The 72089-nt window shown below is 37.8% G+C and overlaps 1 protein-coding gene across 1 annotated transcript; it reads right to left on the bottom strand.

Annotated features, from left to right (window-relative positions):
* Nucleotides 1-24706: 24706 nt before the first annotated feature.
* Nucleotides 24707-71536, bottom strand: DNAAF6 (dynein axonemal assembly factor 6). The gene is made up of 7 exons (XM_052663452.1): nucleotides 71504-71536; nucleotides 65892-66053; nucleotides 61301-61373; nucleotides 58843-58948; nucleotides 55962-56058; nucleotides 29933-30018; nucleotides 24707-24836 (listed from the first exon to the last, which is right to left on the bottom strand). The coding sequence occupies exons 1-7, from the start codon at nucleotides 71534-71536 to the stop codon at nucleotides 24707-24709; spliced, it is 687 nt and encodes a 228-aa protein (XP_052519412.1).
* Nucleotides 71537-72089: the final 553 nt, after the last annotated feature.

Genomic DNA, 72089 nt, shown 5'->3' with positions numbered 1-72089 from the left:
CTCAGTTGTCACTATGACCTGAAATTCATTTCAGTTTCTCCACCTTAGATTTCATCATTGAATTGTGTACAATTAAGGATACCATCTTTAGTTTCATAAGCCAGTCTGAAGAGTAAAGGTATATTTTCCAATACAGGTGCTATTTACAGTTTGTGGTATGTGTTGGCAAAGATGTGGAGAAATTGGAGCCCTCGTGCACGGTTGGTGGGAATGTAAAATGGTGCAGCTGCTATAGAAAAGTTTGGCAGTTCCTCAAACAGTTCAACATAGAATTACCGTATGACCCAGAAATTCTTTTCCTAGGTATATGTGTCAAAGAACTGAAAACAGACTCAAGCAAATACTTATATGCAAATGCTCATAGCAGCATTATTCACAATGGCCAAAGGGTAGAAACAACCCAAATGTCCATAGATGGATAAATTGATAAATAAATTGTGGTATATATATACATACAATGGAATATTATTCAGCCATAAAAAGAAATGAAATCTCTTCAAGCAGAGTGGAGATCAGACACATGTTACAACATGTGTGTGTGTGTGCACTTAGTCATGTCCAACTCTTTGCAACCCCATGGACGGTAGCCCTCCAGGCTCCTCTGTTCATGGAATTTTCCAGGCAAGAATACTGGACTGGATTGTCTTTTCCTATTCCAAACATGCATGAACCTTAAAAACATTATTCTGAATGAAATAGGACAGACACAACAGGACAAATATGGTATGATTCCACTTATATGAAATATCTAGAATAGACAAATTCATAGAGACAGAAAGCAGACTAGAGGTTACCAGGGGCTAGAGTAAGGGAGAAATGGGGAGTTATTGTGCAGTGGGTGCCGAGTTTCTGTTTGGGGGGATGAAAATATTTTAGAGATAGATTGTAGTAATCATTATACAACAATTTGAGTGTAGTTAATGGCACTGATTGTATACTTAAACATGGTTAACATCTTATGCTATATGTATTTTACCTCAATTAACAACAACAACAACAAACCCTGATAATGAGTAGGCACTAGATAGTTGGTGGTGGTAGGTTGGAGGAGGGGATGGGAAGCATGATGCCCTGAATGTAGTTGCCTGATAAGCCTGAAGCTTTGAAGATAAGGATTATGTAGGGCCTGGACTTCCCTGGTGGCTCAGACGGTAAAGCGTCTGCCTACAATGCAGGAGACCTGGGTTCAAACCCTGGGTTGGGAAGATCCTCTGGAGAAGGAAATGGCAACCCACTGCAGTACTCTTGCCTGGAAAATCCCATGCTTGGTTAAGCTACAGTGTGTGGGGTCGCAAAGAGTTGAACATGACTGAGCAACTTCACCTTACCTTACCTCACCCTAGGGCCTGGAACACTCAACAAAAATACAGAAGGTAGTATATGAGATGCCACTCAAGTGAGTGGTGCAGGTAGTCCTTGGAGCACATTTCCATAAGCTACAGAGTACAATGATGGGTAAGTGATCAGCAAAGTCTTGTTAACTGGAAATTTGGGTGAATGAACAAGCATCTAAGAGCCTAGCCCAGCACCTAGTAGATGCTCTAAAAATTCTGTGGCATTATTTTTTAACCTTTTATTTTATATTAGAGTGTAGCCGATTAACAATGTTATGATAGTTACAAGTGGACAGGAAAGGGGCTCAGCCATACATGTATCCTTCCTCACCTAAACTCCCCTTCCATCCAGGCTGCCACAATAACATTAAGCAGAGTTCCCTGCACTATACAGTAAAAATTGTGTTGCATTACTGATTGATGGGAGAAAAAGGAATGCTCAATAAATATTTTTGAATAAATAATTTCATATTATTGCCTCTTTTTGAGATGCCTTTTTCTTCCATCTCTGGGGAAATGCCCCCCTCCCTCTAAACTTGATATGAACACAGCCTCCTTTGTGAAGCCTTTCCTGATTCCATGTCCTCTACCTTAAATCGATGTGACCTCTTCTGTGACCATGAGGAGCTATGGAAAGGCATTAGTGCTAGGGTTCAAGGGAGTATTGACACTGGGACAGCTAGGCTAGAAAGGTCAGGAAGGAGCACAGCTTTGCATATAGTTTGTACACAGAAGTTAGGGTTGCTCTAAGGGAAGGGAGTTGAGGGGCAACCAACAACAAAGTTAGTGAGGACAAGTTCCCACGCCAGTGCTGATCAGAAAAACGAACATAAACTACAATTGGAAGGAAACCAATAACAAAGTAAGCCAGGCCTAACCTTCTGATTTGTTCTAGTGACAAATTCAATCTGTGCAGCAACCCCTCTCTTTACATTAATGTTTTTGGCCTTGTCTCCTTTCTCCTTCTGGAACGTTCTTTCTTTTCCCATCTCTTCAAACAAAGTCCTGTTTGTTTTCCAAGACCCAGTTGAGGTTGAAGCCCCTGAAGCTTCTCCGTTTTCACGTCTCCCATCCCCAACAGGAAGATGAGCCCACTCGAAATGCAATGAAAAGGAGAGATAGGGGCACCAGACCTGGGGTGCAGGGCATTGTTGGAGGCACTGGGATAAGTTGAGATAGTGCTGGAAGGAAGGACTTAGGTTTTGCATTAAGAGTTTCCACCTGGGTTTATTCATTTACACTGTGGCTCCTGTATATAACAAGTAATCAACCCTGGTCTCAGAGGGTAAGAACTAAGCCAGTGAGATAGGAACACAGATGTGAAGGCAGGGAATTAGCAGTGACACCTTAAAAGAGAAGGTAAAACTACTAATTGGCAGAGCTGAGATTTGACCCCAAGTTCTTCTGGCTCTAAAACCCATGCAGTTGTTCTTTACATCAGTTGTTCTCAGACTTCAGTATGCATTTGAATTGCTTAGGGAGCTAGTTAAAATGCAGATTCCTAAGTCTCAAACTTGATTCACTATATTAAGGCCCAGGAATTGGCATTTAATTTTTTTTAACTTTTATTTTATATTGGAGTATGGTTGATGGGTTTCCCTGGTGGCTCAGATGGTATAGAATCCACCTGCAATGCAGGAAACCTGGGTTTGATCCCTGGGTTGGAAAGGTCCCCTGGAGGAGGGAATGGCAACCCACTCCAGTATTCTTGCCTGGAGAATCCCTTGGACAGAGGAGCCTGGCAGGCTACAGTCCACAGTGTCTCAGAGTCAGACACAGCTGAAGCGACTTAGCATACACACATGCATAATTGATTAACAATCTTGTGTTAGTTTCAGGTGTACACCAAAGTGATTGTTATGCACATACATTTATCTATTCTTTTTCAAATTCTTTCCCCATTTAGTTTATTACAGGATATTGAGCAGAGTTTCCTGAGCCATACAGTTTTTTTTTTTAAACTTTTTATTTTGTATTGGGGTATAGCTGATTAACAAACAATGTAATGATAGTTTTAGGTGGACTGTGAAGGGACTCAGTTATACATCTACATGTATCCATTCTCCAAACTCCCCTCCCATCCAGGCTGCCACATAATATTGAGCAGGGTTCCCTGTGCTATACAGTAGGTCCTTATTGGCAATCCATTTTAAATATAGCAGTGTGTACATGTCCTTCCCAAACTCCCAGTCTATCCCCAACTGATTCTGAACTCAGTTGTCCAAGGGCCACATTCTGAGAAACTTTCTCTTTCATGGTGCTGTGACCTCAGTCCTCAACCCATCTTCATCATTTATCTTTAGCAATGTGATAGACACCTCATTTTAGAAAAGGCTATTTTCCCCCATTGATTGGTCTTGGCACCGTTGTAGGAAATCAACTGACCACATATGTACTGGCCTAAAGCTCAACATTCAGAAAACGAAGATCATGGCATCTGGTCCCATCACTTCATGGGAAATAGATGGGGAAACAGGGGAAACAGTGTCAGACTTTATTTTTCTGGGCTCCAAAATCACTGCAGATGGTGATTGCAGCCATGAAATTAAAAGACGCTTACTCCTTGGAAGAAAAGTTATGACCAACCTAGACAGCATATTCAAAAGCAGAGAGATTACTTTGCCGACTAAGGTCTGTCTAGTCAAGGCTATGGTTTTTCCATTGGTCATGTATGGATGTGAGAGTTGGACTGTGAAGAAGGCTGAGCACTGAAGAATTGATGCTTTTGAACTGTGGTGTTGGAGAAGACTCTTGAGAGTCCCTTGGATTGCAAGGAGATCCAACCAGTCCATTCTGAAGGAGATCAACCCTGGGATTTCTTTGGAGGGAATGATGCTAAAGCTGAAACTCCAGTACTTTGGCCACCTCATGCGAAGAGTTGATTCATTGGAAAAGACTCTGATGCTGGGAGGGATTGGGGGCAGGAGGAGAAGGGGAAGACAGAGGATGAGATGGCTGGATGGCATCACTGACTCGGTGGACGTGAGTCTGAGTGAACTCCGGGAGTTGGTGATGGACAGGGAGGCCTGGCGTGCTGCAATTCATGGGGTCGCAAAGAGTCAGACACGACTGAGCGACTGAACTGAACTGAATGACTAATGATGTTGAACATCTCTTCATGTGTTTATTGGCCACTGGTATATTTTATTTCAATAAGAAACTATTCAACTCCTTTGCCCATTTAGAAATTGAGTTGTCTTTTTTTGTTGTTAATATATAACAACATATGTATATGTTCTTGTGTATAATATATACATATATGTATAATATTTATATATAAATTTATACATAACATTTATGCTAAACCTTTATAAAATATATGATTTATAAATATTTTCCCTCTATGTGTTGTGTTTTCACTTCCTTGATAGTGTTCTTTGATGCTCCAAAGTTTTAATCTTGTTTAAGTTGAATTTGTGTATTTTTTCTTTCATTGTTTATGTTTTTGTCTTATTTAATAATAATTCACTGTCAAATTCAAGGTTATACAGATTTTACCTTTATGTTTTCTTCTAAGAGACTTTTAATTTTAGCTCTTGCATTTAGGCATTTCATCTGCTTTGAGTTAATTTTTGTATATGATGTGAGGTATGGGTCCACCTTCTTTCTTTTGCATGTGGATGTTCAATTGTCCCAGCACCAGTTGTTGAAGAGACTATTCTTTCCCCATTGTACCATCTTGGCACCTATTCAAAAATCAGTTGAACATAGAGTGTATGGGTTTCTATCTGACTCTCAATTCTGTTTCATTGATCTACATGTCTGTCCCTATGCCAGTAACAGACTATTTTGATTACTATAGTTTGTAGTAAGTTTTGAAATTGAGAAGTGTGACTCCTACAATTTTGTTTTTATTTCAAGATCATTTTGATTATTCAGACTTTCTTGAAATTCCATACAAATTTTAGGATAATCTTGTTCAGTTTTGCAAGAAAAAAAAGACAGTTGCCTTTAAAAAAAATTAATTTATTTTTTATTAAAGGATAATTGCTTTACAGAATTTTGCTGTTTTCTGTCAAACCTCAACATGAATCAGTTGCCTTTTGATAGGGACTGCATTGAATCTGTAGATAGCTTTAGGTGATATTATCATCTTAACAATATTTAGAGTTCCAATTTGTGAACATAGGAAGTTTTTCCATTGATTTATGTCTTCTTAATTTCCTTCAACAATGTTTTGTAGTTTTTAGTGTATAAGTCTTATACTTCCTTGGTTATATTTATTTCCAAGTATTTAATTATTTTTGATCCTATTGTATAATTGTTTCCTTAATTGTTTTCAGATTGTTCATTTCTAGCCTGTGTGTGCTTAGTGGCTCAGTCGTTTCTGACTCTTTGCGACTCCATGGACTGTAGTCTGCCAGGCTCCTCTGTCCATGGGGATTCTCCAGGCTAGAATACTGGACTGGATTGCCATGCCCTCCTCCAGGGGATCTTTCCAACGCAGGGATCAAACCCAGGTCTCCTGCATTGCAAGCAAATTCTTTACCGCCTGAACCACCAGGGAATTGTTTCCTTAATTTTTTTTCAAATTGTTCATATCTACTGTATAGAAATACAAAGGATTTTGTATGTTTTTTTAAAATATTTATTTATTTATTTGGCTGTACCAGGTGTTAGTTGTAGCATGCAAGATCGTCGATCTTTGTTGCGACATATGTGTTCTTTTATATTTAGTTGCAGCATGCGAGATCTTTAGTTGCAGATCTTTAGTGGGATCTAGTTCCCTGACCAGGGATCAAACCTGGGCTCCCTGCATTAGAAGCATGGAGTCGTAGCCACTGAACCACCAAGGAAGTCCCATGACTTTGTATGTTGATCTTGTATCTTGAAACTTTGCTTAATTCATTTACTAGATCTAGAAGATTTTTTGTTATTTAGAATTTTCTGTAAGATTGATTCCATCAGTGAATAGAGGGTTTTCTCTAGTTTGGATAACTTTTATTTCTTTTTCTTGATGAACTGCTCTGGTTAGAACTTTCAGCAAACCCTAACCCTAATCTTAACCCTAACTCTAAGTACAGTGTTGAATAGAAGTGGCGAGAATGGACATATTTGTGTTGTTCCTGTTTCATGGGGAAAGCATTTCAGCCTCTCACCATAATGTAAGCTGTGAGTATTTCATGCATATTCTTTATCAGGTTGAGGGATTTCCTTTCTATTTCTTGATTGTTGAGTGTTTAAATCAACCTTAAATTCATGGGATAAATCCCACTTGGTCATGGTATATATGCCTTTTCGTATGTTGTTGGATTCATATTGCTAACATTTTGTTGAGCGTTTTGCTTCTATATTCATAAGGGATATTGGTTTTTAGTCTTATTTTTGTGTGTGATGTCTTTGTGTTCAGTATCAGAGTAATATTTCATAAATCTGTTAGGAAGTTTTCCTTCATTTCAATTTTTTTGAAAAGTTTAAGAAGGATAGGTGTTTATGTTTCTTTAGACATTTGGCAGAATTCACCATTGAGGCCATCCAGTCTTGAATTTTCCTTTGTGGGAAATTTTTTTATTACTAGTTCAATCTCTTTACTTGTTACAGGTCTACACAGATTTGCTACTTATTCTTAAATCAGTTTTGGTAGTATATGTTTCTAGGAATTTGTCTATTTCATCTAGATTATCTACTTGGCTGACATACAATTATCCATGGTATTCCCTTGTAATAATTACTTCTACTTCTATGTAGGTTGTTGGTAATACCCCTTCTTTCATTCCAATTTTAGCTCTGTCAGTCTTCTCTCATTCTTTTTTTATTAGTCTAGCTAAAGGTTTGTCAATTTTGTTTATATTTTCAAAGAGAAAATTTTGGTTTCGTTGACTTCTTCTATTGTATTTTTATTCTCTATGTTATTTATTTCTCTTTTAATTTTTATTATTTCCTTCCTTCTATTTGCTTTTGGTTTAATTTGCGCACATGTGCATGCACATGTGTGTGTGTGTTTCTCAGGACGGAAGGTAAGATTTTTAGTTTGAGATCTTTTTTAATGTAGATATTTACAACTAAATTTTCTTCTCAGTACTGAGTTAATTCCATCTCCTAAGTTTTTAAATGTTGTGTATTCACTTTCATTCATCTGAAATAATTCTCTTACTTGTTTTGCAATCCTTTTTTGGTCCATTTGTTGTTTAATTTCAACATAATTGTGAATTTTCCCAAATTTCCTTTGGTTATTGATTTCTAATTTCATTCCACTGTGTTCAGAAAGCACATTTTCTATGATTTAGATACTCTTGAATTTATTGACACTTGTTTTATGACCTAATACATCTTCTGTCCTGAACCATGTACCATGTACACTAGAGAAGAATGCCTATATTTTGTTATTGGATGGAATGTTGTTCCCATGTTTGTCATGTCTGCTTGGTTAATAGTGTTGTACAAATCTTCCTTATCATTGCTGATCTTCTGTTTAGTTATTCTAAACATAATTGATAATGGTGTATTAAAATCTTCAACTACTGTTGTTGAATTGTCTATCTTCCCCTTCAATTCTGTCTGTATATGCTTCAAATACTTATGGATTTCTGTTGTTAGATACATATATATTTGTAACTGTTGTATCTTCTTTTTGGATTAATCATTTTGTTCTTATAAAATGTCCTACTTTGTCTCTCTAAATAACATTTGTTTTCATGTCTACTTTGTTTGTTACTAGTCTAGCCACCCTAGCAATCTCTGGTTACTGTTTGAGTGATATATCTTTCCCATGCTTTTACTTAAAACATATTTATCTTTGAATCTAAAATGAGTCTCTAGAAGACAGCATGCAATTGGAATTTGATTTTTATCCATTCTGCTAATCTCTACCTTTTGATTGGAGAGTTTAATTCATCTACATTTAATAATTGTTAAGATAGGATTGTGTCTGTCACTTAGCTATTTTTTCTGTGTCTTGTGCTCTTTTTATTTCATTATTTCTCAATTACTGCATTATTTCTCAATTACTGCATTCAGTTCAGTTCAGTTCAGTCACTCAGTCGTGTCTGACTCTTTGCGACCCCGTGAATCACAGCACGCCAGGCCTCCCTGTCCATCACCAACTCCCGGAGTTCACTCAGACTCACGTCCACCGAGTCAGTGATGCCATCCAGCCATCTCATCCTCTGTCTTCCCCTTCTCCTCCTGCCCCCAATCCCTCCCAGCATCAGAGTCTTTTCCAATGAGGCAACTCTTCGCATGAGGTGGCCAAAGTACTGGAGTTTCAGCTTTAGCATCATTCCCTCCAAAGAAATCCCAGGGTTGATCTCCTTCAGAATGGACTGGTTGGATCTCCTTGCAATCCAAGGGACTCTCAAGAGTCTTCTCCAACACCACAGTTCAAAAGCATCAATTCTTCAGTGCTCAGCCTTCTTCACAGTCCAACTCTCACATCCATACATGACCAATGGAAAAACCATAGCCTTGACTAGACGGACCTTAGTCAGCAAAGTAATGTCTCTGCTTTTGAATATACTATCTAGGTTGGTCATAACTTTTCTTCCAAGGAGTAAGCGTCTTTTAATTTCATGGCTGCACTCACCATCTGCAGTGATTTTGGAGCCCAGAAAAATAAAGTCTGACACTGTTTCCCCTGTTTCCCCATCTATTTCCCATGAAGTGATGGGACCAGATGCCATGATCTTCGTTTTCTGAATGTTGAGCTTTAAGCCAACTTTTTCGCTCTCCTCTTTCACTTTCATCAAGAGGCTCTTTAGTTCCTCTTCACTTTCTGCCATTAGGGTGGTGTCATCTGCATATCTGAGGTTATTGATATTTCTCCCGGCAATCTTGATTACGGCTTGTGTTTCTTCCAGTCCAGCGTTTCTCATGATGTACTCTGCACAGAAGTTAAATAAGCAGGGTGACAATATACAGCCTTGACGTACTCCTTTTCTGCATATAAGTTAAATAAGCAGGGTGACAATATACAGCCTTGACATACCCCTTTTCCTATTTGTAACCAGTCTGTTGTTCCATGTCCAGTTCTAACTGTTGCTTCCTGACCTGCATACAGATTTCTCAAGAGGCAGATTAGGTGGTCTGGTATTCCCATCTCTTTCAGATTTTTCCACAGTTTATTGTGCTCCACACAGTCAAAGGCTTTGGCATAGTCAATAAAGCAGAAATATATGTTTTTCTGGAACTTTCTTGCCTTTTCGATGATCCAGCAGATGTTGACAATTTGATCTCTGGTTCCTCTGCCTTTTCTAAAACCATCTTGAACATCAGGAAGTTCACGGTTCACGTATTGCTGAAGCCTGGCTTGGATTACTGCATTATTTTGTGTTAAATATTTTCTAGTGTATTATTTTAATTCCTTGTCTTCTTTTCCCACTATATATATTTTAGCGTATATTTGTGGTGATTCTAGGGAGTATAATTAACCTCTCAATCTGTAAAAAAGTAGTTTAGATTAAAGCCAATGGAGGGCTTTCCTGGTGGTTCAGTGGTTAAGAATCCACCTGCCAACGCAGGGGACATGGGTTTGATCCCCGGTTCAGGAAGATTCCACACGCTGTGAAGCAACTAAACCCATGCGCCACAACTAGGGAAGCCCATACATCTTACAGCCTGTGCTCCATAACAAAAGAAAATACCGCAGTGAAGATCCAGAGCAACAACAATAAATAAATAAATAAATAAATAAAACCAATGGAATTTCAATAGTATGAAAAACTGCTCCTACATTGCTTCATCCACCCCTCTTTTATCCATATTGTTGTCACAAACTACATCTTTATATAGTGTGTTCTACATAGATTTATAACTTTTGCTTTATGAAGTTGTCTTTTAAATCAGATATGAAAAAATGGAGTTACATGCAACAATACATTTGCACTGTCTTTTATAGCTTTTTATATAATTGTGAGCATCCTTTACTTTTTCATGTTGATTTAAGTTAAAATCTTGTGTCCTTTATTTTCAGCCAGTGAAACTCTATTTCATGTTCTTGGAGAAACAGTTCTGCTAGAGATGAATGCTCACGATTTTTGTCTCTCTTCATTTTGAAGGTAGTTTTGCCAGATATAGAACACTTGGTTGACCTTTAAAATTTTTCCTTCAGCACTTTGAATGTGTCATCCTACTGCCTTCTTTCTTCCATGGTTTCTGATGAGAAATTAGCTGCTTATCTTATTGAGGAGCTCTTGTATTTGCTTAGTAATTTCTCTCATTCTGCTTTCAAAATTCCTTGTCTTTTGACAGTTTGATTATTATGTGTCTCAGGGCATATCTCTTACTTTGTCTTACTTTGATTTCATTGAGCCTCTTTTATGAGCAATACTCTTCATCAAATTCAGGAATTTTTCAGTTATATTTCTTCAAATATTCATTCTGCCTCCTTTTTATCTCTTTCCTTTCTTTCTGGGGCTCACAATATAAGTATGTTGGTATACTTCATCATATCCCACAGATCTCTGAGGTTCTGCTCAGTTTTCTTCATCCTTTTTTCTTACTATTCCTCAGACTTGACAATTTCGATATATCTATTATCAGGTGCATTTACTCTTCTATTCTAATATGCTATTGAACCCCTCTAGCAAAAATTTTGTTTCACTTATTGTACTTTTCAACTTTAGTGTTTCCATTTGGTTCATTTCTATAATTGCTATCTCTTTATACTATCTATTTAATGAGACACTATTTTCCTAATTTTCTTTAGTTTTTTAAGAAATTGTTTCCATTAGTTTTTTGAACATATTTAAAATAACTGATTAAATGTTTGTCTCTAGTATTGCCAATGTCTGGGCTTCTCATGGACAATTTGTATTGCTTGGTGTTTTACCTGTGTTATGGCCATAGAATTTTTTTCATGTCTTATAATTTTTCATTACATACTAGATATTTTAAATAATATAATTTGACATTCCTGGGAATTATGTTGTTTCCTCTCTCCAGGGTTTTTGTTGTTGTTGTTGCTATTGCTGGTTTTTGTAGCTGTTTGCTTGTTCAGTGAGTTTCCTGAATTAATTCAGTAAGCTCTGTACTCTTTTTCATATGTGGCCAGTGAAGTCTGTGCTCAGGTAGCTTAGAAGGCAGCTTAATTACCTAGATCTAAAAATCTCTGAGTCTTTGCAAAGGGGCTCTACAAACATGTTGGTCACACCTTCAACTGTTATCTAAACACTTTACAACTCTGCATTAGCTTACACTTCCTGCTTGCACAGAACCACAAATCAGCCAGGAGTAGAAGAAAGCTTGTGGCTTTCTCAGGTCTTTCCTGGGTATGTGCACAGTTCTACATATGTGCCTGGTCTTCTAGATTACAAGAAATATGTACTAGCTTTTCGAAGTCCCTATGGACGATTCATTTTCCAGTTTTTCCTTTTAAGCTTTTTAGGTAATCTATTGTTTGCTCCAACTGTTATCCATTATCTCAAGCATCTATTCCATTAAAACAATTGCTAAAGTCGTCACAAAATTAATTTCTCAATACTTCAAGGCAATATATCATTTTGTTTACATCATTTCCTAGAAAACCAATGAAAGGTTAATTTTAGCTCAATTCAAGTCAAACTACTTAAAAGAAAAAACAATTTTCTAAGCATTTTAAATATAACTGAGGATCAGGTTAGCAAGCTTTCCCAGAGTCTTGTTGCTAAATCATTTAGGCTTAAAAAAGAATATTTAAAACAAGCAGTAAGTGGGAGAATGCTAGCACAGTTAATGAGAGAAAGTGACAATGATGTCTGGCCATATCGAAATTCAAAGGTATTATCTAACTTCAATGCTGTGAAATAGTAAAGATACAGTATTCGTGGTGGAAATAGTCTGAGCCACAATTTAGTTCTAAGTTTCTCTGACTCTACAGGCTATTTTCTTTAATTATTAAGTTATATATTGCCTCTTCTCTCCATATCATGTCAATTATGTGATAAAAATCTGGATTTACTGAATCAAGGTTAAACTCTTCTTCTGACTTTCAAACTCCTCTCTAATTTTTCTTCCACCTACCTAGCCAGATTTATTCTCTGCTAATCCCTAAAGCAATCATCCAATTTAGTCAGATCAGTTTGCATACTGTGCTTCAAATCTGTCAAATTCACTTCTCATTCTGGGCCTTCATTTACCAAGAGTGCTCAAATCTCAGCCATCCTTCAAAAGCCAGATCAAGACTCATCTCCTATACGAAGCTTTTCCTGATCTATTCCTCTAAAAACTTATAGAATTTATCATCAATAACATGTAAGTTTTTCATCTGGTCTATTTTTCAATGATTTAAAAATTGAATTATAATTTACATACCATAAATCCACTCTTTTAGAGTGTACAGTCCAGTGGTTTTTAGTATAATTCATAAAGATGTACAATTATATTTTTATTGCCTTCTCTTCACCCCATTGGTGAGAGAGGGCATCCCACCCCAGGTTTATGGGGATGGTCAAGCACATGACATCTGACACTGGACAGATGAGATTAATAGCAGTTTACTAATCACGTATACTCAGTCCTCATGGGAAGACACCGCATGTCACACAAGGCCACAGAGTTGCTCTTGGGAACAGAATGAATAAGCAGGGACTGTGGGAGACAAGCTTTGTAATATCAGGAGGATGGAGTGATCCTTGATTCCAACATGAGAATGTGATTGATTTGTTTAAATAATTTCACAGACTGGCAGGGAGCTGAAAACTACTTAAAGATAAGCAGGAATTTTGCCTGGTCCCTGTGATAAGGAGGGTTATTTATTCAGGGAACCTTATCCACAGGAGTAGACTGGGGAGGATGACTTACCATTAAACTATTAGATCCACACCTTCCTCCTCATTTTAGATGTCAAGGAAGTACATAATACTGAGCACAAGCCATATCCACTTTTTAGAACATTTTTATCACTCCAAAAAGAATCCCCATTCCCATCAGCCCATTCCTCCACATTCCTCCTTTTGTCAGACAGGCAACCATAAATCTACTTTCTATCTGTAGATTTGAAAATTATTGATCAAAGTAGCTTTCTAGTAAGATTTGAAATTGGAACATGTGGGTTCTCCAACTTTGTTTCTCTTCTACAAGATTGTCTGGGGTATTTTGAGTCCCTTGCATTTCCACATACATTTTAGAATCAATCTACTAATTTCTGGGATTGGTGGAATCCCAGGTAAATAAGCTACCTGGGATTCTGATAGGATTTGTGTTGAATCTGTAGATTGATTTGAGGGAATATTATCATCCTAACAATATTGTTTTCTAATCCATGACCATGGATTGTCTTTCCACTTATGTAGGTCTTCTTTAATTTCTTTCAACAGTATTTTATAGTTTTCCATGTACAAGTCTCACAGTTTTTTTAAATAAGTATATATTTTTAAATTTTTGATGCCAGGTGGTACAGTGGTCAAGAATCCACCTGCCAATGCAGGAGATGCAAGAGACATGGGTTTAATCCCTGGGTTGGGAAGATCATCTGGGGTAGGAAAAGGCAACTCACTCCCGTATTTTTGCCTGGAAAATCCCATGGACAGAACAGCCTGGCGGACTATAGTCCATAGGGTCGCAAAGAGTCCGACATGACTGAGCACAAATGCAGGACAAAGTAAATGCTAATTGTTTACTTGATTCATTTTCATGTTGTTCATTCCTAGTTTATAGAAATACAACAGGTTTTTGTAGGTTGAGCTTATTTCATACAGCTCTGGTTAACTCAGCTATTAACTTCATGAGTTTTTTTGAGGAGTCTTGGTTTTCTATACACAAAAATCTGTCGATTTGGCTCTATATACAAGACCATGTTATCTGCAAATAGTTTTACTACTTCTTTTCCAGTATGGATGACTTTTATCTCTTTTTCTGGAAGTTATAACTTCCAGTCAACTGTTGCATAGAAGTGGTAAGAGTGAACCTCCTTGTTTTGTTCCAGATCTTGGGGGGAAATCTTTCTGGCTTTCACCATTAAGTATGTTGGCTGAGGGTTTTTCATAGATACCTTTTATTAGGGTGAGGAAATTTCCTTCTATTTCTAATTTGTTGAATGTTTTTTGTCATGAAGAGTATTTAATTTTGTCAAATGCTTTTTCTGTATCTATTGACATGATCGTGTGGTTTTTGTCCTCTATTTTATTGATATGTTATACACTGATTTGATGCTTTTGAACTGTGGTGTTGGAGAAGACTCTTGAGAGTCCCCTGGACTGCAAGGAGATCCAACCAGTCCATTCTGAAGGAGATCAATCCTGGGATTTCTTTGGAAGGAATGATGCTAAAGCTGAAGCCCCAGTACTTTGGCCACCTCATGCGAAGAGTTGATTCATTGGAAAAGACTCTGATGCTGGGAGGGATTGGGGGCAGGAGGAGAAGGGGACGACCGAAGATGAGATGGCTGGATGGCATCGCTGAGTCAATGGACATGAGTCTGAGTGAACTCCGGGAGTTGGTGATGGACAGGCAGGCCTGGCGTGCTGCGATTCATGGGGTTGCAAAGAGTCAGACACAACTGAGCGACTGAACTGAACTGAACTGACACTGATTTATTTTCATCTGTTGAACCAACCTTCCATTCCTGGGATGAATCCCACTCAGTCGTGGTATATGATCCTTTTGATATGTTGCTAGATTAAATTTGTTACTATTTTGTTCAGAACTTTTACATCTATATTCATAAAGAATATTTATCTGTAGTTTTCTTGTGATGTCTTTGCTTGTTTAGGTATCAGAGTAATACTAGCTGTGGAACTTGAAGGAGTTCTGCATTAATTAGAGCTCTCTAGAGAAACAGAACCAATAAGAGATATATGTGTGTGTATAGATGTAGATTTATTATAAGGAATTGGCTTAGACAATTACAGAGGCTGAGAAATCCCATGATCTGTCATCTGCAATGTGGAGACCCAGGAAAGCCAGTAATATATTTCAATCTGAATCTTAAGGCTTGAGAACCAGAAGAACTAATGACGTAAATTCCAGTCTGAATCTGAAGGCTTGAGAACCACAGCAACACAGGGGGCAAGATAAGATTGATGTTTCAGCTCAAGCAATCAGACAAGAAGGGCTGAATTCTTCCTTCCTTCACTTTTTCATTCCATTGAAGCCCTTAATATATTGGATGATGCTCACCCACTGAATCCATAGATTCAAAATGCTAATTTTAACCAGAAATACCCTCACAGACACACCGAGAAATAATGATTAGCCAAATATCTGGACACTCTATGATCCAGTTATGTTGACACATACAATTGATCAACACAAGCTCCAACCTCATTTTGCTCCCTCCACTGACTTCTAGGCTGCTTGTTTTCACCATGATTTTGGCCACTGATTTTCAAAGTTACTGTGAAATCAGGGAAAAGGTGGAGGTAGGAATACAGTAAGTTACAGTGCCACAAATCTTTCTATTTTTACTCAGATACAGCCATGTTCCTTAAATTCCCTGGATTATTGCAAGTTTTTTGTTAAATTTCTAGAGTTCTTAGTTAATCCTTAAGAATTTTTGCTAGTTTTCTCACTGCTTTTATGGAGAAGAGGATTTTCAGCAGTCCTTACACTACCATTTTTGCTAACATCCTGCAATTTAACACACACACACGTGCGTGTGTGTGTATGTATGTGTGTGTGTGTGTGTGTATATATATATATATATATATATATATATATATATATATATAAAATTTGTTTGCTTTTGTATCATGTGCTGCTCCTATTTTCCAAACTATACTGTAGGTTTTTTGACTGTATACTTCTATACAGCACCTCTAAAGTGTCTAGCAAGAATTGAGATTGAGCTCATTGTGTTTTTTAATGTCTTTATATTGAACAGATTGTATTTGCAAAATAAAATCAGCTGTCATCTACAAACATATTGGTTGAGTGTATTCAGCAAAACTTGAAACATCCCACAGGTAAAAAGGGGGAAAAAAATAAAGAGAGCCCCAAGCTACAAAAGGCAGACAGAGTAGTGATGCTATAATTATAATTCTATAGCTGTTTTTCTCCTCTGAAGGTGTTACTCGCTCAGTCATGTCCGACTCTTTGCAATCCCATGGACTGTAGCTTGCCAGGTTCTTCTGTCCTTGGAATTCTCCAGGCAAAAACACTGGAGTGGGTAGCCATTCCCTTCTTCAGTAGATTTTATCCCCTACTGACTTTTTTAAAAATTGTTTTTATTCATTTATTTGGTTGCACTGGGTCTTAGTTGCAGCATGTGGGATCTTTAGCTGTGGCACACAAATTCTTAGTTGCAGCATTTGGAATCTAGTTCCCTGATCAGGGATCGAAACCTGGACCCCTGCATTGAAAGCACAGAGTCTTAGCCACTGGACCACCAGGGAAGCCCTTCCTCTACTGACTTTTTAGAACAAACTTTTTATTTTGAAAGAGTTTTAGACTCACAAGAAGTATCATAAAATGTGTAGAGGGTTTTCATAGTTTACCTAGGTTCTCCTAATGTAAAGATCTTGTATTACCATAGTACAATTATCAAAACTGAAATATCAACCTTGGTAAAAATAATATTAGGGCTTCCCAGGTGGCACTAGTGGTTAAGAACTTGCCTGCTACTACAGAAGACATAAGAAAAGCAGATTGTATCCCTAGGTCAGGAAGATCCCCTGGAAGAGGACATGGCAACCCACTCCAGTATTTTTGCCAGGAGAATCCCATGGACAGAGGAACCTGGCAGGCTATAGTCCATAGGGTCACACAGAGTTGGACATGACTGAAGCGACTTAGTATGTATGCATGCACACTAATATTAACTGAACTATAGACTTTATTCAGATTCCTCCACTGCCTTTTAGTACAAGGATTGCAAATTAAAAAATGGAGGATGTAGAGGAAGAAGGACTACATGAAGTTGTCTAGGGCCAAAGGCATTGAGTAAAAGGGAGCAAACTGAGCCCCAAATTCATGATAGGCCCTGTATAGTGCCTCTTCCTAATTGGCTTCTGGGGAGTGTGCCTTTTTGTTACTGGTCTTTTGGGGATGATGCTTTTGGGGGGCTTTTTGGTCAATGCATGAGGCAGGGTAGCTTTTTCTTATCTGCATGAAGATTCTATGTTAACCTTGACCTTGCCTTTCTCTGTGTCCTCTCAGTTATTCATTAAGGTTGTAAACAAAAAAATTACCTTTGCCCTTACTACCTATCTGTTCAACTCCCTCCACCTCATACCACTACTGAATGTGGAAATATTCAGCCAGTATATTTTGATTAAAACCCTGCTTAGGTTGGAAGGTGATATGGTCCTTTTCAACGTGCAGGATGAAACAAACAAAACAATACATAGTCAGGATGAGGAGAAAAAGTTGCTTTTCAGCACCTCTCTAGTTGAGTGTTTATAATGAGGCTTCTTAAATTTGTACTAGTGTTAATTCAGTGTAATACTTATTCATACATATGTGAATGCATTTTAAAGCCAAATAGAAACATTGAAAAATTATCGTCAGAAGAGTTGACTAAAAGTGCATTGCAACTCAAATTGTTACTGTAATATATTACAAATCATCAACTGTTCTTCTAACAGCATAATTCATGGGTGATTTCATGGTAAAATTAAATGGGAGAAGCCAGAGTGTGACAGTGAATGTTTTAAATGTATCTTATAAAGCTCAACTCTAGTATTAGGAGGCTGAAATTTAATTGTTCTAAAATAAACTTCTAATGGATATAGTTTAAAAGTAGAAGATGAAGCCTTAAAATCACCAAAATAAAATGGACAATCTGTCCACAAAAACGACACATAACAATGACAACTTTCTACTAAAATACTAAAAATTAAAAGATAAAGAATATTCTGGGGGAAATAGGTGATACAGTGGTAAAGAATCCACCTGCCAGTGCAGGAGATGCAAGAGATGCAAGTTCAATCCCTGGGTTGGGAAGATCCCCTGGAGTAGAAAATGGCAACCCACTCCAGTATTCTTCCCTGGAAAGTCCCATGGACAGAGGACTTGGCAGGCTACAGTCCATGGAGTCTTGAAGAGTCAGGCATGACTGAGTGACTGAACATGCACGCACTTTGTAAAACAACCAAATTTGGCTGTGTTGGGTCTTAGTTGCAGCATTCGGGATCTTAGTCCCCGAGTCGGGGGGACTGTGCCCACTGCATTGGGAGTATGGAGTCTTAGCCATTGGGCCACCACAGAGTGTGAGAAAGTCTTTCAGTCGTGTCCAACTCTTTGCAACCCCATGCACTATACAGTCCATGGAGTTCTCCAGGCCAGAATACAGGAGTGGGTAGCTTTTCCCTTCAACAGGGGATCTTCCCAACCCAGGGATGGAACCCAGGTCTCCCACATGGGATGGAACCCAGGTCTCCCACATGGGATGGAACCCAGGTCTCCCACATTGCAGGCAGATTCTTTACCAGATAAGCCACCACCAGGGAAATCTCTTGATATTTTTAAAATATAAGAAATTTTACAAATCAATAAGAAAAAGTTAAATAGTCTAATAGTAAAATGATTGAAAGAAAAACAGTCCTCAAAAGCAAGAACATAAACAGCCAATAAATGTTATGAAACACTGTTCAAACTCACTAGTATGTTTGTAGTGTAAATGCCCAACAATTAGCTTTTTTGATTGTAATGTGTGCTTGATGTTAAGCTTTCAATTGCTGTGGCATCCATTTCAAAGATATCCATCTTCAATAAACACAATGCCAGCTCCACGAGTAGATAAAGAGCCAGGCCACCCCACCTATGAAGTTCTCAATTTAGAAAGCCCTGAGTGACCTAGATAACTGATCGCTTACATTTCCTTTACTGTGCTTTAATTCTTGCTCTCATATTTACCAGTGAAGGGTGAATCAAGGGGAACCTTGGGCACTTCATCCTTTAACCCAGCAAAGGCAGAATCCCAGTTCCACACACTCTGTTTTTACCCATGACTTCTCTCTGTGGCCCTTGGACATGCTGTGTACTGTCCAGAACCTTGTAACCTTGTCTAGAACATAAGTAACATACCTTGTTTTTTCAAAGTTCCCTGATGGTTGTGGCAGAAGTGTGTCTTGCAATTATAATAACAACTTTGGCTCCAGTTGGGGAATTCTCTGGGGCTTTCCTGGTGGCTCAGGGTAAAGAATCCACCTGCAATACAGGAGATACAGGAGACACAGGTTCTATCTCTGGGTCAGGAAGATCCCCTGGAGGAGGGCATGGCAACCCACTACAGTATTCTTGCCTGGAGAATCCCATGGACAGAAGAGCCTGGCGGGCTACAGTCCATGGGGTTGCAAACAATCAGAAATGAATGAAATGACAACACACGCACTGGGAACCGTCTATTGGGCCTCCTCACAGGTAATACAGGCCCAGGTGAGTGCCACAGGCATCACTAGCAATAGGTGGAAAAAAACACAAAACAATGTCAAAGAAGGCCATTTGTGAAAGTGACATGATGCTATTTTTCCTTATTAAACTGGAAATGATGAAAAGGCATGATGATTCTTCAGGATTTCTTAGAATGTAGGGAAGTTCAGTTCAGTTCAGTTCAATTCAGTCACTCAGTCGTGTCCGACTCTTCGCGACCCCATGAATCGCAGCACGCCAGGCCTCCCTGTTCATCACCAACTCCCGGAGTTCACTCAGACTCACGTCCATCAAGTCCGTGATGCCATCCAGCCATCTCATCCTCTGTCTTCCCCTTCTCCTCCTGCCCTCAATCCCTCCCAGCATCAGAGTCTTTTCCAATGAGTCAACTCTTCTCATGAGGTGGCCAAAGTACTGGAGTTTCAGCTTCAGCATCATAACTTCCAAAGAACACCCAGGACTGATCTTCAGAAAGGACTGGTTGGATCTCCTTGCGGTCCAAGGGACTCTCAAGAGTCTTCTCCAACACCACAGTTCCAAAGCATAAATTCTTCGGTGCTCAGCCTTCTTCACAGTCCAACTCTCACATCCATACATGACCACAGGAAAAACCATAGCCTTGACTAGATGGACCTTTGTCGGCAAACTAATGTCTCTGCTTTGGAATATACTATCTACGTTGGTCATAACTTTTCTTCCAAGGAGTAAGCGTCTTTTAATTTCATGGCTGCAGTCACCATCTACAGTGATTTTGGAGCCCCAAAAAATAAAGTTTAACGCTGTTTCCCCATCTATTTCCCATGAAGCGATGGGACCGGATGCCATGATCTTCGTTTTCTGAATGTTAAGCTTTTAGCCAACTTTTTCACTCTCCTCTTTCACTTTCATCAAGAGGCTTTTTGCTCCTCTTCACTTTCTGCCATTAGGGTGGTGTCATCTGCATATCTGAGGTTATTGATATTTCTCCTGACAGTCTTGATTCCAGCTTGTGTTTCTTCCAGTCTAGCGTTTCTCATGATGTACTCTGCATAGAAGTTAAATAAGCAGGGTGACAATATACAGCCTTGACGTACTCCTTTTCCTATTTGGAACCAGTCTGTTGTTCCATGTCCAGTTCTAACTGTTGCTTCCTGACCTGCATACAGATTTCTCAAGAGGCAGGTCAGGTGGTCTGGTATTCCCATCTCTTTCAGAATTTTCCACAGTTTATTGTGATCCACACAGTCAAAGGCTTTGGCATAGTCAATAAAGCAGAAATAGATGTTTTTCTGGAACTCTCTTGCTTTTTCCATGATCCAGCAGATGTTGGCATTTTGATCTCTGGTTCCTCTGCCTTTTGTAAAACCAGCTTGAACATCAGGAAGTTCATGGTTCACATATTGTTGAAGCCTGGCTTGGAGAATTTTGAGCATTACTTTACTAGCATGTGAGATGAGTGCAATTGTGCCGTAGTCAGAGCATTCTTTGGCATTGCCTTTCTTTGGGATTGGAATGAAAACTGACCTTTTCCAGCCCTGTGGCCACTGCTGAGTTTTCCCAATTTGCTGACATATTGAGTGCAGCGCTTTCACAGCATCATCTTTCAGGATTTGAAATAGCTCCACTGGAATTCCATCACCTCCACTAGCTTTGTTTGTAGTGATGCTTTCTAAGGCCCACTTGACTTCACATTCCAGGATGTCTGGCTCTAGATGAGTGATCACACCATCGTGATTATCTGGGTCATGAAGATCTTTTTTGTACCGTTCTTCTGTGTATTCTTATTCATTATTTAATATTCATTCTTTAAAAATACACATGGATCATTTATCACACTCTTTTATCACAATGCAACACAACTGGAATTTCCAGAAACAGATGATAAAAAAGAATGCAGTTGGAAATTAAAAGAAAGTTATAAAACCAGTTTGTGTGTTATTTTCCTATTTGCAGAAAAATAATATCTAGATTATGCATTAGAAAAAAAGGGTTAGAAAGAAGCATTAAAAATGGTTAAGAGTGGTTATTTATGGTTTGTTTGCTTACAGGTGATTTTAATTTTTGCTTTATTTTTTCTTTTTCTAAAAGAAAAATAAAACTTTCTGACCACACCCCCTGTCCCAGGACTAAGGGCTCTCTGCACCAGACCCTGGTCCCGACCTGTGGTGGGAAATTTTTGCTTTATTTTTGAAGAGCTTTTCTGTATTGTTAAAGTTTCCTGCTTGGACTGTGTGCTGCTGCTGCTGCTGCTGCTAAGTCGCTTCAGTCGTGTCCAACTCTGTGCAACTCCATAGACGGCAGCCCACCAGGCTCCCCCATCCCTGGGATTCTCCAGGCAAGAACACTGGAGTGGGTTGCCATTTCCTTCTCCAATGCATGAAAGTGAAAAAAGTGAAGTGGCTCAGTCGTATCTGACTGAGCAGCAGCAGCAGCAGCAGCAGCATCTAGAAGCCCTATTACCTGCCTTCCCTCAACACTCTCTTTGCATGGTTAAATTCTAGGTATTCTCCATGTTTCAGTTGAATATCAAATCTTTTGGGAAGCTTTTTCTTCTCTCCTTTCCCAGACTAGGTTTGGTTTTTCTGATATTCTCAAAAGCACCCTTTCTTTTCCTTCATACTAATAATAAATTTGAAAATGTGTTTATGTGTTTACTTGATTATTGTTGGGTCTCCCTTTCTAAACTACTTGCTCCATGAGGACAATGACCACATCTAGTTTGCTCATTGCTATATGACTAGCATCTAACATAGTGCCCAGCATGTGATAAATGCTAAGTAAATATCTGTTGAAATAATGAATTAATGAGTGCATGAATGAATGAATCTGTACAAAGTTGACCAGAGATTATAAAAACAAAAAGGGAGGTAAAGATCATGAAGGAGAAGGTTAATAATATGCCACAATCCTGGTTTTAACTTCCAGTTCTCTGGGTCATGGCTGAGAGGCCATGAAAAATTCTGAGAAGATAAATTTCCTTTTATCTTCTCTTTATCTACATTTGCTTTAGTGGAGGATTCCTATTTAAAGGAGAAAAGTCCTGTGAATTAGTTTAAAAACAAACAACAATGATAACGAAGTTGTTACTTCTGAAGCCAAAGGCAGTAAAGTAGGATGATTCCTGGATGGGTATAAATTACTGGATCACGTTTCATTGTCTTGAAGCTCTGTTTCATTATAAAACTGATATACTATCACATAACCAAAGCCTGATTCAAATTGACCTGGACATGCTCTATCTTCTCTTCCAGGGACAACTTGTACACATTGTCAGTTTGAATAATAATGGTCTTTGTAATTAGGGCCAGTACACGGGGAAAAAAAAGATACAATTTCCACTGACTCGCTGTTGCTCTCTAGAGAAGAAAATATTGGTTACTGTTTAGGCTTATTCCAGAGTTTAAAGTTTAGGGTGTAATCTTAAATTCTTAAAATACAGTTTTTTAAAAAGATATTATGAAAGCAAAGTAGGACACTCTTGATTCTGTAACATCATGGACTTAAATTCACAGACACTAATTTCCTTTCAGTTAATACCACCCTCAACTCCTGCGTCCACAGAAGAAAGTCATAGTGGTAATTTCAAAGTCAAATTCTCTGCAAGAATTTAGTGTTTTAACACAACCACTTTTCCCAAAATCTCAGTCTTTTCCTTTTACTTGATCTAGTCACAAACTAGATGCTTAGTTGCTGCTGCTGCTGTCACATCAGTAGTGTCTGACTCTGTGCGACCCCATAGACGGCGGCAGCCCACCAGGATTCCCCGTCCCTGGGATTCTGCAGGCAAGAACACTGGAGTGGGTTGCCATTTCCTTCTCCAATGCATGAAAGTGAAAAGTGAAAGTGAAGTCGCTCAGTCGTGTCCGACTCTTAGCGACCCCATGGACTGCAGCCTACCAGGTTCCTCCGTAGTTGTCTGTATAATTAAGCTTAGAAAATATCTGCTTGAGTATTTAGCTCACATCATATCATAATAGCTCACATCTTTCCATTATCTCTTTTCAAAACTTACCCCCAGGTAACTCCAGATTTCTGCAATGATGTGTGAGACCATCACAAAAATTTTAAAATATGATTTATTCATAAATAATTCTAAAATAAACTTATGAGATATAGTACAGAAGAGGCAGGGCACATTGACATAATTCATAAAATAAGTATGTCCAATTATGAATAAATACAGGAAATGAGAGATAATAGTATTTGTAAATGCACCACATTTTCTTTGTGTTCAAGCATCAAGGAATTCAACTACTAAATATAAACACAGTACCCCAAAAGGCATTGTTAATAATTAGTGCACAGAAGGAAAATATTTTAACCTAAATAGATCCAAACACTGAGAACAAGACTGAGGAAGCCAAATAACACTGTGTGTTCAAGAGTATTCCTTATTCAAGTAAAACAAGTTGTTAGTATACGGTGCATCAAACTATTTATGTGTTAGTTATGTGTGTTAGTCGCTCAGTCATGCCCGACTCTTTGTGACCCCAAGGACTGCAGTCCACCAGGCTCCTCTGTCCATGAGATTTTCCAGGCAAGGATACTGGAGTGGGTTGCCATTTCCTTCTCCAGGGGATCTTCCAACCCAGGGATCCAACCCTGGTCTCCTGCACTGCAGGCAGATTCTTTACTGACTGAGCTACAAGGGAAGTCTTATATATTTATAATCCTCTGTTACTTGTATGTTCCTGAACAATAGTGAGAGCCTAAACAAAGAACACTAGAAATCCTTTGATTAAATAAAAAAGGAAACCAATTAAACTTTTCTGGTGATAATAATGACCAATTCCTATGTTACTGATTGTATCATGGTATAATCAAATGGCTTAAGGCCTTTAGACTATTGAAGTAAGTGGACCAACCATTTCATGGTCATATTTCAGTTATTTAATTGACATGTAGCAATCTAACTGGTTAACCTGTAAATTCCATCCAGCTATCACTATAAAAATGGGATAGCTTATTAGTATGAGAAAACACTATTTCCTACTAGATTAATAGAAATGACTGTAAATGATCAGAATAGCACTAGAATTGAATGAATATAAGCCCTTTTTTCAATATGTCAGAATAATAAAGAGAAGACAGAAAACATTAACTAATTTTTTCAAAGTTTTTTATTTTTTAATCAGTGTTATTTGCCACTTTTCATCCTTGTCCATACTGTTTCAGAAGAAATTAACGAAATCCAACTCTCGTTTCATAGTCATAGTGACTTCGAGAGTCTCAGTATCAAGTATATAGCAGGCGTTGGCACTGCTGCAGTCCACAGGATGGGGAAGGGTTACCAGCAGCTTCCTGAAAAACAAAATAAAAACCTAGAACCAGTGACATCAAGAAGATACCACTTTTAATAAAGGCAATGGGAAGCAATATATATCATCACAATGTTAGGAACCAAAAAACTAGACAGTATGAATACTCAATCAAAAATACGCCTGCTGCTGCTGCTGCTAAGTCGCTTCAGTCATGTCCGACTCTGTGCGACCCCATAGACGGCAGCCCATCAGGCTCCTCTGCCCCTGGGGTTCTCCAGGCAAGAACACTGGAGTGGATTGCCATTTCCTTCTCCAAAAATATGCCTAATTAACACAAATAGTATACCATTTTTTTTTTGGCCCTAAAAATCCAAGCAGCGGTTTGGACCACCCCTCAATGCAGGAGACTTAAGAGATTCGGATTTGATCCCTGGGTTGGGAAGATCCCCTGGAGGTGGGCACGGCAACCCACTTCAGTATTCTTGCCTGGAGAATCCCATGGATAGAGGAGCCTGGCAGGCTACAGTCCATAGGGTCACAAAGAGACAGACAAGATTGAAGTGCCTTAGCAAGCAAGCAAGCTTTTTTTTCTAAATTGACCTCATTTTGCATTATATAAACGTAGTCTCAGGCTATGTTTATTGGCATAGAAATAGAACCACTGCAACTTTAAGTTGTTTGGATAGATCTGTTGCCAGTCATCCTTATGTGCAGAAGAAATGTGACTGCCTAACAGAAATCTGAAATTCGAATAGTTCTACAATAATTCTGCTAACATTACTTTAAACTGAGTCTCTACTCCAGGTGTAGTTATTGAAATTCAGGCCTGCAGTGATTTCAATACCGAATCAATGAAAGTGCTTTCTTTTGTTTGCCTCTGGTTCTTTCTATTTTACATTGACAGAAATTTCCTGTGAGAGACTGCTGAGTGTAGTTTGTAGTTTATGGCTCAGTTGCTGGATAGCTGTATGCTTTAGACGCATGGCTGGGATGAGACATCCATAAATATGTCATAGTGGTATGAATCTGAATTATGCATGGGGTCAGCACATGCTGGTATCTGAAGAAAATTAAATACATGAAGCACTTGTTACCTCACATTCTCAACAGAGAAGCCTTGAGGATTTCTATAAAAAGTGGTCTTTTGGACTCTGAGGGAGAGGGAGAGGGAGAGGGTGGGATGATTTGGGAGAATGGCATTGAAACATGTATACTATCATGTAAGAAACGAATCGCCAGTCTATGTCCGATGCAGGATACAGGATGCTTGGGGCTGGTGCACGGGGATGACCCAGAGAGATGGTATGGGGAGGGAGGTGGGAGGGGGGTTCATGTTTGGAATGCATGTACACCCGTGGTGGATTCATGTCAATGTACGGCAAAACCAATACAGTATTGAAAAGTAAAATAAAGTAAAAATAAAAATTTAAATTAAAAAAAAGTGGACAGAAAAGCTCTTTTAGGAGGAATAAGATCCAAATTGGTAAAGGAATATGGTAATTTGGGTAACTTTTAGGGGGTACTTATTGAATACTTGTACAAAGAACTAGTATTTGAAAACAAAATCCTCGAAAATCAATCTCGTCATTACTCATTTGCAAAGACCTAAATTCAGGAAACTGGGCGCATTAAGTATTTATCACACAGCTCTGGAACCTAAAGGAGAAGTTTTCTGTTACTTTTGTTCCATTCCAGATATTTGGGGTAGGAGAGACAATTCTCTCCACTTGAAGTAATGAAATCGCAACGTATTTTAATATACCCTGTAATATTTGGAACCTTAAAAAAAAAAGTGGGTGCAAAAACCATGTAGAGTCTATCTTTTTTTTTTTTTTGACTGTGCCATGAAGCTTGCAGGATCTTAGTTCCCCGACCAGGGATTAAACCTGGCTCTTGGAAGTAAAAGTGCCAAGTTCTAACCACTGGACAGCCAGGGAGTTCCTGAGAGTCCATCTTTTTAAAGTTGTTTACAACATAGGTTGTACTAGAGTTAGATTTCCTTCATCCCTTATTCTACAAATGATAATATATTCACTTTTAAAAGAAAGCAAAGCTCAGTGGTGACAGTTTCATTGCACTAAGAGACAACTATAAATCAGCTGAAGAAGTTCCAATGATAATGTGCACTTCTCTGTCCAGAGAGAAATAACTTAAAAAAAAGACAGTTAGTGGCCATTGGAATGATGCATCTATCCCTGCTTTTTTGTCTAGTCCTTAGTAGTATAGCTTCACATACAAAAATTTTGAGCAGAAACTGTTTAACTTATTTAGGCTCTTAAAAGAAGGAAAGTATTATTTGTTGAGTGAATGAATAAATGAATGAAAAGCAAATAGGTCACTACAAAATGATATTTGAATAACTAGTATAGATCAGTACTATAATAAAATATGAATGAACACTGAAACCCAATCTCTCTGCCTTTACATTGAAAAATATTTGCTTTTTAAGAAGCTAAAGTTTAGTCACTGATCAAATGTTTATCCAGTGTTAAATGGATAACCAACAAGGTCCTACTGTGTAGCACAGGGAGCTCTGCTCAATGTTATGTGGTACCCTGGATAGGAGAGGAGTTTGGAGGAGAATGGATATATGCATATGTTTGGCTGAGTCCTTTTGCTGTCCACCTAAAACTATCACAACATTGTTAATTGGCTATACTCCAATACAAAATAAAAAGTAAAAAAAAAAGTCTCTCCAGTGTTGCTTTTCTTTAGAAATTATTTAAATGCAAATAATAATATATGAAAGTTAAAACAAAAAAATTATCTATATGGTGAATTCTAGTTTAGAGACTTACATGCTTACATTTATATTAGAGAATTCAAGTTGATGTTTCTTGCCAAGAGATTTAAATATACAACAACCTTGTTCTGCACATAATCACATAATGCACATTTTATTTTATGTAGTTTATGAATTATTTGATTTACATATCTGGGCTTATTAAAAAAGATATGGCCTTTTTAAGGTTTCCTGTTGGAGACATAACTATTTTCAAAGAAAGCAGAAACAGCTACTGAGCTGCAATCCACTATTCCATTTAGAAAACTTTTTTTTAGGTGTTTATGCCTTTGAATATCAGTCAATTCAATCTAAATCAAAGGAGCACAGCAAAGGTGAGATAATCTAAAGTAACACACAACCAGAAATTAACTCATATTTATCTTTAGAATGTGTTTTTATTGTCACATTCAAGGAATTCATTGAAGATATTCTTAGAATCCATCTTAAAAAATAATGAAACCCCATATGAAGATAAAGTCCGGAGATTTTGAGACATTATACAATTTCCCCTATCTTTCCTCCTTTCTGTCTACCCTGTTGGGAATCTATATGCCAAAACAACAAGTGTTTTAAAATGAAGGATTCAGCAAACATTTCTTTTCATTTTATAATGCTAAAAATCTGGGTTTTATTCATAATTTTAATGCAATTGACTGTCAATAGACTGATATCTAGTCAATTTAGTTAAAATAATTCCGCTCATTTTCCCTTATAGGTACATGAACAGAATGTCCACTGTTATGCTTTTTGAAACCAGTAAGCGTAGTGTTACAGGGTGTCAAAGTTAGAAACTAAAGGAAGTAGATGTGAATATCGGCAAACTCAAAGCAAGACACGTTTCCAATAATACAAGTTCAGATAATAACAGGGCTCCAAAGAATGTTCGAGTTTTTAGGAAAAGCGATAAAAATTTTAATTCTCTCTTCTCTCTTCTATCTTAATTAATGACCTTTTTCTTAACAGACAGTACTTTTATGTGCTGAGCATTTAATATATAAGTACTGTATGATCCAAATGACCTACTGCAGCCCATATTCTATTTGGAAAAATATCTCTGTGTGAGTCTTTCATTTAGTGGGCTTTGAAAGATATCTGGAATGACAGCATAGCCAGAGCAGCTGCCTAAAGATTGATGGAGGCAGTGAGAACCTCTATGGGAATGGAAATTAACTCCTTGATGTCAATGGTGAAATAAGGAATGTGATTTTCATAACATGAGACAATTTTTGAGTAAATACATTTAAAAAATTACATTAAGTAAGGAGAAAATATTTGATATGTATTCCTCTGTAGGTCATTTGTGGTTAAATTCCTCTATTGTAGAAATCAAGGTTAAGCTATGCATGTACATTGGTGTGTTTACACATAGAAGTCTTTTGTAGCAGAGATCTAATTTTGTTATTTTCTCAAAGCCCTATGATTAATAGAGAAGAACTATAGGTACTGATAAGGGAAGGAAGATAATATGCTAGCATCTGACTGCTCCCCACACCCATTTTGAAATGTCTATGAGTTAACAGAGGAAGGACCACTGCAGTCAACCAAGTGTGCTAACTGCTATACACCCAGCTGAAAAGTGAACAAAGCAGTGAGATATTCAGATATTTATCTAGCACATGCCAGGTTCTATCAATTCCTTCCTTATATAGTTAGTTTTGAGAGACAGGGTTGATTTATCCAGGTTTCAGGGTAAACAATTTATCAGAATTTTATCTTGTATATTGTGTTTGGGGAACATGATTTGAACTTGTATAATAACAAGACTATTTTTGAAAATATCAAATGTTTAATTGAATTATTCCATTATCATCTGCATTAATTTAAAATGTATTCATGCAACTTGAGGATCCAGTGATAAATTAACTGTTAGATTTTTGTTTTAAGTAATTGATAAGACTTTTCACTGATTTTTAGATGAATATGATCAAACAACCTTAGAGCCCCACAATATCTAAAATGTTTAAAGATTGCTTCTTTCATGCCATCACTGTACCAAAATATCACACACAAGACTTACAACTTAAAGAGATTTTCACCTCTAGCTATTTTTCATCACAGATAAGCAAACTGCATCTGAATGTCAGGACTATATTTTGGTGGTATCAACCTACTCCAAATCTATGCATGCAAAGTGGTAAAAAAAAAAATCTAAAAAAAAAAATCTAGGTATTTACAAATATATTTACGTTTATATTAACCAGATCAAACATCTGAATGATTAACTGACTTTTTCACTTTTCTTCTGACTTTGGGGGTGATACAAAATAACTACATACACTTTTATAAAGGATATTGACTAAAGATTCATTAATATTATAATATTCATTATTCTAGCTCCAAGTTTTACTCACTTATTTGGAGTACGGAGGTCAAGGATCGTCTCCTGAATGTCAACTTTAATATCAGAAGGGTTGGTGTTTGGTAGTTTAATTTTCACCTGAAAGAAAAAATGAGAAGAAAAATACTGTTGTCTTGAAGAACAATTTGAAGAGTCCAATAAAATAAGAGGGAATGAGAACTAAAATTTATTTAAATGCCGACTATGTACCAGACTCTGCTCTTATAACAATCTTGAGAAGCAGTGTTTATTATCTTCATTTTACAGATGGAGAAACCAAGATACAGAGAAGTTTAGTGAGTGAACCAAGGCAACCATCTGTAATTTGACTAAGATTATCTGTCTTCAAAGTTATTATTGAAACACTTTGGTTACATGCCAGTACCTTCATTGCTTGAAGGTGCATGCTAGTACACCTGCTAGAGCTGGGAACCTTCCACTGCCTTTATATCACTGAGTACTTTGTATAAAAAATGGTTAGTTCTCATGTTGGGTGTGGGTTGGTGATGCTATGTTGTAGTCTCCTGGCATAAACTCCCATGCCACATTTCCTAGAGAAATGTAGGAGTCCAGAAAACTTGCTAACATAACAAAAGAGAAACAACAATATGACCACTACTCAAAAAATGGGACTATTTATTGATTTAGTAAGATTTCACTCAAAACTGTCTCATCTCAATTACCACATGGCCCAGCAATTCAACTCCTGAGTATATATATAAGTCTCTGTGTGTATTCAACAGCATTAAAAACAACCACTCAAACAAAAACAAATACATAATATTTTTGTTCAGGGCAGCATTATTCACAATAGCCAAAAGGCATAAAAAACGCAAATGCGCATCAACCGATGAATGGTAAACAAAATGTAGTCTGTCGCTACCGTGGAGTATTATTCAGCCATAATATGGAATGAAATACTATTACATGAATGATCCTTGAAAACATTAAGCTAAAAAGTCACATATTGTAGGATTCTAGTTATCTGGAATATTCAGAATAGGCAAATCTATAGAGAATGAAAACAGATCAGTGGTTACTGGAGGGACTGGGGAAGGAGAAAAGAGGTGTGACAAAAGAATTTCCTTTTGGGTTGATGAAAATGTTCTTGAATTAGATAGTGGTGATGGTTGTGCAACATTTTGAGCACACTACATGTCACTAATGGTAAATTGTATATTATGTGTATTTTATCACAATACAAGTCTCATCTCTAACTCTTAATTCATTCTCTTTTCAATAGAAGTTGATCTCTCTCTCTCTCGGCATATAGTTTTCTTAAACAACTTTAAGTTAAATTATGAAGTCTTCACTAATATGAGCTAGAAGACTTGAAATTATGAACATCTGTTAAGTTCAGAGCTAGAATAGCAGGGATAAAAGCAATACATTACGAAGGAAATACCTATCAAATAAATAGTGGGAAAAATCAGAATTTCTTCAGTTCAGTTCAGTTCAGTTCGGTTCAGTCGCTCAGTCATGTCCGACTCTGCGACCCCGTGAATCACAGCACGCCAGGCCTCCCTGTCCATCACCAATTCCCAGAGTTCACTCAGACTCACGTCCATCAACTCAGTGATGCCATCCAGCCATCTCATCCTCTGTCGTCCCCTTCTCCTCCTGCCCCCAATCCCTCCCAGCATCAAAGTCTTTTCCAACGAGTCAACTCTTCTCATGAGGTGGCCAAAGTACTGGAGTTTCAGCTTTAGCATCATTCCTTCCAAAGAACACCCAGGACTGATCTTCAGAATGGACTGGTTGGATCTCCTTGCAGTCCAAGGGACTCTCAAGAGTCTTCTCCAACACCACCACAGTTCAAAAGCATCAATTCTTTGGCGCTCAGCTTTCTTCACAGTCCAACTCTCACATCCATGCATGACTACTGGAAAAACCATAGCCTTGACTAGACGGACCTTTGTTGGCAAAGTAATGTCTCTGCTTTTGCATATGCTATCTAGGTTGGTCATAACTTTTCTTCCAAGGAGTAAGCGTCTTTTAATTTCATGGCTGCACTCACCATCTGCAGTGATTTTGGAGCCCCCCAAAATAAAGTCTGACACTGTTTCCACTGTTTCCCCATCTATTTCCTATAAAGTGATAGGACCGGATGCCATGATCTTCGTTTTTGGAATGTTGAGTTTTAAGCCAACTTTTTCACTCTTCTCTTTCACTTTCATCAATAGGCTTTTTAGTTCCTCTTCACTTTCTGCCATAAGGGTGGTGTCATCTGCATATCTGAGGTTATTGATATTTCTCCTGGCAATCTTGATTCCATCTTGTGCTTCTTCCATCTCAGCGTTTCTCATGATGTACTCTCCATATAAGTTAAATAAGTAGGGTGACAGTATACAACCTTGACGTACTCCTTTTCCTATTTGGAACCCGCCTGTTGTTCCATATCCAGTTCTAACTGTTGCTTCCTGACCTGCATACAGATTTCTCAAGAGGCAGGTCAGGTGGTCTGGTATTCCCATCTCTCTCAGAAGTTTCCACAGTTTATTGTGATCCACACAGTCAAAGGCTTTGGCATAGTCAATAAAGAAGAAACAGATGTTTTTCTGGAACTCTCTTGCTTTTTCAATGATCCAATGTATGTTGGCAATTGATCTCTGGTTCCTCTGCCTTTTCTAAAACCAGCTTGAACATCTGGAAGTTCACAGTTCACATATTGTTGAAGCCTGGCTTGAAGAATTTTGAGCATTACTTTACTAGCATGTGAGATGAGTGCAATTGTGCGGTAGTTGGAGCACTCTTTGGCATTGCCTTTCTTTGGTATTGGAATGAAAGCTGACCTTTTCCAGTCCTGTGGCCACTGTTGAGTTTTCCAAATTTGCTGGCATACTGAGTGTAGCACTTTCACAGCATCATCTTTCAGGATTTGAAATAGCTCCACTGGAATTCCATGACCTCCACTAGCTTTGTTCATAGTGGTGCTTTCTAAGGCCCACTTGACTTCACATTCCAGGATATCTGGCTCTAGATGAGTGATCACACCATCATGATTATCTGGGTCGTGAAGATCTTTCTTGTACAGTTCTTCTGTGTATTCTTGCCACCTCTTCTTACTATCTTCTGCTTCTGTTAGGTCCATACCATTTCTGTCCTTTATCGAGCCTATCTTTGCATGAAATGTTCCCTTGGTATCTCTAATTTTCTTGAAAAGATCTCTAGTCTTTCCCATTCTGTTGTTTTCCTCTATTTCTTTGCATTGATTGCTGAGGAAGGCTTTCTTATCTCTTCTTGCTATTCTTTGGAACTCTGCATTCAGATGCTTATATCTTTCCTTTTCTACTTTGCTTTTCACTTCTCTTCTTTTCACAGTTATTTGTAAGGCCTTCTCAGACAGCCATTTTGCTTTTTTGCCTTTCTTTTCTATGGGGATGGTCTTGATCCCTGTCTCCTGTACAATGTCATGAACCTCCGTCCATAGTTCATCAGGCACTCTATCTATCAGATCTAGTCCCTTAAATCTACTTCTCACTTCCACTGTACAAGAAGCTTAAAATTGGCAATAGTGTTTTCACAATATAAAGTATGTGAATAAATACATGTCTGCGAGTTATATTTTACTTTATTAAATCTGTATATAAACAAACATTTGTAAATAGAACTCTAGAGGTCCTACCATCTAAATGTATCCTTTGGTTCATATTTTCATTAAACAAAGAATTACCTCCTAATTTATATTTTGAAAATCAAATCTAAAATAGAGATGCTTTTAATGAGAGAAACAGAACATTTCTCAAAGAGGTAGTTATAGGGGCTCAAATTAAATGAGCAGTCTATTGGACAAGAAAGACCAATTTTTACCACAATATCATTCAGATAGGATAGTCGGGTTGAGATGTTCTTTAGTTGCCAGATGACTCATTTCACTTGGACTCAGAAATATAAAAATTTTTCTTTAGTTTGAAATGTTTATATCTTTCAAGGTAAAAGATTATTTCCCCAGGGTTGAAATGACATTTGAGTTTTAAAAAAATGACTTACATGAAATTTTGATGCAACTTTTGGGTAGAAACTTCAAAGTGGTTCTTAAAATTGTTTGCAAGTCTAGTTAAGGGTAAGTCAGAAACAACTCAGTAATTTTTCCTTTTGAGGAAATTAAAATTGTGTACTAAAATGGCTTCACAGGAGAGACAAGAGAAAGAACAAATTAAGTGGACTGGTACACATTAATATCTCATAAAGTAGAAGATTCAGTGAAGAGTCAACAGAAAGACTCCTCCTGAAACATGAATCAGACTTCTTCAAAAATACTTTTAATGAATACCTGGAAAATAGTCATGGCTATTATTGACTTAGAACTGACTGTACCAAGACCTAACGTGTCCAGTATTAGTAAACACAGTATTTCACTGACCAAAGGAACTGATGTTCCTCTCTTTACATAGGATACAAATTGAATTCATTAAAAAAATTATTTTAATAGGTAACTAAGGAAAACTGATAAAAATTTCATTGGCAAATTTTCGACCTTTTGGGAGATCAACCTTAGGAGTCAAATTTGGGCTTGAATTCTGGTTCTGTCACCTATTGTTAGGGTGTTGCAAAACTAATTGTGGTTTCAGACTGAACTTTATGTCATTATAACTAGGTTCAAACTCATCGTTATTAATCAAAATAAGGACCATTACAATCAACTCATTTTTGCCAACAAGAAATAAGTTGATTTAATCCTGTAGCATAAAAATCCATGCTTCGAGATTTGACAAACTCTTGGAAAACATTTTCTACATCCTACTGGTTGTGGAAGCATATTCCCTGAAAAAAACTGTCAAGATGCTTGAAGAAGTGGTAGTCAGTTGGCAAGAAGTCAGGGGAATATGTCAGATGAGGCAAAACTTCATAGCCCAATTCGTTCAACTTTTGAAGTGCTGGTTGTGAGACATGCAGTTAGGCATTGTCGTGAAGAATTGGGCCTTTTCTGTTGACCAATGCCACCTTCAGATGTTGCGATTTTCAGTGCATCTCATTGATTTCCTCTGAGCATACTTCTCAGATGTAATGGTTTTGCCAGATTCAGAAAGATGGATCAGGCTGGCAGCAGACCACCAGTGACCATAACCTTTTTTTGGTGGAAGTTTGGCTTTGGGAAGTGATTTGGAGCTTCCTCTTGGTCCAACCACTGAGCTGGTCGTTGCCAGTTTGTCATATAAAATTCACTTTTCGTCACACGCCACAATCCGATCGAGAAATGGTTTGTTGTTGTGAAGAATAAGAGAAGACAACACGACAAAATGATTTTTTTATTTGCAATCAGCTCATGAGACACCCACTTATCAAGCTTTTTAACCTTTCCAATTTGCTTCAAATGCTCAACGACCGTAGAATGGTCGATGTTGATTTCTTCAGCAACATCTTGTGTAGCTGTAAGAGGATCGGCTTCAATGATCCTTTCAATTGGTTGCTGTCAAATTCTGAAGGGTGGCCACTATGCTCCTCATCTTCAAGGCTCTCATCGCCTTTGCAAAACTTCTTGAACCACCAGTGCACTGTACATTCATTAGCAGTTCCTGGGCCAAATGTTTCATTCACATCATGAGTTGTCTCTGATGCTTTATGACTCATTTTCAACTCAAATATGAAAATCGCTTGAATTTGCTTTCTGTCTAACATTATTCCCATAGTCCAAAATTAATATAAAATAAACATTAAGTAATAGTCATTTCCCTGGGTCTTTAAGATTCCCTGGAGAAGGGCATGGCAAGCCACTCCTGTATTCTTGCTTGGAGAATCCCCATGGACAGAGGAGCCTGGTGAGCTGCAGTCCATGTGGTCACAAAGAGTCAGACACAACCGAAGCGACTTAGCATGCATGCAAAGTCATTAGCAAAAAAAGCATAAAGTGAGAAATGCACATTGAAATGATGTACAACATAACCACATTTATTAAGAATGTATTTTAACATCAAATGGCAACTTTCAACAATGCAAAAACTGCAGTTATGTTTGTACCAACCTAATAGTTACTGTTTATTAGTTATCTATTGTGGTATAACCAAAACCAATTATACATCCTCCCTCCTTAATTTATGACTCAAAAACAACAATAAACATTTATTATCTTATATATATTCCATAGGTTAGGAATTCAGAAGTGGCTTAGTTAGTTAGTTCTGTCTTAGGTAGGGTCTATCATGAGTTTGTGTTCAAGATATTGGCTGAGCTGCAGATATCTGAAGATTTTATTGGGGCTAGAGAATCTGCCTCCAGATGACTCACTCACATATCTGATGGCAAGAGAACTCAGTGTTAAGGGAATCACTGATCAAAACAACCTACACTGGCTAGGCACCATAGTAACCACGTGTATGAGTTATCTTACAACAGGAGGTCCTGGTAAAGAATGTGGAACTAACAAGCTACCACCAATAGGAAGAATTCAGGAAAGGTCAAAAGGAGAAAGGAGATGCTAGTTCATATGTCCTACCAACCTCCCAGAATCCTTCTCACTGGAATCCATCTTGGCTGAGCAATACACCATTAGGAAGGACCCTGAGTCAGAATGATTGGCCAGAGACAACCCAGAAACTAACTCCATTACTATAAACCAAAGACTGTGAGCCACGTGGCAGAGAAGTTCTTCTATGTTCCCTTACCCTACTACTCTCCACCCAGGCACCCCTTCCCAATAGTCTCTTGCTTTGTCAGCATGTGTGTCTCTTCAGATGATTCATTTCCAAGCATTAGACAAGAGCCCACTCTCGGGCCCTTGAAGGAGTTCCCCTTCCTGCAACATCAGTTCTTCACCACATGGACTTCTCAATAGGACTTAGGGCCTTGACTGTCCTTATGACACAACAGGTGTCTTCTTCCCTGAGTGAATGATCCAAAAGTGTGAGACAGAAGGCATGCCTTTTTCAGAAATGCAGCCTCAGAAGTTGTATACTTTCATTTCTATAATATCCTAGTGGTTATACAGGTCAGCCCCATTCGATGTGAGAGTGGAATACACAAAAGGAAGAATATCAGAAGGTGAGAATCATTGTGGGCCATCTCAAAGCCTGACTACCGCTGTACCCAACACTAACTTCAGTTTACACTTCTCCTTTCCAGCCATGTGGATAAAACAGGAAAAGAGTCCACTAATTTAAAGTTTGTGAGATTCCTTCTTTCCACTTTCAGCTTGTCTTCAGGAAAGTAGTCAAAACTACTTCTTCAGGCTCTTTAGGAATTCACTTTGAGGCTTTCCTGGAAATGGGTAAATGTAGGTCAAATTGCTTACCAATTGTTTTCACTGCCATTCATTTATTCTCTCCTATGTGTTGTAACAGAGCTAGCTTAATATGCCAAAGCTTTTGGGAGTGGGGTCATTAATGTGAGATTTTCATTTTGAGGTTTAAATTTCCTCTTTATTGTCTTATTCTTATGTTAGATTTATATGACAAGATGGTTCTTAAAGACAGTATATTCCTATAATCTGTAAGTAATTAACATAGACTTTCCAGGTCCTCTAATAAGTGTCTTTGATCATATTCTAAGTTGTTTGAAAATCAAAATGAGAAAGTCAAATAGCAAGTGTTTGTTAGAAATCAACCATTTTAGGCTTTCTCCTGAACTATCACTTCCTGAATGCCAGAACAGAATAAGTGATACATACCTTATATATGTGACTTGACTAATCTATGAGATGTACTGAAATTTTAGTGAAGCTTAATATATACAGAACAATTTGAAATACAGCAACCACCTCCAGTATATTTGATTCTCAACAAAGAAGTTAAGACTATATGAGTTTCCATTTGAAACACAAAAATATTAGGAGATTTTCATTAACAGAAATGTTTGGTTAAGTCTCATTTTGAATTGCTTCAGTGATTTAACTTCCCATTGTTTACCTATAGAAACACATGTGAGATATTTTTCCTAGTGCAACCACAGTATTTTATAAAAACTCTCAGGAGCAATGATAATCTATAGGAAAATGAAAAAAAATTAAAAGGGATAGATCCCCGTACTTTGAAACTGTATAAATATTTACCTCTGGAGAATAAAAATATGGAGGTATATTCTCAAAAACTAAGATATGAAACCAACAGATATCTTTTAAAAGTAGTGGATACATTTTCTATAACATTCCAGTACCATATGGCCATGTCTGTTTCATAAGATCATGGGCATGATTCCTCTCCTTTCACAGGAGTCCAGAGTAAGCCCAGCTCATTCTGGAGCAAGAACACTCATCTAGAGGACCTTCATACTTCTATTGGTACCCACATTTATCCCCAAACACAGCCTCACTGCCATTATCTGTTTTGAGGCTGTTGGAACTAAATTCATTATACTTTTTATCTCTGCTTCAGTCGTGTCTGACTCTGTGCGACCCCATAGATGGCAGCCCACCAGGCTCCCCGTCCCTGGGATTCTCCAGGCAAGAACACCGGAGTGGGTTGCCATTTCCTTCTCCAATGCATAAAAATGAAAAATGAAAGTGAAGTTGCTCAGTCGTGTCCGACTCTTAGGGACCCCATGGACTGCAGCCTACCAGGCTCCTCCATCCATGGAATTTTCCAGGCAAGAGCACTGGAGTGGGTTGCCATTGCCTTCTCCCTTTTTATCTTTATTTGTCAATAAACACAGGAAGCCTCAGATTTCTAAGCCTTTCCTTATCACCTAATAATTACCATCTGGTCTTCCTAGCTTCTATTTTGTTTCCATTTCCTACCCCTTACCAACTCATGAAACCCTTCTGTTAGATCTTCTGGAACACTAGTACAACATCCCTTATCTCATAAGCCTCTCTTAATATTCTCTGCAATTTTTCATAGTTTAACTGATGGTTTACCTTAGTACTTTGATGACACTGATTCCCTTATAGTCTTCTCAATTTGTGCCTATCTTTTTTTTTCCATTCCAATTCCCGTATATCATTAGGCCTGCCACCGCTTCCTTGCATCTTTTTAAAAATAAATCTCATGTCTTCATACTATGCCACCAATTACCCTCCTTGTTGGCACCATCTACCAATTCCTGAGTCAGATCTCCTATACCTATTTCTCTAAGAATAGTTCTTTGTTCTCTATTGATATTTCTAGCATTAACTAGTATCTTAAACATTGGTGATTTAAATATCCACTTAGATAACCTTTCCAGCATTCTAGCCTCACTTCCAGATGGGGAGAGATGCCTTCAAGTCTTTGTACAAATTGTCTTCTCAGTAATGTCTTCCCTGATCACAGTATTTAAAACTGCAGCCACTAGCTTCCCTAGTACATGCTATCACTTTGCCTTGCTTTTTCCCCTTCATAGCATTAATCACCTTCCAATGTAAAATACAATTTTGCATTTATTTTGTTCATTTAACTCTCCCACTGAAAGTATGCTTTGTGAATACAGTGATATTTGTGTTTTGTTTATTACTATGGGGTCTCAATGCTTAGAACAGTACCTGGAATATCATAGGTAATCAATAAATATGTGTTGAGTAAATGAATTTATACAAAGATGTTTCAATATTAAGAAACTGAATGTACCAATAGATCAAAAGTAAAACTATCATAGATCTCCATAAACATTAAAAAGGCATTTGATCAATCAGAATAGAAGAACAAGTTCTTAACACACAAAACAAAAGTTACTATCAGGGTGAATGAGGAAACATCAGAGATATTCTAAAGAGGAGAAATAAGAAATAAAACCATCATTTAACTACTATTATGTAACATAGTTCTGGAGGTACTAACTCATGCAATTCAACAGGAAAGAATTAGGAGGTAATTATCACTATCTGAAGGAAGAGTGGCAGTGGCTGTGCAGTGCTGGAGCTGCTGCAACTGCATGGTGCTGGAGTGACTGTGAGGAGATACCCCACGCCAAGGGCAGAGAAGCCCCGGCAAGACGGTAGGCACTGGAGCAACTTTGAGGAGATACTCCATGTCCAAGGGCAAAGGAGAAGCTCCAGCAAGATGATAGAAGGGGTGAAATAGCATTTAGAATTAAACCCCATACCCGCCAGAGATGCTCAGAGGGCTCAAACAAACCTTGTGCGCACCAGGACCCAGAGACACCACAGAAACCAAGACAGAACTGTGTGTGAGTGTCTCCTGTGAAGGTACGGGTCAGCAGTGGACTGCTGCGGGGGCAGGGGCTCTGGGTGCAGCAGACTTGGGCTGGGTGCAGCTGACTTGGGTATGGCATAAGACCTCTTGGAGGAGGTCGCCATTAACCCCACCACAGAGTTGCCAGAACTTACACAGGACTGGGGAAACAAACTCTTGGAGGGCGCAAACAGAACCTTGTGCACACCAGGTCCCAGGAGAAAGGAGCAGTGACCCCAGAAGAGACTGACCCAGACTTGCCTGTGATTGTCCAGGAGTCTCTGGTGGAGGCGTGGGTTGGTGGTGGCCTGCTGCAGGGTTAGGGGCACTGAGTGTAGCAGTGAGTGCATGGGACCTTTTAAAGGAGGTCGCCATTATCTTCATTACCTCCACCACAGTTTGGTCCCAGGTAAACAACATGGAGGGAACACAGCTTCACCCATCAACAGAAAATTGGATTAAAGATTTACTGAGCATGGCCCCGCCCATCAGAACAAGACCCAGTTTCCCCCTCAGTCAGTCTCTCCCATCAGGAAGCTTGCATAAGTCTCTTATACTTCTCCATCAGACTAAAAACCACAATCAGAGAAAACGAACCAAACTGATCACATGGACCACAGCCTTATCTAATTCAATGAAACTATGAGCCATGCCGTGTAGGGCCACCCAAGACGGACAGGTCATGGTAGAGAGTTCTAACAAAACATGGTCCACTAGAGAAGGGAATGGGCAAACCACTTCAGTATTCTTGCCTTGAGAAGCCCGTGAATGATATTAAAAGGCAAAAAGATAGGGCACTGAAAGATGAACTCCCCAGGCTGACAGGTGCCCATTATGCTACTGGAGAAGAGTGGAGAAATAACTCCAGAAAGAATGAAGGGATGGAGCCAAAGCAAAAACAACACTCAGTTGTGGATGTGACTGGTGATAGAAGTAAAATCCGATGCTGTAAAGAGCAGTGTTGCATAGGAACCTGGAATGTTAGGTCCATGAATCAAGGCAAATTGGAAGGAGTCAAACAGGAGATGGCAAGAGTGAATGTTGACATTTTAGGAATCAGCGAACTAAAATGGACTGGAATGGGTGAATTTAACACAGATGACCATTACATCTACTACTGTGGGCAAGAATCCCTTAGAGGAAATGGAGTAGCCATCATAGTCAACAAAAGAATCTGAAATGCAGTATTTGGATGCAATCTCAAAAATGACAGAATGTCTGTTCATTTCTAAGGGAAACCATTCAATATCACAGTAATCCAAGTCAATGCCCTGATCAGTAATGCTGAAGAAGCTGAAGTTGAATGGTTCTATGAAGACCTACAAGACCTTCTAGAACTAACACCCAAAAAAGGTGTCATTTTCATCATAGGGGACTGGAATGCAAAAGTAGGAAGTCAAGAAATACCTGGAACAACAGGCAAATTTGGCCTTGGAGTACAGGATGAAGCAGGGCAAAGGCTAATAGAGTTTTGCCAAGAGAACACACTGGTCATAGCAAACACCCTCTTCCAACAACAGAAGAGATGACTCTATACATGGACATCACCAGATAGTCAACATCAAAATCAGACTGAGTATATTCTTTATAGCCAAAGATAGAGAAGCTCTATACAGCCAGAAAAAATAAGACTGGGAGTTGACTATGGCTCAGATCATGAACTCCTTATAGCCAAATTCAGACTGAAATTGAATAAAGTAGGGAAAACCACTAGACCATTCAGATATGACCTAAATCAAATCCCTTACGATTATACAGTGGAACTGAGAAATAGATTCAAGGGATTGAATCTGATAGGCAAAGTGCCTGAAGAACTATGGACAGAGGTTCATGACAATTTACAGGAGGCAGTGATCAAGACCATCCCCAAGAAAAAGAAATGCAAAAAGGCAAAATGGTTGTTTGAGGAGGCCTTATAAATAGCTGAGAAAAGAAGAGAAGCTAAAGGTAAAGAAGAAAAGGAAAGGTATATCCATTTGAATGCAGAGTTCCAAAGAATAGCAAGGAGAGATAAGAACAACTTCCTCAGTGATCAGTGTGAAGAAATAGAGGAAAACAACAGAATGGGAAAGACTAGAGATCTCTTCAAGAAAATTAGAGACACCAAGGGAACATTTCATGCAAAGATAGGCTCAATAAAGGACAGAAATGGTATGGACCCAACAGAAGCAGAAGATATTCAGAAGAGGTGGCAAGAATACACAGAAGAACTGTACAAGAAAGATCTTCACGACCCAGATAATCACGATGGTGTGATCACTCATCTAGAGCCAGATATCCTGGAATGTGAAGTCAAGTGGGCCTTAGAAAGCATCACTACTAACAAAGCTAGTGGAGGTCATGGAATTCCAGTGGAGCTGTTTCAAATCCTGAAAGATGATGCTAAGAAAGTGCTGCACTCAATATGCCAGCAAATTTGGAAAACTCAGCAGTGGCCACAGGACTGGAAAAGGTCAGTTTTCATTCCAATCCCAAAGAAAGGCAATGCCAAAGAATGCTCTGACTACCGCACAATTGCACTCATCTCACATGCTAGTAAAGTAATGCTCAAAATTCTTCAAGCCAGGCTTCAGCAATACATGAACCATGAACTTCCAGATGTTCAAGCTGGTTTTAGAAAAGGTAGAGGAACCAGAGATCAAACTGCCAACATCCGCTGGATCATGGGAAAAGCAAGAGAGTTCCAGAAAAACATCTATTTCTGCTTTATTGACTATGCCAAAGCCTTTGACTGTGTGGATCACAATAAACTGTGGAAAATTCTGAAAGAGATGGGAATACCAGACCACCTGACCTGCCTCCTAAGAAATCTGTATGCAGGTCAAGAAGTAACAGTTAGAACTGGACATGGAACAACAGACTGGTTCCAAATTGGGAAAGGAGTATGTCAAGGCTATATATTGTCACTCTGCTTATTTAACTTATATGCAGCATATATCACGAGAAACACTGGGCTGGAAGAAGCACAAACTGGAATCAAGATTGCCAGGACAAATATCAATAACCTCAGATATGCAGATAACACCACCCTTATGGCAGAAAGTGAAGAGGAACTAAAAAGCCTCTTGATGAAAGTGAAAGAGAAGAGTGAAAATGTTGGCTTAAAACTCAACATTCTGAAAACGAAGATCATGGCATCTGGTCCCATCACTTCATGGGAAATAGATGGGGAAACAGTGGAAACAGTGTCAGACCTTTGTGTTTTTGGGCTCCAAAATCACTGCAGATGGTGATTGCAGCCATGAAATTAAAAGATACTTGCTCCATGGAAGAAAAGTTATGACCAACCTAGATAGCATATTCAAAAGCAGAGACATTACTTTGCCAACAAAGGTCCGTCTAGTCAAAGCTATGGTTTTTTCAGTAGTCATGTATGGATGTAAGAGTTGGACTATAAAGACAGCTGAGGGCCAAAGAATTGATGCTTTGAACTGTGGTGTTAGAGAAGACTCTTGAGAGTCCCTTGGATGGCAAGGAGATCCACCAGTCCATCCTAAAGGAAATAATTCCTGAATATTCATTGGAAGGACTGATGCTGAGGCTGAAACTCCAGTACTTTGGCCACCTGATGAGAATAGCTGACTCATTTGAAAAGACCCTGATGCTGGGAAAGATTGAAGGCAGGTGGAATAGGGAAGACAGAGGATGAGATGGCTGGATGGCATCACCAACTCAATGGCATAAGTTTGAGTAAACTCCAGGAGTTGGTGAGGGACAGGCAGGCCTGGTATGCTGCAGTCCATGGTGTTGTAAAGATCAGACATGACTGAGCAACTGAACTGAACTGAACTGAACTGAAGGAGGAGCCTTCCAACTGGAATGAACAGCAAGAATCAGGAAATAACATACTGAAGAAACAGAAAGAAGGCCAAGGTGGCTAGAACATAATGAACAAGGAATACAATGTGGCATTAGATGAAACTGAAGAGTATGCAGGGGCAGATCATCTAAGACCTCAAGGATTAAGATAAAGAATTTGGATTTTGTCCTAAGTGCAATAAGAATCCATCAGGGGTTCTGAGTGAAGAAGTGATGTGATACACTTTTTTGTTTTAATTTTACTTTACAATACTGTATTGGTTTTGCCATACATCAACATGAATCTGCCACGGGTGTACACGTGTTCCCAATCCTGAACCCCCCTCCTACCTCCCTCCCCATACCATCTCTCTGGGTCATCCCAGTGCACCAGCCCCAAGCATCCTGTATCCTGCATCAAACCTAGACTGGCAATTCGTTTCTTATATGATTTTATACATGTTTCAATGCCATTCTCCCAAATCATCCCACCCTCTCCCTCTCCCACAGAATCCAAAAGACTGTTCTATACATCTGTGTCTCTTTTGCTGTCTTGCATACAGGGTTATTGTTACCATCTTTCTAAATTCCATATATATGCGTTAGTACACTGTATTGGTGTTTTTCTTTCCGACTTAGTTCACTCTGTATAATCGGCTCCGGTTTCATCCACCTCATTAGAACTGATTCAAATGTATTCTTTTTAATGGCTGAGTAAATACTTCATTGTGTACATGTACCACAGCTTTCTTATCCATTCACGGCATACACACCGAGGAAACCAGAATTGAAAGAGACACGTATACCCCAATGTTCATCGCAGCACTGTTTATAATAGCCAGGACATGGAAGCAGCCTAGATGTGATATACTTTTTAAAAGGATTTCTCTGGACACTGTGGGAAGTTTCCAAAGGAGCAAGAGTTGGAGCAGGAAGATGAATCAAGAGAGAATCATAATGGTCCAGTTGAGAGGTGATGGTAGTTTGAAAGATGATGGTAGTTGTTGTGGTAATAACAATTAGATGGATTTAGAATATATTTTGAAACCAGAGCCAATAAGACCTGTTGATGAATTGCACATGAGGTATAAAGAAAAGAGAAATAAGGAATGATTTAAATTTTTAGCTTGTGCAATTAGGTGAATGTTGTCTTCTCTTGAGATGAATAAGATCAATAGGAAATAAGCTTGGAGAAGAGAAGAGTTCTGTTTTGGACATGTTAGGTTTGCACTGCCTATTAAACAAGTGGGAGATGTCAAGTGAGAGGTTGGTTATAGGAATCTGAAGCTCTGAAGGGATTAAGACTACACAGATAAACAGCATTTAAAACCATGGGATTAGAGAAATAGTACATAGGTCTTTTTAAGAGACCTAGAGAACTTCAGTCAGGAGAAGAGCCAGTGATCTGGAAGCAAAGGAGATGAGGAATGTCCAGAGATTTTGGAGGAAAACCAGGAGAGTGAGGTCATTAAAGAGAAAAAAAAGTGTTGAGAGTAAAATAGAAAGTGTCTTGCTACAGGGAACTAATGAAAAAGTGCTCAACCACAGTCTTTAAGAAATAAGAAATTCTCTACCATCTAAAGTAGTTCTTGTTGGTGCCTTCATTTTAAAAAAGCACTCTTTAAAATGAAATGTTTTCTGACAAAATAGACTTCATTTAGTTACAGAGTCTTAATATAAAGCAATTACAAATTGAATACTGTTTGTAAAAGAGAAACATCAAATCAGCTAGAGAGATAAATGTATCGTGTTTTGAATTAGGTTCTGTGAGTAGACAGATTAAAAGTCTATTTTAAATATAAAGTTTATTAAAATAAATACTTTTGTATTCAGAAAAAGAAGGAAGGAGTAATCAACAGGGTAGAATATTGCTGAGTGGTCATTCTTATGTCTTCAACCTCTCTTTTTCTAATTTTGTCCAGGACAACTCTTCATTTTTTAGGATTGTTCCTCTTATTGCAGGATTTAGAGAATCCCTGGCCCCTGAGTACTAAAGGTCAATAACATCCTGTAGCCAAAAATGCCTTTACCCATTTCTGTGTGTATGCTAGTCATGTCCAACTCCTTCCAACCCCATGGACTGCAGCCTTGCCAGGTTCCTCTGTTCATGGAATTTTCCAGGCAAGAACACTGGAGTGGGTTGCCATTTCCTGCTCCAGGGGATCTTTCCCACCCAGGGATCAAACCCAAGTCTCTTGCATCTGTTGCCTTGGCAGGCAGATTCTTTACCACTGAGCCACCCGAGTAGCCCCTACCCAATTCTAGAAGTCCCCTAAAGGCCTGTACCATGACTACTTCTTTATGGTTTGTTCATTAAGTCTAATGACACATAGCAGTCACTCAATAAATATTACATGAGTAAGTGAATGGATTCCTGTCATTAACTGAAAAATATTCTTTTAAAAATCCCTAAACCAGGCCTCCTCTTCACCACCCATCTCCTCTCTTTCCTCCCTTTCACTGGTAAACTGTCTCAAAGAATAATCTATATTTGCTGCCTTCTCTTCCTCATTTCTTCTCCGCTTCTCAGCTTTCTGCAACCCAGTGTTAACCCCTATCATGCCTCTGAAGCTGCTCTCTTTCAAAAATCACCGAAGACTTCTTAATCCTGCTTTACTTCTCTGCAGCAACAGATACTATTATGGTTTTCACCATCTTTGCATATCCTTTTCTGTTCCTTTCCTTTATCCATCCCTCAAATATTTATATTTTCTATGGTCTATCTGTGAATCCACTTGCATGGATTCAGAAGGTTCTTCCAGTTCTGGTTCAAGAATTCTGGAACATATAATTAAAATATTTGATAAAACCTCCTCCAAATGACATAATCAAAATAAAATTACTGATTTTGCTACCAAGTAATATATACAGGACATCTTTCACCCTTATTTAATCCATGACCTTAAGCCCATCTCAAACTCCCTCCCCCTCTCTCTATCTATCTATACCTTTCTCATTACAGGGGACTTTTTTTTAATTACATACTTCAGCTTATGGGATCTTCCCTAACCAAGGATCAAACTTGCATTCCCTGCAGTGGGAATGAGGAGTCTTAACTACTGGACCAGTAGGGAAGTCTTATAGGGGACTTTTATTTTCAACTCTACTAATTTTGGTATTATTTAAAATTTTAAATATATATAATTTCCATCATAAGATATATATTAAGTCTATACAGTTAGTTTAGCTATTAAGGAGGTATTCACCCCCTACCATCATTGTGGAAAAATATTATGATATTAACCATAATGTATGTATATTACTGAAAGAACTATTAAAAATTTAATTGAAGGTTTACTGTGCTGCCTGGAGCTGATAATGAGGAATTGTATTACAGCTTAAATATCTTTCTCCTTGCCACACAGTCTGATATATAACCAATCAAGTAAAGTTAGCATAATCAGAAAGCCTAGAAAAAAAGATGTCCATTCTCCAGAATTTTAAATGGAAAGGAGAATCCATTCCATTATCAAGCAGCCAAATTTATTTATTTATAAGAAGTAAATGAAAATAACTGTTTTAACCTTAAGAGAGAAATCAGGATTTGAGAAGCATACCATTCAAAAAACAAGTGAATTCTCAGAAGATGTGCAGACACTTTGCTCAGAATGATTGCTAGCTCTTTCTGAGATGAATACGTGTGATAAACATGTGACTCCTGATTGTGTCTGCCAGATGGTGACTGACTCCCATCCTATCCCTGACTTCCACTCCATTCCCAGTTAGATTTAGAGATGGAGTAAGGCTCATATCCCAGTGAGGAGGTGACAATGAAAAATAAAAACAGGCTTAATAGCTTCTTTTCAAAGTCACATCAGCATGTTTCCTTATCAATAGAGATCCATTATAGTAGGAGCACCAAAATATTATATATTCATTGCAGCTCAAAAAGAATATGAAGCCATCTGCTGGCTTGTCCCTGCTCCTAGAACAAATGGTGGGCCATTTGGCAGAAAATCAAGAAACCTAGTCATTCATTTTTGGATTTTAGAGATAGTGTGCTGTTAAACATCCATGGGTGAAGATGGAAATCCGCTGACCTACCTCTCCACTGCACCCATCCTCATTCCTGCAATTAACAGTCCTATGGGGAGGCCTCCTTACACATCTTTAATATCTAAAATTCATTTTTCACACTCCCCAGCTGACACCCAAGAAGTCAGGTACCACAGACATCCCTGTTTGTCAGGGGTAGGCAGGCTCCCATTCTTCTCACCTTGCTTCTATGACAGTTTCCTGGCTTCTCCATCATCGTTTGTATCTCCAAAGCCATGCCATAATTCCAGCCTTTGATGGACAGGGAGGCCTGGTGTGCTGCAATTCATGGGGTCCCAAAGAGTCAGACACGACTGAGCGACTGAACTGAACTGAACTGAACTGAACGTCTCTCAGTTTTCAATACCTAGCCTGGAAACTGACTGAGAATTTACAATGTCTGTTTGAACTTTGTCTCTGATTATTGAGGCTTCCCAAGGGTCATCTATTCTGTCTTCAATTAGTCCCATTTCTGCAAGTTTCCTAGTATCCCCCTCCATACTTACCCCTCTCCAAACACACATACTTACTACTTAAAAACAGTTCTACTTCATTGCAAGCCAGACACAAAGCCAGCAAGCAGTCTGTGGTAGTATATTCTAACCCCTACAGAGAACAAACACCAATCTGAAAATCAACATCTCTAGTTTCTATCTTTGAATTCCATACATATTTGTATTTCAAACTCAGTATAGCCCAAACTTAATATTTTTGTTCTAGAACTTAGTCTTCTTTCTCTTGCACTCCATGCCCGATCCCTAAAAAACAAATAAAACCACCCTTTCTTTACTCTCATTCCAGAAGTAATAAAGAGTAGTTATAAAAAATATAGAAAATTCAGATGAGCAAATATGAATTAAAAAAACATAAGCCTGCTATCCAGATATAAACCACTTTACCTTCCCATATCTTGATTAATGCCATCACCATTCACCCAGTCACCCAGGCTAGAAATCTGACTCCTGTTTCTCCCTTACACATCACATTCGACCACTTTCTAAATACTATCAATACTACAATTGAGAGCTTCCCTGGCGGCTCAGTGGTAAAGAATCCGCCTGCCTATGCAGGAGACACAGTCCGATCCCTGTCTGGTAAGATCCCACATGCTGCAGGGCAACGAAGCCCACACGCCACAACTACTGAAGCCTGCCCACTTAGAGCCCACGCTCTGCTACAAGAGAAGCCGCCTCAGTGAGAAGCCTGCACACTGCAATGAAGAGTAGCCCCTGCTCACCGCAACTATTAAAAAAAAAAAAAAAAAGCCCACGTGGCAACAAAGACCCTGCACAGCCATAAATTAATTAATTCAAAAAATACTACAATTGATCCTTGAACAACATTGAGTTTGAACTGTGTGGGTCCACTTATCTGTGTATTTTTTTTTATACATACATACTACAGGACTACACATCTGCAGTTGGTTGAATCCATGGGTGCAGATTGACAGATGTAGAGAGCCAACTATAAAGTCAGAACTAGATTTTTGACTGTATGGAGTGTAGGCACCCCAAACCCCCACATTGTTCAAGAGTCAACTGTATCTCAAAAATGTCTACTGAAACCATTTTTTCCTCTCTGTCCCCACAGCCATAGTCCAGGCTCTTATTTCTCTTACCTGAACTAGTGCAATTGACTATCAGTTGGTTTTCCTATCACCATTCTCCCAAACTCACACTCATCTCTTACCATGCTGCTGCTGCTGCTGCTAAGTCACTTCAGTCATGTCCGACTCTGTGCAACCCCATAGACTGTAGCCTACCAGGCTCCTCCGTCCGTAATCTCCACCAAATTCTCCACCATAATCTTCCAAAATAGAGTTGTTCTGAAATATACATCTACTCATTTAACTCACCCACTTTAAAGCATCTAAGAACTCTAAATCCCACAGTAAGCCCAAATTTCATGGCATCTGAGTCTGCTCAGGCTACCAAAACAAAGTACTATAGGCTGGAAGTCTGAGTATGCCAGACATACCAGCATGATTGGCTTCTGGTGAGAGCTCTCTTTCTGGCTTATAAGATGGCTACCTTTTCGTTATTCTCACATGGCAGGGATAGAAAGCAAGCAGAGAAAGTGCTCTGGTGTCTCTTTTATAAGAGCACTAATATCATCATGATGGCCCTACCCATGTGACCTCATCTAAACCTAGTTACCTGCCAAAGGCTCTAATCTCTGAATACCATCACTTTGGGAGTTAGGGTTTCAAGATACAAACTGGGGGGGGACACAATTCAGTCTTTAACATATGGTATGATATTCAAAGACTTTTACAACTAGCTCTAAGCTGGGTATTCTGTTTTATTACTCCAAGCCAAAGAATTCTGGGGCTCGAAGACCATTGCAAATAGTTCTCTAAACACATTGTATATTATACTCTCACAGCACTACACCTTTGTTCACTCTATTTACGCTTCTTAGACAGCTCCAACCTGGCAAACCATTATGTCCCTCAAATGTCATCAGATGCCACCTGTATTGTGAAGTCTACCTGAATTTCCTCTTTTTTGTACCCAGATCACTTTGCATACACTTCTATTAAATTCAAACTGGGCCTAGGTTCAAACTGTACTTCTGCCAGAGTCTAAATGCATGACCTTAAGCAAGTTACTTAACTTCCTTGTGCTTCAGGAACTGTATTTATAAAACAGGAATAATAGCACTTATTTCATCAAGTTTTGGTGTGAAGATTAATGAGTTACTATGTGCAAAGTTCTTAGGGAAATGCCTGGCACATAGTAAGCACTGTATCAATTGTTTGTTGTTATTATATCATGTTAAGTAAAAACAATCAGGATAAAAACTTTTATTTATGGACTGCAAATGTAGGGAAATGGCTCCACTATGGCACTCTGGCAATCTTGCACTATTCACATAGGCCATGTAGGCAAGGCTCAGCTGCAGTCTGCCCGAGGTCTTGGCAGAACATCCTGTAATTGATCTTGGAGCATGAGAAGACAGGTGGTCTTGTGAGGAGCTATCTCAAGGCTGTTTCTTATCTGTCTTTCTACTTTGTGGGAAACTCCCTATCTTACAGGAGGCTGTCATGAGGTTCCAACAAAGCAGAGGACTTTCCACCTCCCTTTCCCTGGGTATAGATGCAGGCTATAAAACAGCTTAGCTGCAGTCTAGAGTTGGTTCTTCAGCAAGAGTGTCTCACTACTCATGTTACCTGTCATCAGGCTCCTGTAGTTCACTGTCGTCCTGCGGGGCAAAGGGACATGGGGATCTGACACCTGCTGATTCTGCTTATGCCATTTGTGTAAATCATAAACTATATCTTTTGGGGCTTATTTCCTTATTGGGTGGATCTATGAAAATCTGTGCTGCTTATGGACTGTTTGATCTCTTAACAGTAATCACCTGGAGAGAAGGAGAACCTTATATTTACTTTGTTTAACACTGCATGTCAAGTATCTGGCCTACAGTAAATGTTCAAGAAGTATGTGTTGAATTTTAAAAATTACAGAAAACAATGATAAATATGTATTCAATAATATGTATCAAATCCATTATAGTAGAAGTCTTGTGGGGAGGAATGGAGAGTATAGAAGATAAAAGATAAAATACGATTTAAGATAAAATAGAAGGATTCTACTCATGAGGATTAAAGAAAAACATGCATGCCATCTAGGAGAAAAGGCCCTCTAGACTCTCTTACGTTAGTATAAGAGACCTTGTAAGCTTGACCTTATTTTCTCAACTGTAATATAAGGAGGAAATCCTAAATCAACATCTTTCAAACTGTGTTCCAAAGAGCCCCAATTTTTCTCCTAGGAGCTGTGTCATGGATGATAGTACCCTTTTAACTAAGGCAGCAGTATTTGTTTCATGTGTTTGGCTTTCTCATAGAATTTCGCTTGAAGAAAAGGGTTGGCAACCCAAAACAAAACAAACATGCAAACCACTGGCCTAGTTCTAGCTCTAAAATTAATGTACAGCATGATGATAATAGTTGATAATGCTGTATTGAATACTGGGAAATTGCTAAGAGAGTAGACTTAAGGTGCTCTCACCACACACACACACACATACACAAATGGTAGGCAAGGAGATGGTATGTTAATTAGCCTGGCTGTAGGAATCATTTCACTATGTCTATATATATCAAATCAACATATTATATGCTTTAAATATACACAATTTTTATTTTAAAATAAGATGCCTAAATATAGATTAAGGCAAGGGAAACTTAGTAGCTACAAACTCAGAATTGGAGCAGCAGGCATAATTTGGATAATGGAACTCTCTGGTTGCGGTTAGAAGGAAAGGATGGAAGGTTTGCTGAAAACATACATATTCCTAACTCTGATTTTTGTTTAGGACTCACTCTTTGATTTAGGACTCATAAATCTTGCTTTCTTATAAGGAGTCTGGAGAGGGTAAAGGAAAGGTGATTCTTATAAATTTTTAAAACCCAAATCAGTCGGTGTATTTAAATAGATTGTTTATGGTCCTATTATTGGGTTGGCCAAAAAGTTCATTCAGGTTTGTCTGCAAGATGATGGAAAACACGAACGAACTTTTTGGACAACCCAGTACCTTCCTCAGCTTTAGCAGAGGGCTTCTTCTTTAAGTCTCTGTGTCAGATTGTTACATAGAGATCAGATCCAGGCCCCAAACATCATATTTAGCTAATCCTAAGGTGCTATTTTCCTCACATTTTTATGTTTCTGTTATTGAGATGAATCACACAATCAATGTTCATATTTAATGCGGTAGTATACCTATTTTTCCTTTGTTGCTAAACAAATAGCATACTACAATTTGATGATGTCTTACAGTTGAGAAAATGCCATATTTTTAACAGAAATACTAAGCTTAAAATTTGTGCAAGAAATATTTGAGATGAGGTCATCAACCTCTGCAGTCAGAGCCTTCCCAGAGGGGTTAAGTAATGACAGTGGGTGTCATCATAAAATTCAAGCTACAGATTGTTTTTTTTTTCTTTTTTGAGAGACAGCTTACCAGTACACCACTGTCCACAATTATTCTTTATTCTTGCTTACACTCAATGCTTACCCAAATAGGCCATGCTGTCTCATGCCTGGATACCTTGCCATGTGCTCTTTCTTCTGCTTGGAATGCTCTTCTTGGAATGTTGTCCATTGGGGAAATCCTATCCACCCAACGTTGATCCCTTTCTACTTTGTCACAACACACCTGGTAAACGCCTCTAAATACGTACTTACCACACTGAACTACAATGATTTATTAGGTTTCCATTCCCTTAACTGTAAATTCCTTGATGGTAATTGACTGTTTATTATTTGTCTTTGCATCCCTAATACTTAAGGACAGTGCCTAATAAGCAGTAGCATTCAGTAACTATTGAAAGATTGAATGTATGAATAAAAAGAATGCTATACATGTGGTAAAGTGCCATAGCATGAACAAATATTTCATTTGTTGCTGGCATTCAAAGGTATTCATTTCTTGTGCAAACCTTCTGGATTCCTGGTAAAATTACAGTCATCAACACAGAGCATAATTGTTACTAATAAAATGAGTTAATTTATGCTAGTTTTATTTCTCCAATCGATTATAAGATCATTAGAGGGGGAAATCGAGTCTTTTTCTACATACCTGTTTCAGATAAACTATACACTCCTATTCTGAGGTGTGATTTAGTTTCCAAGATTCTTCACTCAGAATACCTTTATTATTGATGCTAGTCAGGACTGGAAAAGGTCAGTTTTCATTCCAATCCCAAAGAAAGGCAAGGCCAAAGAATGCTCAAACTACTGCACAATTGCACTGATCTCACATGCTAGTAAAGTAATGCTCAAAATTCTCCAAGCCAGGCTTCAGCAATACGTGAACTGTGAACTTCCAGATGTTCAAGCTGGTTTTAGAAAAGGCAGAGGAACCAGAGATCAAATTTCCAACATACATTGGATCATTGAAAATGCAAGAGAGTTCCAGAAAAAATATCTATTTCTGCTTTATTGACTACGCCAATGCCTTTGACTGTGTGGATCACAATAAACTCTGGAAACTTCTGAAAGAGATGGGAATACCAGACCACCTGACCTGCCTCTTGAGAAACCTTTATGCAAGTCAGGAAGCAACAGTTAGAACTGGACATGGAACAACAGACTGGTTCCAAATAGGAAAAGGAGTACATCAAGGCTGTATATTGTCATCCTGCTTATTTAATGTCTATGCAGAGTACATCATGAGAAACGTTGGGCTGGAAGAAGCACAAGCTGGAATCAAGATTGCCAGGAGAAATATCAATAACCTCAGATATGCAGATGACACCACCCTTATGGCAGAAAGTGAAGAGGAACTAAAAAGCCTCTTGATGAAAGTGAAAGAGGAGAGTGGAAAAGTTGGCTTAGAGCTCAACATTCAGAAAACGAAAATCATGGCATCCAATTCCATCACTTCATGGGAAAAAGATGGGGAAACAGTGGAAACAGTGTCAGACTTTATTTCTGGGGGCTCCAAAATCACTGCAGATGGTGACTGCAGCCATGAAATTAAAAGACACTTACTCCTTGGAAGAAAAGTTATGACCAACCTAGATAGTATATTCAAAAGCAGAGACATTACTTTACCAACAAAGGTCCCTCTAGTCAAGGCTATGGTTTTTCCAGTAGTCGTGTATGGATGTGAGAGTTGGACTGTGAAGAAGGCTGAGCGCCGAAGAATTGATGCGTTTGAACTGTGGTGTTGGAGAAGACTCTTGAGAGTCCCTTGGACTGCAAGGAGATCCAACCAGTCCATTCTGAAGGAGATCAGCCCTGGGTGTTCTTTGGAAGGAATGATGCTAAAGCTGAAACTCCAGTACTTTGGCCACCTCATGAGAAGAGTTGACTCATTGGAAAAGACTTTGATGCTGGGAGGGATTGGGGGCAGGAGGAGAAGGGGACGACAGAGGATGAGATGGCTGGATGGCATCACCGACTCAATGGACGTGAGTCTGAGTGAACTCCGGGAGTTGGTGATGGACAGGGAGGCCTGTCATGCTTCAATTCATGGGGTTGCAAAGAGTCGGACACGACTGAGCGACTGAACTGAACTGAACTGAGCAATTTTCATGAGAGAAGTAGAAAGGCTCAAAACAGTTTTATTTATTTAGGGCCTAAAATTTCTTTAGAGTTTAGAGTAATTTGCAATATCAAACATCAAAAACATAATCTTACAGTCATTTAAGAGAGAGAAATTTGAATATTAGTGGTAAAACCCTGGGAGCTAATTACTTCAAGATCACTTGAAACCTAACTCATTAGAGTTTGAAAAATCTCCTGAGGTCCTTAAAGATGCTATTCCCATTATGTTTTTGATCCAATTGAATGTCTTAGATTTTGTTAATAAGAGAAAACCTGAAATTTATGCAAAAGAGAATCCATTTACCATTTGCTTAAGGAAAAATATTAAGCATCTCCTATGGGCACCTCAGTATTCTATGTCAGAGTATTCTAAGAGAGGGATGGGAAAATACAGATGCACAGCCTCTACTCTCAAAAATAAACTCCCAGCACCAAACACCAGAATTACTAGTGTATATTGCCAAAGTGAGTTGCATTTCACACTCTTGGTTAGATCCAGTAAGGTAGTCTCACTGATATCACTGGTAGAAACATCATTTGGAGAAACAAACATCCTTTGCTTGGCAAAGGATGCTCTCCAACATGTTGTACATCATTCAGATAAGGGAGCAAAGCAACAATTTGGATGTCTTTTTAGAGTGTTAAGTCGGTAGTTCAGATCCAAAATTTAAGGGGAAAAAAAATCTCCTTTTACATTCCCTAATGTAAGCTGAGTCATTAAAAGATACAGATATAAGAGATAAGACAGATTCAGGGAAGGAAATATTTCATTCTGATTGACTGTCAACTCATCAGAAATTAATAACCAATCAGATGGTATGGATAGGACAGAACTAGGATGAAAGAAAATTCAGTCTAGATTGGGTGGTGTTATTAAGCTAGAAATAGTGTGTTACATCATATGATTCTATTTATTTGTAAATCTTATCCACATGTGTAAACTTATTTTATTTTGTACATGTTTACCAATTTTAAACAAACAGTCTATTCTATTATTCCCTTAGTGCCTCAAACATAGCAACCACTATTTTTAAAGGGCTTACAGCCTTGAATAACAGTCAATTTAACTATAATGGTCATATGGAAAATGGGGAAGAGGGGAGAGGCTTACCACTAGATCCTTGCAGCATGCAGTTGACGCATCCTTTCTGGTCAATCCTAGGAACATATCTTCTGTTCCCACCTGCTGTTTGAATACAATTTCATATCTGAAAAAAAGCCAGTGATATAGAGACTCAAATGAAAGAGCAATTTCCTGTCACAGAGCAGAAAACTAGAAACTTATGAGGACATGTTATTACAAAAAATAAAAGGACAAAATAAATAAAGTGCTTGCAGTTTTTCAGGCATGTAGCATAACATAAAGAAAATAGAAGTCAGAAATTTAGTCAAAAATACCTAAAACTGTAAAGCAGGATTTATGTTGTATATACTTTATTGTCTAAAAATAAAATTTAACTGTTTCAGAGCTATATAAACAGTAGAAATAGAAGAAAAAAGGAAGGTTCTTTCCTGGAAAACAATGGCTCAGAAGAATAGTGGGCCCATAATCCAGAGTTTCATGAATAGAAAGAAACCTTCTGCCAAATTTAAGCCACAGATTAGAGTGAGAAAAATCCAAGCTTAGTACTCTTTCTGTCATTAACTGTGTGATCTTGGTCAAGTCGCAAACTCATGTGGTCTCAGCTTCTGGATTTGTACAATTTATGGAAAGGGGTGAGTTTGAACTAAATGATCTCTTATTTAGATCTCTTAATTGTCTTTTCCACCTCAAAAATTCTACAGTAGAAATACTGATCATGTAGACAGCACAGCTACAACTACAATGTTTAGAATCTACAGAATCCTTAGTTCAAGGAATGATTTTCCTGGTATTTTACCTCACACAAGACAATCCACAAAACTTTCCTAGGCCCCAAATTTTGGACCCTAGGGATACAGTGGTTTATAGAAACCCCCAGCCATAAATGAACCCTATCTTTTTAGATGGAATGAAGTAAGCAAACATTTACATATAATCTTGTCTGTTTAATTCTACTCTAATGAAGAAAAGGCAAATCTCTGGATAGAAAGACTAAAGGACAACATTGAACTTCTGACCACTTGTGAACAGGAATACCCAAGGATGAAAGAGGGATTTCTCTGAGTTGGAATAGGACTAAGAGTAAACAGCATTTTGAGATGGAACACTTTTTTCTTAATAGACTCTAACACCTCCCAGGTATTTACACAGGTGAAACCAGGTTAAAACAAAACAGAAAGATATTGATCTACATGCCCTGGACTCCCACATGGATTTGCTCTGGCTGTTGCCCTTCCCCTCATCTCCAGATGCAATTTTCCAGCTGCCTTCTATATATATTTGCCTGAAGGTCCCACGGCACCTCACGATCCACACACCCAAACTCCAACTCCCACCAGTTCTACTTCACTACATTCCCAATCGCAGTTAATGGCTTCACTCTTCACCCAGTCACCCAAGCGACTAATCTCAGCATCATCTTTGATGTTCTCCTCTTATTCATCATATCTAATCAAGTACCAAATCTTCCTTCAAATATCTCTCAGATAAATACCCTCACATTTCTCTCTAAGGTCAGTGACTTAGCTCAGCTCCTTATTATTTTTATTTGGTAACTTGTGATGCTTCTTTTGTGATCTGCCTGTTCCCATTCTATATCCATTTTGTTCTTTATCAACTAGGACATTTTGAAATGTATTTGCATAAGATAGAAAGGAAAGATTAAAAAATCTTATAAAGCAATTTTCTTCATATCCTTACTGGAGTTCTTATTCATTTAAAGTTTTGAGGGATATTCTTTTGACAGAACATCAAACATCAGGATGAAAAGTAAAAATTTACTCAGATTTGGAGCTTGCCACATATGGCTGTTTGACATTCACTAAACTATATGACAAACAAATGATTTAATTCTTACCTTTCACAGGAATGTGTGGGCACTGTATAAACATAACCTGGGATTCACTCCCTTGATATTTAAGATGCAGACGGAAATGTTTTAAAATCCCCTTTGATTTCTCTTTTTATGAGATTTACTTTTTTTTAAACATTGTTCATTTGAAAGTTGACTACTTTTTTCCAGTTAATTATCTGCAGCCTCCCACTGCTTCTATTTTCAGAACTGAGGTAGAAGATAGAAGCATAGTTTTTTTTTTTTTAATATTGGACACAGTTTTATAGTCGGAATTGAAAAATTTCTCAGATCACTTACCATAAAAGTTTTCAATAAATTTTAAAGTACATTGTAATTCAGTAAGTATTGCTTTTGTTTTTCAAGCTATTCTAAATATTCAACCAAGATTTTATTTTAAAATACATATATTTAAAGCTTAGTGTAATCATTAATTTCAATTATGTATGTAAACATACTTTAATCTTAAAAGAATGAGTGATTTCATTTATTAGTATGCAAGGCTTTTTATGATAATTCTAAAATTCATATTTATGATTCCTACTGAAAAGGCTAGAAAGCAAGCCTTTAATCCTGCCTGCAAAATATACTAAACACAATACTAAAATAAGTAGTAAATAAGTCCAGGTAAAAGCTGATAATTGGTGGGAGAACATAGCATTTTACTCAGATTATGGAACACTGAGTAATTAAAAGCAAGTCTTTGACACAAAAACATGGCATAATAATTTAGTTTGTATGAATGCTTGTAATTTAACGGGCTGGTTTTACCCACTGGTACTTAAACACTATACAACTAAATGATACTAAATATAAATTTATAATGGAAGTGACTGTATTTTTCATCTTTTGCTAGATAATAACGGAAAGAAAGGTATTATGTTTTATTGTTTCTGCACTAGAAGGAAAAAAATAATCAATTACACATGCCTTCTGTGTGTCACCATAGTTTTACCTTTTATGTGGTAGAAATTACTTTGTGAATCTTGTCAAAAATAGAACAGTATTAGATGACACATCTAAAACTCCCAAACATGTACCTGACTTCATTTGACTTACTCTGGAGTGTCTCTAACATCCCACACATCATGATGCTCTGCTCCTTCTGAAACTTCCTCTGGATTCCAGATTTCTTCACAATTTTCACTACTAGTTTGAGGGATGACTGTGAAGAAAGGGGAGATAAAGCTGAACCTCCTGCCCCTTTTACCCCTTGAAATTCCTCCTGTCCTTCTTAACATTAAATTTGGGATCACTGAAGTGAAACATCTTCTTTTTGTAATCACTAGCTTGTTTTTTGGTCAAAGGAAGTTAAATTAGTAACAGTTGACTTAAAGTTTTTAATTAACATACAACCAATACATTGAAGAGTTGTAATAATATATGTAGAAAATTTGGAAAAGATATATAAGCAAAAGAGAAGAAAATAAAATAATCTACAATCCAACCACTCATAGATAGTCAATGATAGCATTTTGGTGTATATCTTCCTAGTCTCTCTCTGTATATGTGTATATACACACATCTCTCTATATCTACAAATATATATATACACACACATATATGTGTATGCTGCTGCTAAGTTGCTTCAGTCGTGTCCGACTCTTAGCGACCCCATGGACTGCAGCCCACCAGGCTCCTCCGTCCATGGGATTTTTCTAGGCCAGAGTACTGGAGTGGGATGCCATTGCCTTCTCTGATATATGTGTATATACACATATAAAACATATAATATATAAATATTTAGTACATAAAATAACATTGAATATAAAAAATATATTATATATGTAATATATTGCACAACATATATGCAAATAAATATTATGCTGTTTTTCAGAAACAAATAGGATCATATGTAAAATATTTTTATATCAAAGAACAAATCAAACAAGCAATCAAGATGATTTGGGTAGAAATATTTTATCTTGTACTAAGCTATATTATTGAAGGCAGGAGAAGGGGACAACAGAGATGGTTGGATGGCATCACCAACTCAATGGACATGACTTTGAGCAAGCTCCAGAAGTTGGTGATGGACAGGGAAGCCTGGCAAGCTGTAGTCCTTGGGGTCGCAAAGAGTCAGACACGACTGAGCAACTGAACTGCATGCAAGCCTGACATAATTCTTTAAAAATTCTATCAGTGAAAGAAATCGAAAACAGTTGAGACAATGATCATTTTTAATCCAGTATTTTCCTCATGTAGACGTGAGCTCTAAAGAAAATGTCTTTTACTTGTCTTTTATGTCAAACTGAGCATGTTCCTGGGTTTCTACATGTTATATTCGAATGTTTAAAAGTAAATAAGCATGCAAAATCCTAGCTTGAATTTGTTCCAACTATTGGGGCAGCAAATGGCAACCCACATTAGGTGCAGAACAGTATTTTGAGTCTTTCAAGCATTCCCAGAAATGTACCTGGTTGTCAGGTTTTCAATTCTGCCAGTTCTTTTCAAACGATCTGTGTCTATCCAACATGGGCTTTGTAAAGCATAATTACAGTTTTATATATAAAGTTTTATGTATGACTCATTGTTCTCAGAATTTCGGGATTATTAGACATAACATTATAAGAAATACAGGCAGCAAAGAAATACATCCAAATTTGAACTAGTCTTCTATGAAGTGAATATCTCTTGAATAAGGCAAATATACTCTTGAGTATGTAGAATAATAACTAGTGAAATTTAAAAATTGTCCACTCAGACATCATTTTAGTCATTATTTTAAACATTTTTCCAGACAAAATTTTTTACAATTACCTAAGTACTTCATTTCCTTTCCCAGTCTACCCTCTGGTAACACGACCAATAGAATTAGAACTTTCTAGATTTTCTAAGTTGTGTAAAATGTTCAACTCTGTGAAAATGTACAAGCCAAAACACAAGTAAAACATCCAAAAAATATTTATTCTAGTTTATTGGACCCATGACTTTATAAGTCACCCTATGGGCTTTAATTTTTTTCAACATTAGATGAAATCTTGTGATTATTTGTTTTATTGTGTTTTCCAGAAGACTATTAGTTCAAAGGGGGAAATGACTCTATTTTGATCTCCATTATAGTCCCAGAGATGACCATACTACTTGGTACATAATAGGCTCTCAACAAATATTTATTTAATGAATTAATGAGTGAATTCTGTGAAACTGCCAGAATACAGCAGCATAGAAGGTGAAGAAGCTAAGCATCTTGGTAACTAGACTAGACCCTAAATAATTTTTAAAAAGTTCTCTAACCACATGGACTTTCTTGTTTTTCCATCTCAGGAAACATGCCCCAAAATGTGAATAACTCAAGGCAAATTAACTTCAATTACTAGAAAAACAACTTATCTGCAACATAGAGTAAAAACTGCATCTTTATATGTAAATAGCTGTTCATCATCCCTACAATTATTTGAGTTAATCTTTGATAAGTGCTAGTGTTAGCATTACTCTCCCTATAATTTTGCTCCCAAAGAAGAGAGTATACTGATTATATTGATCTATATGCTATACTTCTTATAGCATAACTTACCTTCATGCTCTTCTCTTTTTGGTGGTCCAATATTTCCAGGTCCCATGGCTCCCATTGCTGATGAACTATTTAACTGGAGGAGAAGAAAAAAGTCCAATGTTCTATAATTACTACTTGTATAACTTATATGACCAGTAATACTTTAAATTTGATAAGCTTTCCAGGTACAATTTCATTGAGCTACCCAGTTTAATTATCCATTGTTGTTATACAACCAAGAGACAGATGTCAAGTATTATTTTAAATGTGTTTTCCTTGTCCTTTCAAAAAGCACTTGGTTTAATAGACCCTAAGGTAGAATTGATCTTTGATCAGAATAAATCCCCAGTTTTAGCCCAGTGAATCATGTATTTCTGGGGATAGGGGGATGAGCGACATTCATCTCTTTGAAGATTATAACCAAGCATTAGTATAACATGGATTTTGGATTTTTGGCGGTTGTCTGGTCATAGTTAGATGGGGAACAGAAGGATGGGAACGTTTTATAGAAATGGAAACAAACAACTACATAGAGTCCAACTATTTAGACATCAAACAACTCATTTAAAAGTCTTAATAGCTTTTACTTCTTTCCACCGTGGGTATGAAATACTTCATCTCCCCACCTCATGATACTAAATGAGTGAATTTAAACAGCAATCCCAAAGTGTCAAACACATGATGAACCACTTCAGTCTTCAGGCAAATTCAGATTTACTTCGCCGTCTTCTGCACAAGCATACATACCCCCCAACACACAGCTTACAGGACTGCCTCTGGCTCACCAGCAGAATAGTTTTCTTTTTTCAACTAAGTATAACACACATTCAGTTCAGTTCAGTTGCTTAGGCGTTTCTGAATCTTTGCGACCTCACAGACTGCAGCACACCAGGCTTCCCTGTCCATTACCAACTCCTGGAGCTTATTCAAACTCATGTCCATCCAGTCGGTGATGCCATACAACCATTTCATCCTCTGTCGTCCCCTTCTCCTCCCGCCTTCAATCCTTCCCAGCATCAGGGTCTTTTCCAATGAGTCAGTTCTTCACATCAAGTGGCCAAAATATTGGAGTTTCAGCTTCAGCATCAGTCCTTCCAATGAATATTCAGGACTGATTTCCTTTAGGATGGAATGGTTGGATCCCCTTGCAGTCCAAGAGACTCTCAAAAGTCTTCTCCAACACCACAGTTCAAAAGCATCAATTCTTCGGCGCTCAGCTTTCTTTATAGTCCAACTCTCACATCCAAACATGACTACTGGAAAAACCATAGCTTTGACTAGATGGATCTTTGTTGGCAAAGTGATGTCTCTGCTTTTTAATATGCTGTCTAGGTTGGTCATAGCTTTTCTTCCAAGGAGCAATTGTCTTTTAATTTCATGGCTTCAGTCACCATCTGCAGTGATTTGGAGCCCCCCAAAATAAAGTTTCTCACTGTTTCCATTATTTCCCCATCTATTTGCCATAACACACATTACACCTTCAATATACCGGAAACCACTTCATTGGTCCCTCTCAGGAGTTCTTCGATATTTCAAGAAAATCCCATTTTTTTTTTACTAATTGTTCTTGCTGATGTCAGATTCTGTGGCTCCAATTCACTCCGTTGCTGGCAGTCAAAACTTCTTATCACTTGGCCCTGGCCAACCAGCACCTCTAACTCTCCCTTTCCAGGATCCTGCCCTTATCTCCCAAGATTTCAGACAAGTACAAAAGTTAAAATGTCCTGTTTGGGCAAGAGAAATAGGGTCTGTCCTTGAAAGCTGGTGGAAAATCTCACCTGTCTTTATTATGCTAAATTATTCCAACAGCTGTAGGTTATTAGTTATAAATTAATCTATAACATTTCAACAGTTTCTCAGGCAGTAACTATTCCTTTCCAGAGAGTTGCTTCAAAAGTGCTATGTCTGTGGTTAAGGTGTTGTTGTTTAGTTGCTAAATTGTGTGATTCTTTGCTCCTCTGTCCATGAGATTCTCCAGGCAAGAATACTGGAGTAGGTTGCCATTTCTTCCTCCAGGGGATCTTCCTGACCCAGGGATTGAACCCACATCTCTTGTGTCTCCTCCATTGCAGGCAGATTCTTTACTACTAAGCCACCAGGGAAGCCCTTAAGGTGTTACAAGCATTTTAATGTGCAACTCCAAAGATAATTTTCTGTACTTTTTTTTCTTTTAAATCACTAAAGTCATATAAAATTGCAGTGCTTTTCTTAAGTTATTAATCACCAGAATACAAATAATACTAATAGTCAATCAGGGTAAAGAATTTTTTGGAACATGAGGGCCTCTTGTTTTGTTGAGTGCTTCCTTCCATAGCAAATAAAAATCCATAGAAATAAAAACTTGAACATTCCCGACAAAAATTGGTATGCCCTCTATGAACACTGGTGATTGGATCAGTATATCAGAACAGAGGGGGAGTTTAAGTTGATTAACCTAATGAAAATAAATAATTAAAAATAAAATTTTCACTTGAAAAGATGGATCAGGATAATAAAAAACAGTAAAACCACCTGGCAATTGTTTTTATAAGATTATCATTTTGGCCTCTACCATGAATCTACATCCAATTATCTGAGCAATTTATCATTGCAATTCATGCCACCCTGCAATATGTAAGAGAGTTAGAACATCCTTGGTATGTTATCTGTGCAAAGTGGTGAACCTTATTTCCCAAGGTCTTAAAATCCCCTTGTGAGTTTAAAAGATAACAGACATATTCTTTCCCAATCTCCTATATTCTTAACAATTCATGGTGAGGATAGTGTAAATAAACCAATGTGTATGCAACAGTTCTAAATGCTGTTTACAGTAAATGTATTTTCAAAAACACATCACTCTTGTAATCATTCTGCAGTTCCCAAGATTAATGCATGTTAAAAAATGAAAAGCTATTTCTCTCCTGGAAAATTTAATAGTTCATTAGAAACATTAATTATTCTCCCACTGTTCTGATACTCCAATTCTATATCCTCTAATGATATCTGTACTGTGGCGTCTGAATGACCAATTATCTCAAAATTGCTTATAACCCAGATATACAGAATTGTACATTATTATAGTAATTTTCCTCTATAAATTGTACAATTTGGTAAAATGATTCTAGTCTCTTTATTCTCATAAGCACTCATCTTTCCCCTGAAAATGCCTCTAGTTGCAAATAAACATCACCATGCATAAATGCCAAAGGAAAGAGGCTTTGTAACCAGAATAAATTCTTATCTGTGAATCTGTTCCAGTTACAAGTTCCATTTCACTTTATTCAAGATCACTATTTCTCAAGCACTGACTATACTTTTTCTATATGGCATAACCTTACCTTTCCCAGGATGTACCACTCTATCTCAGCTAAGGTAGCAAAAATGAGTTTGCCTTCCCAACTTATTGGTATATTGCTCTTAACTTTTTCTTCTGTGTCTTATTTGTTGTATATCTTCAATGCTGTTACTAATGACCTGATTTTTCTTTCTTTGGCCTCTACTAAGAATTTTCCCTGATTAAAACTTCTTGGTTACTAATTCTGGTTCCAAGCCAACTCAGTTCCCCTCCTCTACAAATTTTATTTCCATCTGCAAGTCTTACTTGCCCTGTTCCACCTAACTTCTTCCTGGAGGGTAGAAGCTCAATCCAGTGTCAACCTGAACCATTGAATTGGCTGCCTATTTAGATTATACTACTTGTTTTTCCACACTATGGGAAAAAAGAATTTGGGGAGGAGAAAAATGATATGTATGTTCATGGGAGATGGTTTATTCATGGTAAACTTGCCATGATAACAAAGAACATTAAAATAATTTAAAGCAAATTGATATATTCTTCTATACTAGGAGATTTCTGCCTTCAAACAAATTTTGTGTGCCTTCACATTGGCAGTCTGATAGTCAAAGTTTGCTAATATCCACGGAGATGGAGAATGGAGAGCAAGGGGTTACATGGAAGTATTTTGAGTATTCTGAGCATACTGGCAGTGAGTGTGAAATAGTCAAAGGTCAATTCATGCAACTCTCCTACCCAAAATGAAGCCCATCTTGCTGCTGCAAGACACCCCGAGGTTCCCTTTCCTGACCCCAAATGCTATTTGGCTAACTAGATTCCGCAGCTCTATCTGAGCATGCAGCCGGAAGCCAATTTTAATAGGCCGAAGCTAGTTTGTCCCATTATTTGGCTCAAAATATTTTCTGTTCTGCTTTCATGTGTAGACAAATCAAAAAAATTAAGGGTTTGGGGGGGTTAATTAATACTGCCTAATTAAAATTATTTGCTTTATAGAAATATTGTCTAGGCTTAAAAATCCTAGCTACCACTCTTTGCATTGGTTGTCAAGCATTCTCTGGCCATAAATATAAATGACAAACATTTTGAAATGTGGCTATTGCTACCATAGTTACAGAACTATTTTCCTATTCAGTGTTCAGGTAGTTTAGAAAAAATATAATTATGTTTGCTAGAAATGTACTAGAGGTTATACTCTCATGCATAATGAGCCCTGCAACCTCCTGTGAATGTATTAGATGACACAGCCCTGCTCCCACAGCAAGGTTGGAACAAGTTGTTCAAATACAGTTTCACGACTTAGTGTGATCAGAACTAATTCATCTGTAAGTATACGACCACCTGTCCGGACTCAAAGTCATCCTCTTCAGGATAAAGTAGCTTAGAGAGAGCCTGTAATGCTGTAACTGAAGAAATTGTTTCAAAATCCATATTTTCTGTTTCCATATTTTCAGATTCCATATTCTGAGGAAGAAGATAATCAGAAAGAGGTATTTTAGTTTTCTATTTTATTTAAGACATGAAGATTTTTCTAAATTGTCCTATCTCCCTTCTTTCCCTGGGTCGCTCCATTCTCTTATTCCTCCTTGAAAGTCCTTGTAAACTCCTTCAAATATATATATTATGCTGACTCACAGACTCACAGGGCAGCAAGTAGACAGAAGTATTCAGCTCGCTTTATTAAACCTTCATGCTCAATCTAACAAGCATTTCTTGAGCACCTACATAGTGGTTCTCAGGTTTTAGTGTGCTTAAGAATCACTGGGGAGTTAACTAAAATGCACATTCTTAAACTCTACCTCTAGAGAAAGGGTATGTCAGTGTCATGTAGAATGTACATCATTATTTAGAAATGTACTTATGTAGACTACCTTTTTACCTTATCTCTTTTATGCTGTCTAAGCTGTATATTCTATTTAGTGAACTGAAAAGGATGTTTGCTGGGGTGAATGTCTCAAGGAAAGTTACTCATTTCACACTTTTGCCTCAGGCAGCCCTGTACTTTCTGTTATTTAAAATTTTAATCAACCCTTGATGATGCCTCGCATTATACGGCTGTTTGAGGCCTCTAGTGAGTTGGTTCGTTAACTTTAGCGAAAGTTCATGGAAATAAATTTTCTCTTGATTATAATAGTGATACTATGTATGTCTGTTGTGGAAATTTTAGGAAATAATACATTAAAAGTAGAAATAAGAAAATCACAAATACCTGTACTCCTATCAACCAGACATCAGTCTTTTAAAATACTCTCTACCATTGTATTTAGAGTAGGAGTTCAGGATTTTTAAAAATCTTGAAAGTGTCAGACTCTAATGAAAACCCTGAATAAAGACTGTAGAATTAGGCTTATTATTAGTGATTTGGGCATAAATATAATAGGAATCTTTTCTACACTTCTGCTGATATTTTTCAAACATTATTCTATAAAATTAATTCATAGGAAAAACTTCTTTAGCACTTATATTAAATGATCCATTAAAATGTTTCTATTGTGCATAGAAAAGTAATATAAAAGGATTCTCAAAAGAGTGCTGGTACAATCTCCTGTCAAAATCAACTGCATGTAATGGCAGTTTACAAATCTATTGTTTTACTCTTATGTTTTACCATTATTATGACTTTCCTTTTTAAAAGGAAAACTGATCTGAATACTTATTGGAGATGTCAAGGGTATGAAACAAATGTTAAGTAACTCTGTACATCTAGCATAGAGGCAAGTATATCACAGTGGTTAAGAGTAAGGGCTCTGGAGTCATGCTGCCTAGGTATGTATCTATCATTTACTTCCTAGCCTGCGACTCTGGACACATCATTTAATCTCTCTATACCTCATTTTCCTTATCTATAAAATGGGAATGATAATAGTGCTACTTCATAGGGCTGTTACAAGCATTAAGTAGCTTAATACACATAAAAGAGCTGGGAAAAGTGCCTGGCACATAGCAAGTACTCAATACATGTTAGCTATTATTGGTTCTTTAAAATTTTAATTTTGCTGGGCATGAATATCATTTCTAATAATGATGTCAAATACCTTAATAATAAAACTCATTACACTGAAAACTCATTAAATTGGAAAAAGTGAAATAAGAGGCAATAAAACAATCTTCTCTCACAGTATGGTCTGGTAGTCTGCTATGGAAATGAATAATTGACACATTAAATTAAATGAAGAGGCTCCTGTTTATATTTTTAAAGTCCTAGCTGATTATATGTTCATTAAATATTTACTTAACATCAAAAGCAAAACATTTACTGAACATTTTCTACCTTAGACAACGAAAGGGAAAAATGGATCCAGATATCAGATGCAATGATATAAGTGGTATTTTGAGTTGAGATTGTACAATGAGACTTTTAAAAAACAAATATAGCAGAAATTGCTTTATTATTCCAGCATTATCTGCCTCACAGTATTGTTGTGATGGCTATATTATGCAATGTGGGTGAAAGAGTTTGCTAAAAATATGAAAAGCTTTCTAAAAATATCATTATTATTTGGTACATAGTGCCAGCACCACAGGTACACAATGATGAGGATTGCTAGAGATCAACGGTGGGCTGGTGAGAGAGGAAGAAACTGGAACCAGCAGAGCTAACCCAGAAGAAGGGCATTCAGAAGTCCCAAATACAGCATCTGAGATAGCAATGAGAACTGCTATTCATGCATACTCATCAGCTTGGCAGTGACATGGCAGCAAGAGTTTCAGGACATGAACAGTGTTTCAGCAGAAAGGTTGAATAGCCATGATTACAGCGAGGTCTATTTAGGTAAAGCAGGACCCTGGTCCACAGGTAGGGGTACAGGAGGCAGGGTGGGGTTCTTGAGGTGGGAGTTGGCAGCCAGAGAAAGGTTCAGAATATGGTAGGGTTCAACATTACAGCTAGAAAAGAGAAGAGGAACCAGACACTCCATCAGAGGCTTTCTAATGTCCCAGGAGAGGTTATGAAGGAAGGCTGCAGTTCATTAGGTACATTGGATACTGTATTTAGGAAAAGCAGATTAATTCTAAATGCACATCAGTGGGGAAGTACCTCTGGCCTTGTTCTCATTTGGTGAGAAACAGAGCAGTGTGGGCAATGGGAAGCTACACCTGGAAGCTGAGTGTCTTCAGTAACTAGAGCTGGCATGTAGTCAGCAGTTGGCGAATACTGAACAAAGCACGATTAAATTCATACAAAAGTTGATTTCCTAGTCATCTTGGAAGGTTATACATTGATGGAAATTATGCTATCAATGCTCAAAATATTTTGGAATTGCCTTCATATGTATCACCAAAAAAAACCAGGTGTCGTTATGGTATCACTCCACATCAGATTTGTCTCCAAGTGATTTCTAGCTATATCTATATTACATCTACTTTCAAACTATGAAGATCTGATATTTGAGGATATTCAAAAGAATGAGCTACAAGCCTTAAGGCGATTCTAAAAGAGTAGTTTCAAAGGTAATTTTAGCAATAACAACAGCATTATAATAAGTGGATAGTCTCCCAAAGCGACTGCTTTGAAGGGAATACCACTCCTTGGGATGTAATACAAATCACAATAATTTTTAATAATGCTCTTTATATATGAAGTATATTAGGAATCAGACTTCTTAAATTCCAAATCATGCTGGCATAGAATGGCATATATTCATACTTAGATAGATTGTAGTAGAAATATCATAATGAAGTTGGCATGCCAGCAAAAATAATTTTTACCATAGCAACTATAACAATCACCTATAAGCACAAAATAATAAACCATGACAAGCTTCTCGATATTGTATTCCAACAAACAAAAGAATCAGCAATATTAATCAAAGAACTAAAAGTGTCTAAAGAGAAAAACAAGAATTTGAATTGTTAGAAAACTATATTCTAAGTTCAATGGAAATGAAGATTCTACTAGCTTTTTTCAAAGTCTAACAAATCAAGAATAATTCGTTAAGCTATTAAAAACCTATTGTAATTCATTTGATACAAATAGATCACATTGGAAAAATTAGAGCAAGATGCCTTTTTATGAGTTATGCACTGTTATTTATTTGTAGGACTATCTTTTATTTGTAAATTTGATATAAAGTTCATTTTGAGCCTGGCAATCAAGGACCTTCAGGATATAACCCCAGCCTAATTTTCTGCCTTTCCTTCCTATTATTCTCCTACACGTAATCTGCATTCTGTTAAAAACTGAACTTCTAATTAAACATACCCTATAATCTCCTGCCTTTGTACTTTGGAATGTATTCTTCCTTTTGCTTACAGTAGTGAGAGCATAGTGATTTTTCTGGCATTGCCACTTAAACAGTCCAGGAATAAATTTAAGGCCAGTTTAACTAGGAATTTCATTTTAAAAATATATTGCTAAATGTTTTCTTTGAAGTTTGGTTATATAGAAAATAAATTTTCTAGACATCTCCCCCTTTTGTTTTCTCTCACTCGCTTTTCGGAGAAGGCAATGGCACCCCACTCCAGTGCTCTTGCCTGGAAAATCCCATGGACGGAGGAGCCTGGTGGGCTGCAGTCCATGGGGTCGCGAAGAGTCAGACACAGCTGAGCGACTTCACTTTCACGCATTGGAAAAGGAAATGGCAACCGACTCCAGTATTCTTGCCTGGAGAATCCCAGGGACAGAGGCACCTGGTCGGCTGCCGCCTATGAGGTCACACAGAGTCGGACACAACTGAAGCGACTTAAGCAGCTGCAGCTGCAGTAGCAGCACTCTCTTTTGCTGGCCAGTTCCAGTGACAGAGTTTTCTAGACAGTACCTTTCATTTTTCCCACATCAACTTGAAACCTTAGGGCCTTCACAGGTAATGGGAGGATCTCTCTTGTTACTAGCCACAGTGAGCTAAAGGGGCAGAGTTTTAATTACAATGCTTCAGTATAAGCTCTTTAACCAAAATATTGGAGCCATTTAGGGACTAAACAAGATCAAATAGGATTACTCCAGACTGATAGTACTGAAACAATAATATCGATAACTTGAGATTAAATTAGACTGTAGTTAAGAGGGCTGGGGTCATGCTTCCTTTTTATTTTTACCTTTTATTTCTTTTTATTTTTACAGTGTCAATAGGAATGGCTCTCTGACTTGAACTAATCGCAGGAAAGTCTAGGTTAAATTGGTGAAAACTCTGAACTACACACTATTCAAAAAGAAATGATATCTATTGATTCAAGTTTATATAGCAAATAAAATTAGAGTAATAAACACCAAATATTATCATTTGGGAACCTGTTTAATAGGTAAACACATATCCCCATGTAGAGTGCTGTTTACAGCTGAATGATTTGAAAGTATTAAAAATTCATTTACTCTCTTAAAATTGGCATGTCTTCTGCAATTTTATTTACATAGTGCCTTATTTAACGATTCCTGTATTAAAATTCTTCCAAAAACACAAAAGTAAGCATCACTGCTGCCTATGTCTGAGTTAAATTATAATGTACTGGTTAACTGGGTTTTTTTTCCTTACATTTTTGACAACTATACACTTCAATGCTTCCCTATTTTTGTTTTCCTTCTTTTTTGGCTGCACTATGCCTGTGCATGCTTTAGGAACTTCCCGACCAGTGATGGAACTGGTGACCCCTTCAGTGACAGCACGGAATCTTAACCACTGAACCACCAGGGAAGTCCCTCCCTGACTATTAAAACTAATTCATTTTGACGTTGTTTTTAAAATACCAAGAATAATTTTCTTATTTTAGGTCTCTAACTTTCACTGCCATCAAGTGTACTAAGTCGGAAGTAACTATGGGGGCTTAACAGAGTTTTAATTACAATTTTAAAATATTTAATGGAAGATGATTTTTGAAAGTACCTGGGATATTTCATAAACATAAAGGTCAAAAAATGAGCTGCTTGATTTACTATTTCCTATATCCACTGTTTTTTATTTTAGCCAAACTTAATACACTTGCCAATAATTTTTGTTGTTGTTTCTGTCCCATTCCCATACTTCACCTTTATCTGAAAAGTTGATATGGCTCATTGTCCTTTAGTACTTTTAAATTTTCTCCCCAAGTCAACAGGTCTGTTTTATTCATTTCTTCAGGAAATAGTCTCTGTTCTGAATCAAAGCTCTTAGGAGGAATGACCCCTAACTCTCGGCTCAAACTCTATTCTCGACCCTCACTCAGATTTTATTTTTTGTCACAGTCTGTTACCTTTTGATGCGAACAGTTCAACAACAATATAATGCTATCTCAATCAGCCCTTGGTGAGTAGCAGGTTTGGTAGGTACAAGTAGTCTTTTACACACCACGCTCCAGACCCCCAAGTGCCGTCTGACCGCTTCTCACTCAACTGATCTGACCAACATTCCTTAGAGCTCTCAGGCCACAGCATTCACATTCCCTCACACAGGGCATTGTCCACGTAGCAAGGGACAGTCTGAACAGCAAAATATCCCCTAAAAATATATCGCAACCAAGCATGCTGGTCCAAGATAAATCATGCCTATACGTGTAAAACAAAAAGTACACTGGCTGCTCCAACTTGGAGCACCCAGATCTACCTACAAGGAAAAAGTTTTCACTCTCAGA

The sequence above is a fragment of the Budorcas taxicolor genome, chromosome X (assembly GCF_023091745.1).
Source record: "Budorcas taxicolor isolate Tak-1 chromosome X, Takin1.1, whole genome shotgun sequence".
NCBI lineage: Eukaryota > Metazoa > Chordata > Mammalia > Artiodactyla > Bovidae > Budorcas > Budorcas taxicolor.
This window is presented reverse-complemented; position numbering and strand designations above follow the sequence as displayed.

What these genes read in the sequence shown, in the direction of transcription:
- DNAAF6 (XM_052663452.1), bottom strand. Translation starts at nt 71,536, where the DNA reads ATGAGCCATATCAACTTTTCAGATAAAGGTGAA. An exon ending in ACTTTTCAGATAAAGGTGAA is followed by an intron (nt 66,054 to 71,503) that starts GTATGGGAATGG and finishes TAAATAAAATAG; the next exon opens with AAAACTAAAATACCTCTTTC. An exon ending in CATGCTGCAAGGATCTAGTG is followed by an intron (nt 30,019 to 55,961) that starts GTAAGCCTCTCC and finishes TTTTTCTTTCAG; the next exon opens with GTGAAAATTAAACTACCAAA.